Source organism: Sciurus carolinensis, chromosome 2 (genome assembly GCF_902686445.1).
Source record: "Sciurus carolinensis chromosome 2, mSciCar1.2, whole genome shotgun sequence".
NCBI classification, from domain to species: domain Eukaryota; kingdom Metazoa; phylum Chordata; class Mammalia; order Rodentia; family Sciuridae; genus Sciurus; species Sciurus carolinensis.
In genome coordinates this window covers 120589511-120661599 of record NC_062214.1, presented here as the reverse complement: position 1 = coordinate 120661599, position 72089 = coordinate 120589511, and the positions used below count along the sequence as shown (strand labels likewise).

Here is a 72089-nt window from a genome sequence, read left to right as displayed (position 1 = left end):
GGAAAGGGGAGTAACCTGAAGATAAAAAAAAAAAAAAAAAAAAAAAGGGTGTCTGTTTTAAACTTCTGGGCTGCTACACAGAACTAACTCATTTTCCAGGATTCTTGTTTTGTTTTGTTTTTCTTTAATGCTGTATTTTTGAGCTCATAATTTTGATCCTACATACCTAGGTTAATGATTTTTTTTCTTTTTGATCAGTTCTATTTTTTATTTAACTAGAGTTTTTGAACATCTGTTGCATTGCAATGGAGATTCACCTATAAAGTTACAAGGCCTTTGATTTGTGTTATGTGTATGTTGTGCTGTCTAATATCATGTTTTGTCTGTATCAAAACTGAGCGCTCCTAAAATTAAAATTTAAAAATGGATCCAAATAATTTTATTCATGTGATTTAAAAAGGTTCAATTTAAATTGAGTAAACTAATAAAAGTGAAATGTCTTTAAAAATAACGTACAAGTCTCTTGGTGGTCAAATTAATGGAATGTTGATGTTAAACAATGTCTAATATCAATTGTTTCTAGGACTTTTCTTCAACAGGAAAGAGACAGCAAATACTGTTCAGGACACTTGTCTAATATCTTGACTAAAAACAAGGTTACTTAGAGTTATGTCTTAACAAGTACAATTCTATATACAAAGGGTTCTAAAGGTTTCAACTGTGTTTCAGTTAGAGTACTATAAACAACAAAGTATTTTATCTTGTTAAAATGGTGTAATTTATCTAAATTCAGAAATTTCATAAGAGTTGTTTCAGAATGTAAACAAAAGGGGACCTCTACAGAGTATAAATCTTCCTAGTTCTCCAGCTAAAATATTACAATCATATCCCAAAGCTGTTGCTCAAGTAATATTTAAGGGAATAGAATCTTGCATTACTGTCTTTGGAATCCATCCTTCTATCATTATAACCCCTTATTCCATTCAGCAAATTAAATGGCTAAGCAATAATGATGATGATTGGTCAGTATTATATTGTTCCACCTCAGCTCAGTTTGATAACCATTATCTCCAACATCCTTGAATTCAGTTTTGTAAAGTTACTCCCATAATTTTTCCAAAAGTGACTAGTGCCCAACCTATTAAAAATTGTATAACTATATTTACTGATGGATCTAATAATGGAGTAGGCGCTGCACTTGTTCATGATCAACTTCATACTATAATAGTTCAATGCAACTCGGCACAAGTTACTGAGCTCGCAGCTGTGGTGTTGGCTTTTAAAGTAACAGATAATCAGTCGTTTAATCTCCTATCTGATATTTCATATGTTGTTAATGCTTTAAGTGTTCTTGAAACTGTGCCATGTATTTCTTCTTTATCCACCGTGGCTTCCTATTTCACTACACTGCAAAACCTTATTCTGCAGCGTAAACATCCATTCTATATAGGACATATTAGGGCTCATTCTAATTTACCGGGACCTTTGGCTAGAGCAAATGATTTGGTGGATATGGCTACCAAATCCGTTTTTGATTTTTCCATAGAGGAACAAGCAAAACTCTTTCATGAGAAATTCCATGTAAATTCCACTACCTTGAGTAGAAAATTTCCTATCTCTAAATGTGTGGCTCGGCAAATAGTAAAAATTGTCAACACTGTGCTCCTTTGATCCCAGTACGATCTTTTGTAGTCAATCCCAGGGGATTGTTACCTAATCATGTTTGGCAAATGGATGTAACTCATATTCCTGAATTCAGTACTGTAAAGTATGTACATGTGTCAGTAGACACTGCTTCAGGGGTCATCATGGCTTCCGCTCACTCTATAGAAAAGGTAAAAGATGTCATTCAACACTGCCTACAAGCATTTGCTTGCTGGGGCATACCTAAAGTTATAAATACAGATAATGGTCCTGCTTATACCTCCAAAAGCTTCCGGCTATTTCTACAAACATTTAATATTCAATTGATTATTGGTATTCCCTATAATCCACAAGGACAAGGTATAGTTGAGAGGATGCATCTCACCTTAAAAAATTGTCTTAATAAACAAAAAGGGGGAATAGGAGCCTCCTTTAAATCTCCCAAGGACAAAATTAATCTGGTTCTTTTTATTTTAAATTTTTTGACTATAGACAATTATGGACACTCTGCAGCTGATCGCCATAGTGACCCTTCCCCTGTCCCTCAAACATGGGCCAAGTGGAAAGACATATTGACAGGTTGCTGGACCAGATCCAGTATTACGTTGGGTCCGAGGGTCTGTTTGTATTTTTCCACAGGATCAACAAACTCTGATCTGGGTTCCTGAAAGACTGACCTTTGGGCAATAGTTAAAGCTTGGCCATATCCTTTACCGTTAACTAATATTACCCACTACACTTTATGAACCAAAGACTCAACCATATGATTCTTCCGCTATCTCCCTCCCTGGAGCCTTATGCTTTGATATACCTGAGGATAATGCTATTAGTAATAATAACTCTAGCCCTTGTATTGTTCTCCAAAAGCAGGTACAGGGTCTCTTTTATAAGAGTATGGAATCCCCTTATGCTCCGCTCCAGGGTTATGCTACGCTTGGTCTTCAGTATGTCAATAATAATTTAATAACCATATCAAGGACATACTAAAAAGGGGAAGCTACTTTGACCTCACAAATTACCTCTTCCCACTAATGGATTTAAAACTCCCAGAATTTTTCCTCCATGTAATCCAAAATTTTCCACACCTCCCATTTGGACAGGTTGTCAAAATGTCCAAGCGAGCGACCCCGGTTCAACATGGATTTTTCTTCACACCAAATTTTACTTCCCAGTGTACCACTGATAATTTTGCTTATCATGACGCCAACTTGGACATGGAGTGCGTTAATCCTTTTGATAGCTGGTTGCTATTCACCTCGACTTCAGGATATACTAACTTACAACCTTTTTTTGCTCTTAAAGGAGGATCTTTTAGACAATGCGAATGGAACTCGTCAGCGTGGAGCGGAAAAAATGCTGGAGCTGAGACTACTACTAGCTGTACTAGAGACATTACATTCTCATCCACTCCAGCCTGTGTGTTCCCTCCTTTTATGTTTCTACTAACCAATATTTCCAATAACACAACCCTTGATTGCTCTCAATCTAGTTGCTACCTTTCTCAATGTTGGAATGCTACCAATTTCTCCCGCGCGGTCTTAATGCGCATCCCTACCTTCCTACCTATCCCAGTCTCTGTTACAGATGCAGAATTACCAGTGCTCTATCAAGAAATAAAAGACAATTTGGCATCACGGCAGCTGTGGTTACAGCTGTTGTTGCGTCGGCGGCGGCCGCCACAACTGCAGCTGCTGCATTGACAACTACTATACAGACAGCGACTGCAGTCAACCGTTTAGCTAAAAACACAGCTACTGCCTTACAAACTCAAGAGACTTTAAACCAACATTTAAGGGCAGGCTTACTCCTGGTGAATCAAAGAGTGGACCTATTACAAGAACAAGTGGACATATTACAAGAACTTTTGGGACTGGGATGTGTTTACTCTTTAAGAGCTGTTTGTGTTACCCCTATTGTATATGATAATTTCAGCACTGCAGCTGAGTTATCTAGTAATTTGTCACTTTACCTTACTTCTACTTGGTCATCTCAATTTGATAATCTTACCTCACAACTTAGAGCCGAAATTGTCAAAGTTAATTCTACTGGGGTACATATTGCTTCTGTATCTGAGATGGCTGAATGGTTTTCTTCTGCTTTCAATTTTGTAAAACAGTGGGCAGTTCTGGGCACTTTGGGACTGCTTCTCCTCATTGGTATCCTTTTCTTCCCTCGTCTGTTTGTGCGTCTACGAGCCAGCCAACACAGGGATCGGATTATCTTTCATCAGGCCATGACCGCCCTAGAGGCCGGCAGCTCCCCACAAGTGTGGCTCTCGATGCTGGACCGGTAGTCAAAGATGGGTAATGAAGGAGGTGGCTATGTACCAACCTAAGACAGGAGCTGCAGCATGCTCTGCAGACTCTGATGACGGGTAAGGACATATGCTGACCACTCAACCTAAGACAGGCACGGTCCCGAGCTTTAATTTTATAATAAAAAAGGGGGAACTGTCGGGGTACCCGGGACCCCTGGACCTAGGTGTGGCTAAGATGGCGCCTGGCAGTGAGCCAGAGCAGTTAACTTTTGCACAAACATCTGACATCATTTTAAGGAAGTCTTTATGACTGGTTCTCTGGTCTCATGCACAACGCATGATCTCGGTATGCCCTGCTTGGCTCTCTGTATCTGTCCACGCTTTTCCCTCATGTGCTCTCCTTTGATTGGTGGTTTTACCTATATAAGGTCTGTAACTTCTCTGCTGAGAAGGGAAATAGGATAAGAAAAAGAAACAAAATAAGCAGAAGGACAGCGCGCAATAAAGCATTGAAACTTCAACCAGGTGTCGTGTTTCTCTGCAGGCAGGGAACGTGACCGAGGGACTGAAAAACAACAATACAAGTCAGCAAAGGGAGGAACTACACTAAAGGAAAAGACAATCAAAGGAGAAACCAAGTCAAGTTAAAAACCAGAAAAAAGTCAAAATGACCAGGATTACAAATCATATCTCAATAAAAACTCTGAATGTTAATGCCCTAACTCATTAATCAAAAGACAGATTGACAGGTTGAATTAAAAAGAAAGACCCAACAATATGCTGCCTTTCTTCAAGATACTTATCTCACAGAAAAAGGCATTCATACACTAAAGGTGAAAGGATGGGGAAAAACACACCATGCACATGGACTCAGTAAAAAAAGCAAGGGTCTCCATTCTCATATCAGATAAAGTGGACTTCAAACCTAAGTTATGTCGGGGTTTCTGAGACCCCCAGCCTTAGGCATGGTCAAGATGGCGCCTGATGCTGAGCCAAAAGCAGCCAGCTATACAGTAAACAACCAGCGAATTCCAATGATTGGCTAGTTAACGATGTGACTAGAGCATGCCCCCCTTGTGTACCCATCCTAGGCTTGCAGCTGTCCGCGTTTATCTCGTGTACTCTCCCCTGATTGGTTGAAGTGTATATAAGCCTGGTGGGTGGGAGAGTAGAGAGGGAGAAGCTGAGGAAGAGGCAGAAGCGGCGGGCGTGGAGGGAGACAGAAGAAGCGGAAGAAGCGGCGAAGGCGGAGGCGGAGGTTGAAGCCAAGCTGGAAGCAGGGAGTACGCGGGAGCTGGAAGAAACTGGGAGAAGGGAAGCTGGGAGTGCGCAGAAGCTAGGGGTAAGAGAAGCGTAGGAGAGGAACTGTGCACAATAAACTTCCAAAGCTTCAGACATTTGTCGTGTCTCTCTCTGCGGCCAGAGGGGAGGCGATAACTGGTGCCGAAACCTGGGAAGATGAAGGCCTTATAAAAGAAAACAAGGTAAGATATTTGAAAAAATTTTTTTTGTATACAAGTTAAACCGGTTATAAAAAAGTTAAAGGGTGTCAGGATGCGCCATTGGCGGTCCTGGGGACACGCGGAGTGCGGTCCGGTTGAAAGGTATCGGGATCCTGATGCGTAGAACGCGGGTATCGGGACGCGCCATCAGCGGTCCTGACGCGTAGAACGCGGGTTGAAGGGTATCGGGATCCTGACGCGTTGAACGCGGGTCGGGGGGTATCAGGACACGCCATCAGCGGTCCTGACGCGTGGAACGCGGTCTAATTAAAGTGAAAGTAGAAACACGTTTGAAGCGGTCCAATTAGGTAGTACGTGAAAAACCGCTATAAAAATTCTAATGTGCACTTGATAGTTTTCCTTTCAGTAATCTCGTTGCTCCTGGCAGCTAGGGCACTGTTATTGTAATTGCCATAACTAAAGCTATTCAAATTAGTAACAATGAGGTCTGAATGCAGCAACCCCTCAGGGAACTATTAAAAAACAATGGGATGCCATTAAAGGGAAAAAAACAGCTAAGTAAGAAAAGCTGCTCAGTGTGCCACAAGGGGGATCTCCATGAACAGGATCTAATAGTAACAGAAAAGAACGCTTAAAGAGAATAAAGTGAGAAAAAATTGAGTGGTGGTGACCTAGAAAATAATTGCTCAAAAAATCTAAGAACAAGGGAAAAAAGGGAACTAAGTCTTACACAAAGAACCCCCAAAAGGAATAACCAAGGGGTAGTGAAAACTTAAGAACAAGGGGAAAAGGTAGGAGAAACCTAAGCCTAATAAAAAGAGCTTCAAAATCTGTAGAACCTGCCCATATTTGAGGAGTAAATGGAGATACCATCAACCATTAGAAAAACTTTAAAGAGGCAGTTAAGACTATTTGGAAACAGGTATGCAGAGCAGTGTTATCTGGAGGACAATGTCTAATTGGAGAAGCTCAGTGGCAAGAAATAGCTGTTGAAACTGCTTGCAGAAACATAGTGGCAAGGTTTCCTGATAGAAATGTTAGTAGGAGAAGGTCAATACATTTCAATAGATGCACAAAATCAGCAGCAAAGAGATAATGCCCTAACAAAAGATAAGAGATAACTATAGTAAAATCTGTCACACCTTATGCCCCAGGGCTATGTCCAAGATGCAGAAGAGGAAGTCATTGGAATAGTGCCTGTCAGCCTATTAGAGATAGGGAGGATAATTTCCTAGGGTTGAATCCTGAACCTCAAAAAAACGGGAGACAGGGCCCTCCCCGGGGCCCGCAACAAATATACGGGGTAATTCAACAAGTTCCCCGACGGTGGTATCCTCCCACAGAGAAGGGGAGCGCAGAGCCACCTCAGGAAGTGCCGGATTGGACATCTGTGCCACCTCCAGACTCATACTAACCCCAGATATGGGGGTGCAGATGATTGATACTGATTGGCATGAAAAAATCCCACAGAACAGTGTAGGACTATTACTAGGTAGAGGTTCCTCAACACTAAAAGGACTTATAGTACACACAGGGGTTATTGATCCTGATTTCACTGGACAAATAAAAGCCTTGGTCTCTTCACCAAAAGGAATTACGGTCATCTCTCCAGGGGATCGCATTGCACAAATGCTTATATTGCCCAGTCGACATTCTTTGTGGCCCAGTGAAAATACAAATAAAAGACAAGGAGGTTTTGGATCAACAGGAACCACTTTAATAAACCTTACTATGGATATGGGACAGAGGCCCCTCCTAAAATTAAAAGTGGGAAATATGGAATTTACAGGTTTATTAGATACGGGAGCAGACAAAAGTATTATTAGCGCAATGGTCTGGCCAAAGCACTGGCCATTGATCACAGCAGCTCAGAGCTTGAGAGGCTTAGGAGTAGCAGAGAGCCCCAATCAAAGTGCTTCCTCATTATCGTGGAAAGATACAGAGGGACACACAGGAATATTTCAGCCATATGTCTGTAATGTTCCTATTAGCCTATGGGGACGAGACATCCTGCAGCAAATGGATATGAAACTCACCACTGATCAGATTTACCAAGGGACTCCTGTAAGAAATATGTTACAAAATATGAACTACGATGATAAAAAAGGATTAGGAAGACATAGTCAAGGATCTACCCAACCACTGCCTTTACTTCCACCAAAAAATGATTCTCATGGATTGGGTTTTTCCTAGGGGCCACTGATAAACCATCAATCCCTATAATATGGAAAGATGATAAGCCTCGCTGGAGAAGCTAGAGGCAGCTCATAAGTTAGTACAAGAGCAGGTACAAGCAGGTCATTTACAACATTCTACCTCTCCTTGGAATACTCCAATATTCTTAACAAAGAAAAAATCAGGAAAATGGAGGTTATTACATGATTTAAGAGCCATAAACGAACAAATGTACCCCATGGGACCCATCCAATGTGGACTCCCTCTTGTTACTGCACTACCAAAAAATTGGCCTACTATTATTCTGGATTTAAAAGATTGCCTTTTCTCTATACCCTTACACAAAAATGATTGTTGGAGATTTGCTTTTACTTTGCCCTCTCTTAATCACACTCAGCCTGACCAGAGATTCGAATGGACCGTGTTGCCTCAAGGTATGGCTAACAGTCCTACTATATGTCAAATATACGTAGATAAAGCGTTAACAACTACTAGACAAAAGTTTAAGAGATTGTTGATTTATCACTATATGGATGACATACTTATTTGCCATCCAGAAAAAGAAGTTTTGTTAGAAGCATTACAATTTATAACTCAAGCATTAGAAAAGAGAGGACTAACGATAGCCCCTGAAAAATTACAATTAGAGGAGATCCAAGAATATCTGGGTACAAGGCTCACTGCTACTACAGTCAGACCAACAAAGTTGACCATCAGGACAGATCAATTGAATACCTTGAACGATTTTCAGAAACTCTTAGGTGACATTAACTGGATCAGATCCTAGTTAAAATTATCCACAGGGGAATTAAAACCTTTATTCAATATATTAAAAGGTAATCCTGACTTGAATTCCCCTAGGAAACTTACTCCCGAAGCACGGATATCCTTACAGCTAGTAGAGAATAGACTTCAGCAGTGTTACATTGATCATTGTGATCCTACTCAACCATTAAGTTTAATCATAATCTCAGAAAAGCATACCCCTTTTGGCATAGTTTGGCAAGGAGGACCTTTGCAAAGTATAAATCTCCCTAGCTCTCCGGCTAAAACATTGCAATCATATCCCCAAGCTATTGCTCAGGTAATATTCAAGGGAATAGAATCTTGCATTACTGTTTTTGGAATCCATCTGTCTATTATTATAACTCCTTATTCCACTCAGCAAATTAAATGGCTAATTAATAATGATGATGATTGGTCAGTATTATATTGTTCCACTTCAGCTCAGTTCGATAACCATTATCCCCAACATCCCTGGATTCAATTCTGTAAAAATACTCCCATAGTTTTTCCAAAAGTGACTAGTGTCCAGCCTCTTAAAGACTGTGTAACCATTTTTACTGATGGCTCCAAAAATGGAGTAGGTGCAGTACTTATTGGTAAACAACTTCACACCATAATAGTTCCACCCAGCTCCGCACAGATTACTGAACTTGCAGCTGTAATATTAGCCTTTAAATTAGCAGATAATCAGCCATTCAATCTTCTATCTGATAGCTTATATATCGTTAACGCTTTACAGGTTCTTGAAATGGTACCCCATATTTCTTCCATGTCCACGGTAGCTTCTTACTTTACTACGCTACAAAACCTTATCCTACAGCGTAAACATCTATTCTATGTAGGACATATTAGAGCTCATTCTAATTTACCAGGACCTTTGGCCAATGCTAATGACTTGGTAGATATGGCCACCAAATCAATTTTTGTTTTTTCCATGGAGGAACAGGCAAAACTCTTTCATGAAAAATTTCATGTAAATTCCACTACTTTGAGCAGAAAATTTCCTGTATCTAAATGTATGGCTCGACAAATAGTAAAAAATTGTCAACATTGTGCTCCTTTAATCCCAGTACAGTCCTTTGGAGTTAACCCCAGGGGACTGCTGCCTGGTCATATTTGGCAGATGGATGTAACCCATATTTCTGAATTTGGTACTGTTAAGTATGTACATGTGTCAGTAGACACTGCTTCAGGGGTCATTATGGCTTCCACTCATTCTGGAGAAAAGGTAAAAGATGTCATTCAACACTGCCTACAAGCATTTGCTTGCTGGGGCATACCTAAAGTTATTAAAACAGATAATGGTCCTGCTTATACTTCCAAAAGCTTCCGGTTGTTTTTACAAACATTTAACATCCAATCAGTCACTGGCATCCCCTATAATCCTCAGGGACAGGGCATTGTGGAAAGAGCACATCTTACTTTAAAAAATTGTCTAAATAAACAAAAAGGGGGAATAGGAGCCTCCTACAAGTCTCCTAAAGATAAACTTAATTTAGTTCTTTTCATTCTAAATTTCTTAACTCTGGATAGGGACGGCCATTCTGCAGCTGATCGACATTATAATCCCCATAATACTCCTCAAGTATGGGCAAAATGGAAAGATATCCTGACAGGTTGTTGGAAAGGACCGGATCCAGTCCTTCGTTGGGTCCGAGGGTCTGTTTGTATTTTCCCACAGGATCAACAGACTCCAGTCTGGATTCCAGAAAGGCTAATCAGAGTTTTACAGCATGCAAGTGATGCTGCTCCTCCTCACAATGGCGAGTCTGAGCCTTCCTCCAATAACAAAAACTCAGACGGAAAGGCAAACCCGGAACCTATGGGCCATTGTTAGCCTGGCCATATTTTTCATTTCTGACTAACATATTTCTTATCCTTCCTTTTCTTGCTTTTCACCAATTCCTCTACAAGCCTGTCAATTCTACTGATGATTTTTCAGGTCGTGCTGCTTTTTGGAGACAAGGATATTTCTAGCCTTTCTTTGCTTTAACAGGAGGAATTTCTGCACTTTACCGTTGGAATCATACTACAAATCAGACCCAGAGTAGAGCAACTCGTTCTGCTGACCCTAGCTGTGATATTGCTTTTCCTCCCACGTCAGCTTGTGTATTTCCTCCCTTTTATGTTTCTACCAACTAACATTTCTAATGACACCTCTTGGCTGTTCACTAACCGTGTGCTATCTCTCACAATACTGGAATGGTTCTTTTGCCACCCGTGCAATTTGCACATTTCTATCTTCCTACCAGTCCTAGTTTCTGTTGCAGATATAGAATTGCCAGTGCTATTATCAAGAAACAGAAGAGGCTTTGACATTGCAACAGCCGTGATCACTGCCACCACAGTCCTTGCAGTAGCAGCATTGACACAACCATAACAACGATCACTTGGTCGAAGATACAGCTGCAGCCTTACAGACCATAGAGACTCTATCAGAGAATGGACGCATTATAAGAACAAGTGGATACCTTGCAAGAACTTTTGGGACTGGGATGCGTTTATTCCCTGAGAGCTGTTTTGTGTTGCCCATATTGTAACTCCATTGGGATGTATATTGTTTCTGTATTTAATATGGCTATATGGTTTTTCTTCTGTCTATAGATTTGTCAAACAGCGGGCTAGCTTAGGAGCTATGGTGGTATTCCTCTGCCTTGGCCTCCTTCTCTTCATTCATTTTGGCATGCATCTACGAGCTAGCCAATAGAGAGATCAAATTATCTTTCATCAGGCCATGACCGCCCTAAAGGCCGACAGCCCCCCATTAGTATGGCTCTTGATGCTGGACCGGTAGTCAAAGACAGGTAATGAAGGAGGTGGCTGTGTACCAACCTAAGACAGGAGCTGCAGCATGCTCTGCAGGCTCTGATGACGGGTAAGGACATATGCTGACCACTCAGCCTAAGAGAGACACGGTCCCGAGCCTTAGTTTAATAGTAAAGAAGGGGGATATGTCAGGGTTTCTGAGACCCCCAGCCTTAGGCATGGTCAAGATGGCGCCTGACACTGAGCCAAAAGCGGCCAGCTATACAGTAAACAACCAGCGAATTCCAATGATTGGCTAGTTAACGATGTGACTAGAGCATGCCCCCCTCGTGTACCCATCCTAGGCTTGCAGCTGTCCGCGTTTATCTCGTGTACTCTCCCCTGATTGGTTGAAGTGTATATAAGCCTGGTGGGTGGGAGAGTAGAGAGGGAGAAGCTGAGGAAGAGGCAGAAGTGGCGGGCGCGGAGGGAGACGGAAGAAGCGGAAGAAGCAGCGAAGGCGGAGGCGGAGGTTGAAGCCAAGCTGGAAGCAGGGAGTACGCGGGAGCTGGAAGAAGCTGGGAGAAGGGAAGCTGGGAGTGCGCAGAAGCTAGGGGTAAGAGAAGCGTAGGAGAGGAACTGTGCACAATAAACTTCCAAAGCTTCAGACATTTGTCGTGTCTCTCTCTGCGGCCAGAGGGGACGCGATAAAGTTAGTCAAAAGGAATAAAGAAGGACATTTCATACTGCTTCAGGGAACCATAAACCAGTAAGACATAATGAATGTAAATATGTATGCCCCAAACAATGGAACATCTATGTACATCAAATAAACCCTTCTCAAATTCAAGAATCAAATAAACCGCAACATAATAATATTGAGTGACTTTAACAATGCTCTCATCACTGGATAGATCTTCCAAACAAAAACTGAACAAAGAAATTATAGAATTAAATAATACAATCAATGATATAGACTTAACAGACATATAGAGTATTTCACCCATCATCAAGCAAATAATTTTTTTCAACAGCTCATGAATCCTTCTCCAAAATGGACCATATGTTATGCCACAAAGTAGCCATTAGTAAATACAAAAAATTGAGATACTACCTTGTATTCTATCAGATCATAATGGAATGCATTTAGAAATTAATGATAAAATGAAGAATAAAAATGACTTTAACACCTGAAGATTAAATAATATGCTATTGAATAATGCAATGATAGCAGAAGACATCAGGGAAGAAATAAAAAAAAATTCTTAGAGGTAAATGAGAACAACAATACAACATATCTAAATCTCTGGGACACTCAGAAAGCAGTAATAAGAGGACAGTTCATTGCATTGAGCTCATACACTAAGAGAATAAAAAGTCAACAACTAAATGACCTAAAACTACATCTCAACATCCTAGAAAAAGAACAGATCAACAACAGAAGGAGTAAAGACAGGAAATAATTAAAATCAGAGCTTAAATAAAAGAAATTGAAAACAGAGAAACAACTCAGAAAATTGACAACACAAAAAGTTAGTTCTTTGAAAAAGTGAACAAAATTGATAAACCCTTAGCCACACAAAGGAAGGGAAGGAGAGAGAAAACTCAAATGAGTAGAATTCATGATGAAAAAGGAAAGATCATGACAAACACCATTGAAATACGTAACATAATTAGAAACTATTTTGAAAATCGATACTTCAACAAAATAGAAGATATCAAACACATTGACAAATTTTTAGAGACATATGATCCTCCCAACTGAATCAGGAAGACATACATAATTTAAACAGATCAGTTTCAAGCACCAAAATGGAAGAAGACATCAAAAACCTACCAACCAAGAAAAGCCCAGGACCAGATGAATTCTCGACCAAATTCTACAGGATCTTTAAAGAAGAACTAATATCAATAACACTCAAAGTATTCCATAAAATAGAAAAGGAGGGAACCCATACAAACTCATTCTATGAAGCTAGTATCACTCTGATACCAAAACCAGACAAAGTTGCATCAAGTAAAGAAAACTTTAGACCAATGTCCCTAATGAACATAGGTGCAAAAAATCCTTAACAAAATTCTGGGAAATTGACTGCAAAAACATATTTAAAAGATAGTGCACCATGATCAAATGGGATTTGTCCCATGGGTACAAGATTGGTTCAACATCCAAAAATCAATAAATGTAATTCATCACATCACATTAAAGTTAAGAATCATATGATTATTTCAATAGATACAGAGAAAGCATTTGATAAAATACAGCAATGCTTCATGCTCAAAACCCTAGAAAAAAGAGGGATAGTAGGAGCATACCTCAACATTGTAAAGGGTCTCTATGCTAAGCCCACAGTCAATATCATTCTAAATGAAGAAAAATTAAAAGCATCCCCTTTAAAAACTGGAACAAGGCAGGGATGCCCTCTTTTACCACTTCTATTCAACATCATACTTGAAACACCATCCAGAGAAATTAGACAGATGAAAGAAATTAAACAGATATGAATAGGAAAAGAAGAACTCAAGCTATCACTATTAGCTGATGACGTGATTCTATATTTAAAGGAGCAAAAAAATACCACCAGAAAACTTCTAGAACAAATACATGAATTCAGCAAAGTAGCAGGATATAAAATCAATATGCATTAATCTAATGCACTTCTATTCATGAGTGATGAGTCCTCTGAAAGAGAAATTAGGAAAACCACTCCATTCACAATAGCCTCAAAAAAATAAAATAAAATACTTGGGAATTAATATAACAAAAGAGGTGACAGACCTCTACAGTGAAAACTACAGAACACTACAGAAAGAAATTAAAGAAAACCTTAGAAGATGGAGGTATCTCGCATGTTCTTGGATAGGCAGAATTAATATTGTCAAAGTGGCAATTCTACCAAAGGTCCTATACAGATTCAATGCAATTCCAGTTAACACCCCAATGATGTTCCTCACAGAAACAGAGAAAGCAATCATGAAATTCATCTAGAATAATAAGAGACCTGGAATAGCCAAAGCAATTCAAGCAGAAAGAGTGAAGCAGGAGATATCACAATACCAGACCTTAAACTATGCTACAGAGCAATAGTAACAAAAACAGCATGGTATTGGTACCAAATTAGACAGGCAGACCAATGGTACAAAATAGAAGACACAGAGACAAACCCACATAAATACAGTTACCTCATACTAGACAAAAAAGCCAAAAACATACAATGGAAAAAAGATAACCTCTTCAACAAATGGTGCTGGGAAAACTGGAAATCCATATGTAGTAAAATAAAATTAAGCCTCTGTCTCTCATCCTGCTGCAAAACTCAACTTAAAATGGATCAATGATTTAGGAATTAGACCAGAGACCCCACACCAAACTGAAGAAAAAATAGGCCCAAATCTTCATCATGTTGGTTTAGGACCAGAATTCCTTAACAAGACTCCCAAAGAACAAGAAATCACAGCAAGAATCAATAAATGGGATGGATTCAAAATAAAAACCTTTTTCTCAGCAAAGGATACAATCAATAATGTGAAAAGAGATCCTACAGAGTGGGAGAAAAATCTTTTTCACACGAGCTTCAGATAGAGCACTAATCTCCAAAATTTATAAAGAAATAACAAAATTTTACACCAGAAATACAAAGAACCCAATCAATAAATGGGCCAAGTAATAGGACAGACACTTTACAGAAGAAGATGTATAGGCAATTAACAGATATATACAAAAGTGTTCAACATCTCTAGTAATTAGAGAAATGCAAATTAAAGAAACTCCAAGATTTCATCTTACTCCAACTAATATGACTATTATCTATTAATGAGAACACAAGCAATAATAGGTGTTGGTGTAGATGTGGGGAAAAGGCACACTCGTACATTGCTGATGGAGTTGCAAATTGTTGCAGTCACTCTGGAAAACAGAATGGATAATCCTGAGGAAACTTGAAATGGACCCATATTTTGACCCAGTTATTCCACTCCTCTCTTATTACCCAAAGGACTTAAAATTAGCATAGGGCAGTAACGCAGCCACATCAATGTTTATAGCAACTCAATTCATAATAGCTAAAGTATGGAACCAACCTAGATGTCCTTCAAGAGATGAATGGATAAAGAAACCGTGGTATACATACACAATGGAATATTATTCAGCCACAAAGAAGTATAAAATTATGACATTTGCAGAAAAATGGATGGAATTGGAGAGCAACATGCTAAGTGAAATAAACCAATTCCAAAAAAATAAAGGTTGAATGTTTTTCCTGATACATGAATGATGATACATAGTAGAGGTAGGTGGTGGGGGGTAAGAGAAGAATGTAGGTACTTTAGATTACATAGAGTGAAATGAGATGGAGGAAGGGGCACTGGTATGAAAGATGGTGGAATGAGACAGACATCATAACCCTATGTACATATAGGATTATATGGATGGTATAAATCTACATCAAGTACAACCACAGAAACAAAAAAGTTTTATTCCATTTGTGTTCAAGTGAATCAAAATGCAGTTTAAAAATTTTTTTTTTTACACATTGAAATTGATTAGAGCAAGTTGTAAATATGAAGAATAGGACACTGAAAGTAACACAATGTTAGAAAAAGATAATAGCAATAAATATTACATTACCCACATTAAGGGTATTCTTTATATGTTTTTTGTGTGTTTAATTTTTTTAAATTGATTTTTATTGTAAACAAATGGGATGCATGTTGTTTTTGTTTGTACATGGAGTAACAGAATACCATTTGTGTAATCATACATTTACATATGGTAATGATGTTTGATTCATTCTGTTATTTTTTCATTCCCCCCACCCCTCCCACACCTCCCACGCCTCCTTTCCCTCTATACAGTCCCTCCTTCCTCCATTCTTGCCCCCTTCCAACCCCCATTATGTGTCATCATCTGCTTATCAGTGAGATCATCATCCTTTGGTTTTTTGAGATTGGCTTATATCCCTTAGCATGATATTCTCCAATTTCATCCATTTGCCTACAAATGCCATAATTTTATTTTTCTTTATACATGAGTAATATTCCATTGTATATGTATGCCACAGTTTCTTTATCCACTCATCAATTGAAGGGCATCTAGGTTCATTCCACAGTCTGGCTATTGTGAATTGAGCAGCTATGAACATTGATGTGGCTTTATCTCTGTATTATGATGATTTTAAGTCCTTTGGGTATAGGTCAAGGAGTGGGAGAGCTGGGTCAAATGGTGGTTCCATTCCAAGTTTTCTAAGGAATCTCCACACTGCTTTCCAGAGTGGTTGCACTAATTTGCAGTCCCACCAGCAATGTATGAGTGTACCTTTTTCCACACATCCTCTCCAACACCTGTTGTTGCTTGTATTCTTGATAATTGCCATTATAATTGGAGTGAGATGGAATCTTAGTGTAGTTTTGATTTGCATTTCTCTTATTACTAAGATGGTCAACATTTTTTCATATGTTTGTTGATTGCTTGTAGATATTCTTCTGTGAAGTGTCTGTTCATTTCCTTAGCCCATTTGTTGATTGGATTATTTGTATTCCAGTGGTAGAGTTTTTTGAGTACTCTATATATTCTGGAAATAGTGCTCTATCTGAAGTATGAGTGGCAAAAATATTCTCCCACTCTGTAGGCTCTCTCTTCCCATTGCTGATAATTTCCTTCGCTGAGAGAAAGCTATTTAGTTTGAATCTGTCCCAGTTGTTGATTCTTGCTTTTATTTCTTGTGCTATGGGTGTCCTGTTAAGGAAGTCTGATCCTAAACCAACAAGTTGAAGATTTGGAAGGACTTTTTCTTCTATAAGATGCAGGGTCTCTTGTCTGATTTCAAGGTCCTTGATCTATTGTGAGTTGATTTTTGTGCAGGGTGAGAGATAGGGGTTTAGTTTCATTCTGTTTCATAGGGATTTCCAGTTTTCCCAGCACCATTTGTTGAAGAGGCTATCTTTTCTCCGTTGCATATTTTTGGCACTTTTGTCTAGTATGAGAAAATTGTATTTATTTGGGTTTGTGTTCATGTCCTCTATTATGTACCATTGATCTACCTGTCTATTTTGGTACCAATTCCATGCTGTTTTTGTTACTATTGCTTTGTAGTACAGTTGAAGTTCTGATAGTGCGATACCCCCTGTTTCACTCTTCATGCTAAGTAAGGATTGCTTTAGCTATTCTGGGTTTCTTATTCTTCCACATGAATTTCATGATTGCTTGCTCTAATTCTGTAAGGTACATCATTGGGATTTTAAGTGGAATTGCATTGAATCTGTATAGCACTTTTGGTAGTATGGCCATTTTGACAATATTAATTCTGCCTGTCCAAGAACTTGGGAGATCTTTCCATCTTCTAATGTCTTCCTCAATTTCTTTCTTCAATGTTTTGTAGTTTTCATTGTAGACATCTTTTACCTCTTTGGTTAGATTGATTCCCAAGTATTTTTTTTTTTTTTGAGGCTATTGCAAATGGAGTTGTTTTCCTCATTTCCATTTCAGATGTTTCAACACACGTGTATAAAAATGCTTTAGATTTATGCATGTTGATTTTATAGCCTGCTATTTTGCTGAATTCATTGATGAGGTCTAGAAGTTTTCTAGAAGAGTTTTTGGATGTTCTAAATATAGAATCATGTCATCAGCAAATAGTGACAATTTAAGTTCCTCTTTTCCTTTGCATATCCCTTTAATTTCTTTGGTCTGCCTAATTGCTCTGGCTAGAGATTCTAGAACAATGTTGAATAGAAGTGGTGAAAGAGGACATCCCTGTCTTGTTCCCATTTTTAAAGGGAATGCTTTCAGTTTTTCCTCCATTAAGAATGATGTTGACCATGGGCTTAGCATAAATAGCCTTTACAATGTTCAGGTATGTTCCTACTATCCCTATTTTTTCTAGAGTTTTGAGCAGGAAGGGGTGTTGTATTTTGTCAAACGCTTTTTCTGCATCAATTAAAATAACCATATGATTCTTATCCTTAAGTCTACTGACATGATGGATTACATTTATTGATTTACGGATGTTAAACCATCCTTGCATTCCAGGGATGAACCCCACTTGATCGTGGTGCACAATTTTCTTAATATATTTTTGGATATGGTTTGCCAATATTTTATTAAGGATCTTTGCATCTATATTCATCAAGGATATTGGTCTAAAATTTTATTTCCTTGGTGTGTCTTTTCCTGGTTTGGGTATGAGTGTGATATTAGCTTCATAGAATGAGTTTGGTAGGGTACCCTCCTTTTCTATTTCTTGTAATACTTTGAGAAGTATTGGAATGAGTTCTTCTTTGAAGGTCTTGTAGAACTCGGCTGACAATCCATCTGGTCCTGGACTTTTCTTGGATGGTAGATTTTTAATGGCTTCTTCTATTTCATTGCTTGATATTGATCTGTTTAAATTGTGCATATCCTCCTGGTTCAGTTTGGGAGGAGCATATGTCTCTAGAAATTTGTCAATGTCTTCAGTAGTTTCTATTTTGTTGGAATACAGATTTTCAAAGTAGCTTCTCATTATATCTTTATCAGTGTCTGTCGTGTTACTTCCTTTTTCATCACGAATTTTAGTAATTTGAGTTTTCTCTCTTCTCGTTGTTAGTGTGGCTAACGGTTTCTCTATTTTGTTTACTTTCTCTAAGAACCAGCTTTTTATTTGGTCAATTTTTTGAATTGTTTCTTTTGTTTCATTTTCATTGATTTCAGCTCTCATTTTAATTATTTCCTGTCTTCTACTACTTTTGCTGTTATTCTGTTCTTCTTTTTCTAGGGCTTTGAGCTGTAATATTGGGTCATTTAGTTGTTGACTTTTCATTCTTTTCTGGAATGCGCTCCATCTAATGAATTTTCCGCTTAGTACCACTTTCATAGTGTCCCAGAGATTTTGACATGTTGTATCATCATTCTCATTGACCACTAAGAATTTTTTTATCTCCTCCCTGATGTTTTTTGTTATGATGTTTCATTCAATAGCATTTTATTTAGTCTCTGGGTGTTGGAGTAGTTTCCATTTTTTATTTTGTCATTGATTTCTATTCTCAGTCCATTATGATCTGATAGAACACAAGGCAGTATCTCTATGTTTTTTGCATTTCCTAAGGGCTGCTTTGTGGCATAACATATGGTCTATTTTGAGAAGGTTCCATGTGCTGCTGAGAAGAAAGTGAATCCTCTCATTGATGGATGGAATATTCTATATATGTCTATTAAGTCTATGTTATTGATTGTGTTATTGAGTTCTATTCTTTCTTTGGTTGGTTTTTGTTTGGAAGAATTATCAAGTGGTGACAGTGGTGCATTAAAGTCACACAGAATTATTGTGTTGTGGTCTATGTGATTCCTGAAATTGAAAAGAATTTGATGTACAGGGATGCACCATTGTTTGGGGCATAAATATTTACTATTGTTATGTCTTCCTGATTTATGGTTCCCATAAGCAGTATGAAATGTCCTTCTTTATCCCTTCTGACTAACTTTGGCTTGAAGTCCACTTTATCTGATGTAAGGATGGAACCTCGGCTTTTTTGCTGAGTCCATGTGCATGGTCGGTTTTTTTCCCATCCTTTCACCTTCAGTCTGTGGATATCTTTTTTCTATGCGATGAGTCTCTTGCAGGCAGCATATTGTTGGGTCTTTCTTTTCAATCCATTCTGCCAGTCTATGTCTTTTGATTGATGAGTTTAGGTCATTAACGTTCCGGGTTATTTTTGAGATATGATTTGTATTCCCAGTCATTTGGGCTTATTTTTGGTTTTTAACTTGGCTTGGCTTCTCCTTTGAGTGGTTTTTCTCTATTGTAGTTCCTCCCTTTGCTTACCTACATTGTTGTTTTTCATTTCCTCCTCATGGAATATTTTGTTGAGAACATTCTGTAGCGTAGGCTTTCTATTTGTAAGTTTTTTTAACTTTTGTTTAACATGGAAGGATTTTATTTCATCTTCAAATCTGAAGGTTAGTTTTGCTGGGTATAGGATTCTTGGTTGGCAACCATGTTCTTTCAGAGCTTGAAATACGTTGTTCCATGCCCTTCTTACTTTTAGAATCTAGTTTGAGAAGTCTGCTGCTATCTGTATTGTTTTCCCCCATATGTAATCTGATGCTTTTCTCCTTGGCCTTCAAAATCCTATCTTTATTTTGAATGTTAGGCATTTTCAGTATAATGTGCCTTGGTGTGGATCTGTTGTGATTTTGTGCATTTGGTGTTCTGTAAGCCTCCTGTATTGGATTTTCAATTTCATTCTTCAGGTTTGAAGATGAAGGTTTTAAATTTTCTGATATTATTTCATTGAATAGGTCGTTCATTCCTTTGGTTTATATCTCTGTGCCTTTCTCAATCCCAACAATTCTTAAATTTGGTGTTTTCATGATGTCTCATAGTTCTTGGAGATTCTGTTCATGATTTCTTACCATCTTCTCTGTTTGGGCAACTTTATTTTCATGATTAAATATTTTGTCTTATTGTCTGAGGTTCTGTCTTCCAAGTGGTCTGATCTTTTGGTGATGATTTCCATTGAGTTTTTTATTTGGTTTATTGTTTCCTTCATTTCAAGGATTTCTGTTTTTTTTTTTGAGAATCTCTACCTCTTTGTTGAAATGATCTTTTGCTTCCTGCTGTTGCTCTTTCAACTTATTGGTATTATCATTCATTGCCTGCATTTGCTCTCTTATCTCATCCTTTGCTTCTCAAATCATCTTAATAATGTATAATCTGAAGTCCTTTTCTGACATTTCTTCTAACATAATGTATCGCGTCCCCTGCCCGCAGAGAAACACGAAACCGGATCAGGGCAAGTTCTTTATTTTCTGCAGTCTGCTTCTTCTGGCTGGCCAGCAGCGGCGGGCCGCTCCTGCAAGCACCTTACATTACATACAACAACCAATCAGCTTATAGATCACGAGGGGAAAGCATGGACAGTAATGCAGCACAATAGTGTGGATATAGCAATCATGCAGTGTCCACGAGGACCCATGACCAATCACATTAACTTCCTCAAAATACGCCACTTGTTGGCAGAGAGTATTAGTCTGCTGGAGGTAACTGGTTTTGTTCTCAGCACTTCCTTGGCACCTTGCCAGGCGCCATCTTGGCCACGCCGAAGGGCTGGGGGTCTGCAGTACCCCGACAGCTCCCCCTTTTTTATTTATTAAAAGAATGCTGGCTTGGGATCGTGCCTGTCTTAGGCGGAGTGGTCAACCATCGTCCTTACCCGTCATCGGATAACTGCAGAGCATGCTACAGCTCCTGTCTTAGGTCGGTACGCGGTTACCTCCTTCCTTACCCGTCATTGACTACAACAAATTAGAACAAATAAAAAAATAAAAACAATTAAAAATAAAAAATTAAAAAAAGAAATATTGAAAGGAATTTTTCACCAATACATTAACAGCTTAGATGGGATTAACAAATTTTTCAGAAAGCATGTTTTCCTCTTCAGATTTGGAACAAGGCTAAATATCTTCTCTCCAGAATTCTATTCTTCATTGTACTAGAGATCCTAGGTATTGTAATGAGAGAAGTAAAGTGGTGGAAAAGATAAAAAAATGTAGAATTGTTTTCATTTATAGATGACATCATTGATTATCTCAAAAATAATAAAAAAATTCTACAAAGTAACCACCAGATCAAATGTATGAATTTAGTAAACTTATTAGAACATTATACTAATAAAAAATATCATATATCTGCAGGACTATCTTTTAGGAAATTATTTAATGAAAATTACATAACACTGCTGAAAGAAATTAAGAAAGCACTAAGAAAACAGAGAGACACATATTAGAATACTCAGTGGATCATTATGAGTTTCAATTAGAAAACTGTTTTTCTCTGGTACTAAAGAAAAAAAAAAACTGTTTCTGATTTCCTTGCTGCCTCAGTAGTACTAAGCTCTGACTTTTTGCTCTGTTAGCTCAATGAGGTTGTCAGAAGCTTTGTTGTGTTCTCTTTTAGCAGCTTCCCTCTGCCTGCCTTCTCAGCCTTTTGACTACACCAAGAACTGATAAATACTCCATGGGAGAAAGTGGTATGCAAAACATGTGGCTTATCTCAATGAGCTTTTCTTTTCCTAGTTCCTCAATTCCTAGCTGATTCTGCTATTTTCAAATTTTCTCCCTTATCTTTGAGAATCATATATTTAGATCTTACTCAATTTTTCCTGATTCTGTCAAAAACATTTGTTAAAGTGTGTTTAGGCAGTGTTCCACACTGCTTTGGTTGTTATGTCTTTTCAGTCTGTTGACCTATCTCATTTCCTCACTTCTGCATTTTCACTCCATGAATTTATTTGCCGAATGATCCAGAGTATTTTCCTGTTAAATATTCCATGCTTTGCATTTATTTATTATTTTCCTACATTTTCATTGGTGGGCCTAATGATGGGATTTATTGTTACATATTTGTACATGCACACAATATAACAATATAATTTGGCAAAATCATGCCCCAGAACTTTCCATTGCTTCCCTGCCTGCCAACCCTTGGTTGCTTTTCTCTACTGATCTCTCAAAGATCATTTCTTACAGCAGTTCAGTCTCTCAGTGCTGATGGAGTGTGATGTGATTCCACTATATTTTATTCAGTCATGATCTGGGGAAAGTCACTGTATCCATTTGTAGGAGCTGTCATACCACAGGTCCCCAGAGGTGGCTTTAACAACAGACATTTATTTTATCAGTTATGGAAGCTAGATATGAAGATGTTAACTGGAAGGGTTTCTTCTGAGTATTTTCATCTTGGTTTATAGATTGCTGAGGGTGACTTTGAACTTGTGAACCTCTGACTTGCTGGGATTATAGGTGTGCACCACCATGGCTTGCTGATCCCTGTCAGGGACATGACATAACTGTAGGTGTGGTTTTTACTGGTGCTGAAATCTGGGTTTCCTCTGCGGGGCTGAAGCACATGTCCTTTTTGTCAGGTCGACTTAAGTCATTGCTCTTTAGGTCCACAGGGATCTTGTTCAATCATGGATAATACCTTAGTGGCCTCCAAGATGATTATCTTCATTTCTTAGGACTGATCTCCAGATTTGAAGAAAATGAGTCCATGGTAGGAAATCTTCAAAGGTCAAAGAGCAGAATGAGCAGGTTTTGACAATATCCAAACTTTGTGCCAACGAAATGAATGAAGCTCAGCTTTTGGAATAAACCTTTTGTTCCCTCCTATGGTGAAAATTCTTGGGTTTGATGAGAAGACATATCATTTCCTGGCTTTCAGGGTGTCCAGCATTCTCCCTATGGTTCTTTCAGTTCCTGTACAGCACAGAAACCCTGAGCTCCAGAGCATAGGAGAGGTTGTCCAAAAACAGATCTGAAGAATCCATGCTTTCTATTGATGTCATTGAATCCATGCAATGTTCTCATATATTTCTCTCTGCTATCTGTAGACTGTCATTAGAGAGGTTTTATTAATCAGGTTCATTTATACTTCATGTTACTTATTTTTTTTTTTTTTTTGGTGGGTGCTGGGGATCGAACCCAGAGCCTTGTGCTTACAAGGCAAGCACTCTACCATCTGAGCTATCTCCCCAGCCCCCTTCATGTTACATTTTTTACATATTTCCTCCATGTGATATGAATATTGACCAATGGTTAGTTATTGTCAGCCTGTTTCTTATAAGTTTTTTTCTGACACTGTTAATCATCTTTGTGTCCATTGATTGTTGCCTTAGAACCACTAATTCATTATGAGTTGCAAAATACTGATTTTCTAATTCTATATTTCCCATTGCAATTATTATCTTGAATTTCCTTACAAATATTTTTCTTCATCAACAATGTGGTTATCTCCTCTCAAAATTATCATATAGGAAGGACAGAATATATTACTTGGTTCTTTCTTTTTAGTCATCAAGTTTCAGAATATTTAGTAGACATAGTAATTACCTCCGAAGGATGAAAATATACTATTTTTTATTTTGAGAATTATTGTGATTTTTATGGATACTTTTATGTACTGGTACTTCACTCTGTTGAACTCATCATTATCACTTATGCTCATATGGTTTCATTTCTGGTTAACTATTGACTGTTCCAGTTGGTTCCTGTTTTTTTTTTTTTTTCTTTTGACATTATCCTAATTGTTTTATATAACTTCTTTTAATTGTGACCTGAAAAAAATGTTCCAGAACAATCTTTGTGTTTCTGCTTCAGATCAAGAATGAACTATTTGTCAAAGAATCCCTGTTTCTTTTTAGTGGGAAATAGTATTTGAAGGTTGTACAAGAGCATTAGAGGAATTCATTGCTACTGGGCTGTCATTGCTTCAAGGTCTTTTCAGTGGATACAATTAATACTTAAATTATTAGTACAAGAAAATTAAGTTAATGCTTCATATTCTAAATTCCAATTAAGAAAAACAGATTATTTGACTGCTTTAATTTTTATCTTCTTTAATGCTGAAAATTTTGACTCCTATTGATGTTTACACAATTATTTATTTACTTATCTCAATAATTTTTAGGGGGGTTACCAGGAATTGAATTCAGGTACACTTGATCACTGAACCACATCTCCAGCCCTATTTTGTATTTTATTTAGGAAGAGGGTCTCACTGAATTGCTTACAGCCTCACTTTTGCTGAGTCTGGCTTTGAACTTATGATCCTTCTGCCTCAAGTCTTCCGAGCTACTTGGATTACAGGTGTGCGCTACTGTGCCTAGCTATCTCAATTCATTTCTAAAAGAGTAAAACTAATATTTTTACTAGCAGTAAGTAAGAAGTTTTGGTTCTTCTTAAGTTTTCCATTCTCAGGAAATGTTCCACAGCATTTTGAGTATGTGTTAGTGTCTAATGAAATGATTATTTTCTCTGATGTTATACTGATTAAAATACTACTAAATCACTTGTTTTGGTTTAAATGTGATTTTTTTTGAGATTGAAGTTTCTTTTTTCTCTTGATTTAATTTAACTTAAATTATGTAAAATATATATGATTCCAAAGTCAAAACCATAAGATATATTCAGAAAAGCCTGGATTTTATCCCTGTGCTTCCCTGTTTCTTCATTCTGCCAGAAGAAAACTTTATTCTTTTTCATTTTCTATTTAAAATGCTTACTTAAATATTTATACATCTATATATACATGTAAATCTAATATATGTGTATCTCTGTTTTAACATAAAATCAGAATCATAGAGACACTCTTTAGCACTTTATTATTTTCATTTAAGAATTGTCTTGTGTATTATTCCAGAGAAGGATTTGGAGATATTAGTTGCTTAAAACTGCATTATTTATAATTTATGCAAGGAGTTATTTTTCTTATTGATCTTATTTTAGTTATTTTAGGTATTTTCCATTTCTTGCTATTAAAAAGAATATCTCACAATAGGTGTTGTTGGCAAGGATGTGGGGAAAAAGGCACACTCATACATTGCTGGTGGGGTTGCAAACGAGTGCTGCCACTCTGGAAAGCAGTGTGGAGATTCCTTAGAAACCTTGGAATGGATCCACCATTTGACCCAGCTATCCCACTCCTTGGCTTATACCCAAAGGACTTAAAATCAGCACACTACAGAGATGCAGTCACATCAAAGTTCATAGCTGCTCAATTCACAATACCATATTGTGGAACCAACCTAGATGCCCTTCAATTGATGAATGGATAAAGAAACTGTGGTATATATATACACAATGGAATATTACTCAACCATAAAGAATGATAAAATTATGGCATTTGCAGGCAAAGGATGAAATTGGAGAGTATCAGGCTAAGTGAGATAAGCCGATCTCAAAAATCCAAAGGATGAATGATCTCGCTGATAAGCAGATGATGACACATAATGGGGGGTGGGAGGGAGGAAAGAATGGAGGAAGGAGGGACTCTATAGAGGGAAAAGAGGGGTGGGAGGGGTGGAGGGAAGGAAAAAAATAACAGAACAAATCAAAAACTATTACCCTATGTAAATGTATGATTACACAAATGGTATGCCTCTACTTCATGTACAGAGAAATAAGATGTATCCCATTTGTTTACAATGAAAATAAATTAAAAAAAAAACAATGTCTCAAAGCCTTAAGCCTTATGGTTGGTTGCTTTGTGTTTTTGCTAATATGTTCTTAGAAGTAATATTTCTAGATTAAAAAATAAGTGGAATGCTAATTTCTCTACCTACCACTAGGAGGTTGTACCATTTTTCATTCTCACCAACAAGGCATGAGTGCTTCTTTATAGTTTCATCAACAGGTTGTGCTATCACATACTGAGGTCAGATGGATATTTGATACCTTATAGTCCAGAAGCAGCATTTAAGTATCATTTTACTTTGCATATACCTTAACATAAAGGAGCTTGAACATTTTTTCATGTATTTAAAGATGGTGTTCATCTTCTTATGTATGAACTATAAGTTTATATCATTGTCCATTTTTCTATTATTTTGTTAGTTTTTGGAAATTCTTTACATATTAGAACTGTTGTTATTCCTTGTGATGTGAATTGCAAATACTTTCTCATTATCTTCTTACTTTTTTCAGATGTTCTTATTAAGCATTAAAAATTAATTCTGCATAGCCAATATTATCAGTCTTTACCACATTTATAGATTATAAAGAAACGAACTCATGTTTCCTTTTCATATTTTAACAGTTTTTAAAAAAGATTTCTGTCTTGAATCATTTGGAAATTGTCCTGGTACGTGATGTGATGAATGGATACAATGTATCTTTCCTCATATTGCTCTACATTTTTTTTCACTGTCTCTTTAATAGGTCCTTCCTTCTCTCACTGATTTAAAATGTTGTCATCATATCCTGATTTTGTTAGGTGTTTTAAAAATACTTATAAATCTGTTCTATTGCTTTCCTGGAATAGAAATAATCTTAACTCTTTTATCATCCGACTTTCCTTATCTCCTAATTCAAGTCAAACTTTGACAATACATTCCCTTTTCCTTAGGATTCTCAATGGGAAGAGGAGAGAGTTTTCTGGATCACTTGTTAAGTGGTTTTTCTCATCTGATATACATTTATTATTTCATTATCTCTTATAATAGCTATGTGCAACAAGTATTATTATCTCTTTTGTTAGAATGTGGAAACTAAAGCTATCATAGCTAAATAATGTACCTAAAGACATAGTTATTAAGAAGGACGTAGAGTTGAACCTCTGTTCAATTCAAAATTACTCATGAAGGCTCACAGATACTAACATATTTAAGCCTTCACTGTTGTCAAAATTTGTAATATCTTTTGAATGCATGATATTAATTTTGCATTTACATCCAAAACACAAAGATGTTGAAAGCTAAATTGATGCAGCATATGTGTTTAACAATTATTAAATGATGTGGGAATGGAAGTTACAATTTTCATGAGCTTTACTAAATAACTTACCAAATGTGCTATATATTATAGCATTATATCAAATTGATGTGACAGTTACAGAAGACCTAAGATTTTATCCCTGAATTCACAATCCATTTTCCCAACCGTCTCATTGCCCTCTTCATGTCTTTGTTCCTCAGCGTGTATATAATTGGGTTCAAGAGAGGAGTGACCACAGAATAAAACACAGCAAGGAATTTATCTAATGACTTGACGGGGAATGGCCAGGCATAAATAAAGATGCATGGTCCAAAAAACAAAAGAACTACTGTGATGTGAGCAGTCAAAGTGGACAGAGCTTTGGATGACCTATCCGAAGGGCGACGCTGGATGGTCATTAGGATGATGGTGTAGGAGGTGATCAGGAGAACAAAAGAACACACAGTGAGCACTCCACTGTTAGCAATGACCATGACATCCAACCTGTAGGTGTCCGTACAGGCAAGTTTGATTACCCGAGGGAGGTCACAGTAAAAGCTATCCACCTCGTTGGGACCACAGAAGGGTAAGTTGACTGCGAAGGCCAACTGGCTCACCGAGTGGAGGAAACCAATCCCCCACGCAGCAGCCACAATGCCAGCACACATGTGGCGGCACATAATTGTAGTGTAGCGGAGGGGTTTACAGATTGCTGTATATATGTCAAAGGCCATGGCCATGAGGATCACCAACTCACTTCCACCGAAGAAGTGAACGAGAAATATCTGAGCCAGACAGCCCTTGAAAGAGATGACTTTGCGCGTACTGAAAAAGTCAGCAATCATCTTGGGGGCTGTGGCTGAAGACAGAGACAGGTCGATGAGTGAGAGGTTGGCCAGCAAGAAGTACATGGGGGAGTGAAGGCGTGAGTAGGAAGCCACGGTTACGACAATAAGAAGGTTTCCAAACACAATTGCTATGTAGAAAACAAAAAAGAACAGAAAGAGGAAAATCTGGAGTTCCTGAGAATTGGAGAGTCCGAGGAAAGCGAACTCAGTCACCACAGAGTGATTTGCTTCACTTACTGATTCATTCCAGGAGACAGTCCCTGCAGTTCCCTTGGAGAAGAGAATGAAGAGGAAGTCAGAATTGTTATATTCAGTCCAAAGCCTGTGTCATTCTCCTTTCTCATAGAATGAGTGGTTCATTATGTAAAGGTTTTATAATGTAAACACTAAAGTTATAATTTTATCTCACACTACTTCCCCGGTTATACCTCGTAGTTAAATTACCCAAGTCTTCACAGTAGCTCCAACTCATACTGCTTATTTCTAATAAAATACTAGTGACTATGTCACCCTCTCTGCCAGGTTGTCTGTTCTGTTACTTACATTCATCTCCTTTTCCTTTCAACTTCAAAACAGCTCAAATTCTCTAGCACACATTTTATATCACTTGATATTAAAGTACTTGGAAGAAAAAGACATATACCAAAATGAAACAAATGATGAAAAATAGAACAAAAAAAAGTAATAATATAATTTTAAAAGTGAGAGAGGATTATCGCGTCCCCTGCCCGCAGAGAAACACGAAACCGGATCAGGGCAAGTTCTTTATTTTCCGCAGTCTGCTTCTTCTGGCTGGCCAGCAGCGGCGGGCCGCTCTTGCAAGCGCCTTACATTACATACAACAACCAATCAGCTTATAGATCACGAGGGGAAAGCATGGACAGTAATGGAGCACAATAGTGTGGATATAGCAATCATGCAGTGTCCACGAGGACCCATGGCCAATCACATTAACTTCCTCAAAATATGCCACTTGTTGGCAGAGAGTATTAGTCTGCTGGAGGTACCTGGTTTTGTTCTCAGCACTTCCTTGGCACCTTGCCAGGCGCCATCTTGGCCACGCCGAAGGGCTGGGGGTCTGCAGTACCCCGACAGCTCCCCCTTTTTTATTTATTAAAAGAATGCTGGCTTGGGATCGTGCCTGTCTTAGGCGGAGTGGTCAACCATCGTCCTTACCCGTCATCGGATAACTGCAGAGCATGCTACAGCTCCTGTCTTAGGTCGGTACGCGGTTACCTCCTTCCTTACCCGTCGTTGACTACCGATCCAGCATGCTCAGCCAGACTTGAGGAGAGCTGCCAGCCTCTAAGGCCATCATGGCTTGATGGAAAATGATGCGATCTCTGGCATGAACTTGGCGTATACGCATGATAAAGCGTGTGAGGAAGATAATTGTAATAATCATTAACACACACAATGCTCCCATTCCTGCCCATTGCTTTACAAAACTGAAGGAAGAAGATAACCAATTTTGCATTTCAGATATAGGGGCTACATTAACTCTAGTAGAATTAAGGCTAACAATTTGTGATCTAAGAATGGCAGTAAGATTATCAAATTTATAGGACCAATTGGCACGTAGCTGAGTAGATATGATTTTAGACAAATTTGCTGCATAACTAAGATTATGATAAGCTACAGGTGTAATGCACAGTCCCGGCAGATGATAAATACACCCCACGCTTAACAGTTCTTGTAAAAGGTCCATTTGTTCTTGAAGTAAGTCCACACGCTGGTTCACCAAAAGTAGTCCTGCTTTTAGGTGTTGATGCACTGTTTGTTGAGTAGACAGAGCAGTAGCTGTCTGCTGGACCACTTCATTAAGCTTAGTTGCTGACTGTACTGATGTCGTCAAGGCTACAGCTGCTGCGGCGACTGCTGCTGCTGATGCAACTATGGTGGTAATGACTGCTACGGTGATTCCAAAGTCCCTCTTATATCTGGAAAGCAATACTGGCAATTCATCATCTGTAACAGAGACTGGGACTGGTAGGAAGGTAGGAACACACATTAAGTCTGCCAGCAGGAACCTAGAAGCATTTTAACATTGAGAGATAGCACAAATCTGAAGTACAATTGAGAGAAGCAGTTGTTTTGTTACATAGTTGAACTGTTCCTCCTCAGAGACTAAAAAGAGGTTGTAAGTTAGTTTATTCCGTGGAAACACACAAACTGAGCCGCAGCTCCAGTAAAGCACCGGGTTACCCTTATTACCCAGAGTTAAAAAAAAAACCCAAACAAAGAGACAAAGAGAAAGTTTATCTTTAGGGGACCTGAAGGTCTCCTCTATTCCCCCTTTTTGTTTATCATGGATAGAATCTTATATCCATTTGTCCATCCTGCCTCGGTTATTAGTTTGCTTAATCATTTGGTACTGTTGAGTAAGAACCATAGTTTGGATTGTTTAAAGGGAATAATACAGACTTCTCCCGGCAGGGAGAAAGCTGATATTTTGAAAGTCCCGAGAAGTGAGCGCACCCTACATCCCCTATAGGCAGGTAAATTTGGTAATCAATGGGCTCCAGAGATCCTTGACATTTGTAAAGGCAGATGGCTTCATGGCTTCATTTCCTCGAATTGACCCAATTCCCTATTTCTACACTAACTACCTGTCCTTAATTCTGGCTTCATTCTCCGCTTTAGCTATAGGAACTCCCAACTGCTTTAAGGAAAAGGGGGCGTCGGTCGTTCTGGCTGCTTCGAAGCTGAAAGGGGGCAGTGAGGGGCAAGCAGTTTGGAGTTCCTTTTTTAAAAATCGGGTCAATCGAGGGGTCCAAGGTAGAAGTCTGGTTGGGGAGGAGCAGGTTGTAAAGTCATCTGGGGGTGGGTACTTCTATGATAGAAGAACAAAAAGACATGAGTACTGAAATGAAATTAGTACAAAGTAAATGTTGCAGCATCTGGAACATGCCACTGAGTATCATGAAAATGACAGAAGTCAATCTTTCACCAGGAGGTGGAAGAACTGAGAAATTTTTCCCATAACTAGACCTAGCAAAGGCTGGAAAGGACAAGGCCTTTATTTGGGAACTTTAACATAGTCCAGGTTATCAGGAATGTAAACACAACATTTAACTCTTAATGTCATAGATATCCCAAAAATTATAGTTAAGCTACTTAAGTCATCTGATTGTGTAAAATATCCCTTTAATGGTATAACCTGTGTTTAGTAGAGAGCTCTATATTTCTGTTACTTAGGGCTAGGTAATCATACGAGCAAACATAGATTAAGTCTACCTGTGTAGCTTAGGAAGATCTGCAGACCTTAAACTGACTAAAAACTTCTGACTCTGGCAGTTTCTCTTGATTGTTATCAGGCACATTTGCTGAAGAATCTTTCTTTCATTTGTAGCTTCCAGTCTTTATTCTAGTGGACTAACATAAGTGTACATCTTAAGTTATATTTAATTATTATTTCTTTTAAATGCCCAAGAATGGCTATATTTTGGTTTTTACTGTTTTGCTGGGTGTCCAGGATCCTCTAGTCTCAACAATCTCCTTGATCAGGAGGTTGTGTGACCCAGAGTTGCAGCACTCCTTAGAGAAGTCCTCTTATTCCCTGGGTTCAGGCGGACCGAGGGCAAAAGATCCAAATACTGGCCTATCTTGCCTTCTGTATTTAATTCCAATCTCTAAGTTTGATCTTAATCATCCAGCAAGCCAGTTTTACCAGTCATAGAGTGAGAGTACTGGGATTTAACTTTAATGTTCATAACTTTACAGTTATTTACCCTTTTATCTAACTGGAGTCTGTATTAGTTCTGGAAGTTACTACTATCTGTTCTATAGGTGATGGCTTATTATCATAAGTTACCTAGGTTGCGTGTTCTTGAAGCAGCTACTTCTGTAAAACATTAACAGGTAACAGTTTTACAAAATGAAATTAGCAAGAGTAAAAATATATTCTGCTTGTATAAGAGCTATCTTGAATTTTGTCTGAGAACCATATTATATTTCCTATTTGAGATCATAGTAATTTTACAACAAAAACCAATCTTTTGATTATAACTTTAAATAAGCTGAAGTCTGACTTATTTTGGAGTCACTCTAACATGTAGTAAGGTGAGAGGGAGAGCCTTATCTCAGGTAAGGCGTGACTCTTTATAGATCTTAAGTGTTCTAATTCTGATGTTGATCTTTGCTTCTTCCTTAAATATCATTAAGTAGTTTACATATACTGTTTCCTGAGTCTATACAAACTTTATAATTAACACAATTTAACATTGTATCTAAAACATGAATCAAAGAAAGGCTGAGAGAGCTTTTAACTTTCCTTTTGTGTGTCAAAGTGGCTAAATATTTTCATGTTTCACAAAATTAACCTTTAAACAAGTCAGGCTCTAATGTTTAGAAATACATTTACATTTGAAATTTTTTATCTCAATGTAAAGTATAACCAATTTTACATATATCCTATTGATAACAGGTCCTCTAATAGAACACTAAATGATAGAAATTAATCCCCAATGAAATTTTCTCTTTATAAGCTTAAAATTACCATTACAGACAAGTTTATCTGGAGAATAGCAGCTTGATAAATTTCCTGCTTTAAAACTTGTATACCTGAAAAATATGAACACATTTAATATACAACTAGAAACCATTTCACAATTACCTTGACACCTTTTTTTCTTACCAAATTTAGTTTTTAAAGAAAAATTTAGACTCTGTAACACAGTACAATACTTTAACAGTTGTTTAACCATAATTGTATACACCCCAATTTTTAAGACTAATTGTTCTAAAGAATAAACTTAAGAGACACAAAGTTAAGAGTAAATTAGTGTTTCTAAGAAATCCTTGCCATGTTACCATGTCATTTTACCATATAGATTAAACTTTGGCTTATATTAGAACATTAGTATTTTGCCTTAGGAAAAACCTTAAATAGCTTTAGCTGTTTTACATACATACAACCAACTTAGTTATACACAGACTTGTTGAAACTTGCCCTTTACTTACACACAGACTTTCTTACCCAGAAACATTTTCTTTTTTTTTTTTATTTATTAAATATATTTTCAAACCCGGAACCTTTTATTTTTTCTTTCCTATCTGTTGACCCCTTTTTGTTCACATTCTGATACAACTCTTATGAAATTTTTGAATTTAGATAAATCACTCTATTTTAATAAGATTAAATATTTGTTGTTTATAGTACTCTTAATTGAAACACAGGTGAAACTTTGGGGACCCGACACAAAGCAAGTTTAAACCCTTTTTATTACCAACCTATGAAAACACCAATAATGTTTAAGTATGATACCCCATGTAATTTAAGAAGTTAAAAGTACTTGATGTTATTTAACAATTAGCATTTTAACTTTGTAAATTAACCAGACGTCTCTACAAACACATTTGAGTAATCCCATACATGTTAACTCCAATTTATTTATTTTATAAAAACCAAGATATCAGACAAGTGTCCTGAACAGGATCCGTTGCCTCTTTCCTGCTGAAGAAAAGTCCTAGAAGCAATTGATATTAGACATTGTTTAACATTAACATTTCATTAGTTTGACCACCTGGAGACTTGCAAGTTATTTTCAAAGATATTTTACTTTTGTTAGTTTATCCAATTTAAATTGAACCTTTTTAAATCACGTGAATAAAAGTATTTGGATCCATTTTTAAATTTTAATTTTAAGAGCGCTCAGTTTTGACAAAATATGACATTAGACAACACGACATACAGATAACATAAAATCAAAGGCCTTGTAACTTTATAGGTAAATGTTCATTGCAATGAAACAGATGTTCAAAAACTTCAGTTGAATAAAAAATAGAACTGATCAAAAAGAAAAAAATCATTAACCTAGGTATGTAGGATCAAAATTATGAGCTCAAAAATACAGCATTAAAGAAAAACAAAACAAACAAAGAATCCTAGAAAATAAGTTAGTTAAGTTTAAAACGGACACCCCTGTTTTTTTTTTTTTTCTTTAGGTTACCCCTCCTCCTTCCCGCTGAGACTGCTGTAATTTATAATCCATTGTAGGCTTTGACAAGGCCAGGCAGGGGGGAGGGAGGATCACCCAGGACTTTTTAACCCTTTTTTTACCTGGTTGAGAAATCAGATTAGGTTTGAATGCAGAAAATCATGAAACAATTATCTCCCAATACTTGTGGGGACTATGGCTACTATATTATGTTCCCACTCTTTCTGAAGTCTGAGAACATGATCGTTCCTCTTTAATTTCTTCTAAGATCTGACTTCCTTCTTCTAAAGGCCCCTTTAAGTCCCTAAAAGGGTTTTTTGATTTACCTTGCTGCATCAAACAAGATTTAACAAGTGACCATATTGGCAGAGTTCCCATTGGCAAAGGCTCGTGTCTCTCCGCGTCACGCAAATCCTCTCCTAGCTGTTCCCACTGAGGAAGATTTAATAATCTCTCGTCTAAAAACCACGGAGAGACTTTCTCTACAGTATCTAGGAACTTGAAGGCCGTGTTTGCCTTCAATGGTGTTCCGTGATTTTTTTTTTTTTTTTTTTAAAGTTCTCTAAGAGGCCGCTGCATTCTAATCTTAGACAGATCCGTTCCCATGACTACGAGGTAGTTTACTAGCTTAAACACACAAACAAAAGACAGGCGCGCGCACGCACACACGCTCACTCACACACGCACACAGTTTGGTACCACTTGAATCGTCCCTCCCACGGGGAACCTTTTATGATGAATCGTCCCTCCTCTGGGGAACCTCTTATGATGAATTGTCCCTCCGCTGGGGAACCTCCTGTGATGAATTGTCCCTCTGCTGGGGAACCTCCTGTAATGAATTGTCCCTCTGCTGGGGAACCTCCTGTAATGAATTGTCCCTCTGCTGGGGAACCTCCTGTAATGAATTGTCCCTCTGCTGGGGAACCTCCTGTAATGAATTGTCCCTCTGCTGGGGAACCTCCTGTAATGAATTGTCCCTCTGCTGGGGAACCTCCTGTAATGAATTGTCCCTCTGCTGGGGAACCTCCTGTAATGAATTGTCGCTGCTCCGCGAACCTCGAGACGTCTCACCTTTTGAACTCTCAAACTAATTTTTCTTGATTTGAAAACTTATGTGAACTTACCCTTATATTTTTTCTCGTTCCCGGGTGTTTCGGCACCATCTATCGCGTCCCCTGCCCGCAGAGAAACACGAAACCGGATCAGGGCAAGTTCTTTATTTTCTGCAGTCTGCTTCTTCTGGCTGGCCAGCAGCGGCGGGCCGCTCCTGCAAGCGCCTTACATTACATACAACAACCAATCAGCTTATAGATCACGAGGGGAAAGCATGGACAGTAATGGAGCACAATAGTGTGGATATAGCAATCATGCAGTGTCCACGAGGACCCATGACCAATCACATTAACTTCCTCAAAATACGCCACTTGTTGGCAGAGAGTATTAGTCTGCTGGAGGTACCTGGTTTTGTTCTCAGCACTTCCTTGGCACCTTGCCAGGCGCCATCTTGGCCACGCCGAAGGGCTGGGGGTCTGCAGTACCCCGACAATAATGTCATTGGTTCTATTAATATAGAATCTAGATTTGTTTGTATCATTTTCTTCCCTTGTGTTTTTCATGTTGTTCATGTATCTTCCCCTCTAGCAGTGCAGATCTGTGGTATTGCAGATTTTCCCCTATAGGCTTATAGTGGCCCTATAGGTTTCCAAAACCCTTTCTTTAAGGGGAGAGCAATATTAGCAGTGCCCAATTGAGACACTATGCAATCCTAGACCAAATAGTCCCTATGAGGACAATAACAAAATTGTCATAATAAACAGAATTAATTCAAATATTATCTTCTGTAAAACAACAGATTTACAATAAGGTCTGCAGTTTCAAATGGAGGACAAAGAGGATGCAGAGGGATGTAGGATATGACTGTTAGTGGGATAAGAAAAGAATATACAGAAGTTCTAGATAACAGAAAGTGTGAGAGTGTAATCAAAAGAAATAGGATGTTAGCATGCAAAAAGGGGAGAAAGAGTTTCTGAGGGAACAGATAAGCAAAAGGAAAAGAGAGCAAGAAAATTAAAGAAATAAAAATTTTTTTCAATAAGGAGAAGAAAGAAAATCTTTACTATAACTGTCATATATTAATGAAACCTCCCAGAGTTAAGAAGCCTGATGCATGAGAGGTACCTGACAATGAGCTTGAAGCCTCCAGAAGGCGTCTCAGGATGGGTTTTTGCCCCACCTAAAGATCAGAGCTATGACTTCCAGGATTATCCAAGATGACCACTCTGCCTTCAAAATGTGTTGGCAAATGGGCAACTGCAGCTCCAGGTATGGCCGTGGTCAGCTGGAGGTCATGGAGGCGGGATGCAGTTGGTCAGGCAGGGGTCCTGGAGGTCGGGTGTGTTTGGTGTGGTTGTGATATCCTGGAGGCCGGGTGCAATCATTTGGTCTGGGGTCCAGGTGATAGGGCGCAGTCAGTTGGTCTGGGCCAGAAGCAGTCAGTTGATGTGAGGGCCCCAGAGGCAGGGAGTGATCAGTAGGTCTGAGGGCTCCTGGAGACGGGGCTCAGTCAGTCCGGCCAGGGGTCCTACAGGGCCTGGCTGTTGTCTCAAAATGGTGGCAGCCATGTGTAATCAAACCTGCAGGTACTGTAACAGTGAACTTCCAGGCAACAGCAGACAGCTGGTGCTCCACTGGCAGTCAGCGATCAGCTTGCTGACTGTTGTCAGACGATTGGGAGGTAAACCTCATGCGTTGGGTGATGGATAGGTGTAAGGCAGGTGATGGACAGGCGAGAGGCAGGCAAATGGCGAATGATAGATGCCTGACAGTGAGCAATCTGCACTCAAAAAAGGTGTCGATATGCTGGCAGACTGCAGGTGATCACAGCAGACAAATGGGGTAAACACCAGGGGATCGATAAGCAGCAAAAATTGCCTTACCAAGAAACAGATATCCTCTGCTTGAAACCAGAGTTATAGAGCGACAAGGAACGCAGCCTCCCTCTAGTTCACCATCCTGGATCTCCCCTAAAAATATATATTTTTTTAAGAAAAAGGTTTTGAAAGCAGTGTTTAGAAATTGCTTCTGGGAAGATTTGGTGGCCTTCTCTAAGTGTCTGAGCTTCTTGTAACTGTCAGGTGCAGACACCTCTCCCCCAATAAAGTTAAAATGTAAAAAGAGACTGTAAAAAGAGATAGATATTGACATCCAAATTTGTATATTTGATGCCTGTCAAAACAACCATAGAAAAGAAATGATGTACCCCATTTGTGTACAATGAATCAAAATGCAGTCTGTAAAAAATTTTTAAAAAATTAAAATTTTTTTTAAATAGGGCAAGATTTCATCAGGTTCCTCAGTTATTTCCTTCATCTATTCTCAGTTTACTTGGGTGTGAGAATTTTTTGACATTCCCTTAAGGAGACAAGCAACCATATTCTGTAACCTGATAACCTCCGGGTCTTGAGGTTGATATGTCCGATCATGCTCAACTGAGGGGACAGTAGCATCTGCTGCCAGGTAGATTTCAGGATTTGGGCCTTGTAAGAGCTCTGCATTGTGTCCAGCAGCATTCCAGATCAGCATGTCCATCACTGGTCAGGGTAGAAGTTTACATATAATATATATCTGCCCAAGTGAGATCATATGCCTGAGTCAGACAGAAGAATTCCTTCCTATTTTGGCATGGTTTTCAGAAAATGAAACCGTAATTTGTCTTCTATTTGAGACATACCTGTCATGGAGAAGGAGATATAAACTCGGACAATCCCTTCAGCCCCTACTACTTCCCAGAGGAGAGGGAATATCTGTCTTGCTGGAAGTGTTTTTAACCATGTCTGGGGAGGATGGCAAAGGGAAGAGAGAGTGTGGAGTTTGTGAAGGGGAATCTGATGGGGGAACTGTAGGACTCTGGGGGGAAGGATCTGATCAGAAAGCAATGGGGCTTTGAGGAGGGGAACTCCAAGGGGAGATAGAGGCCTCAGGGGAGTCTATGGGGTCCTGGGATCTGTAGGGAGGAGGTTCATCAGATATATCCAGGGCTGTGAATGAAGAAGGGGATTGTAAACTTATAGCTAGTAACTGCAAAGTAATACCAGGTAGATATAGGAAAGGGTTTGAGTGGAGGAGGAAGAAGGTTTGGAGGTACGGGAGTTCCAAGTACTTGCCATTTGGGGTTAAGTATTTTCGCAGAGCTTGTAGAATCTCTTTATAGAGAGTTCCATATTTGGACCATGTGTGCTGGCCAAATTTATACTGTGGCCAGATGAGGCATTTAATTTTGAGAGCAATATGGGAATAGAGGGTTTTAAAATTGGTGGAGAGACAGCCCAAGGAGATGTTTCTGGGAATTGATTGGGTAGTTCCCATTTTGGAGAGGTTCAACAGAGAAGGTGACAATGGAGAGCAAAGTGTCCCCTGCACTATTCATGACACCAATGTGACAGTCTGGGACTGGACTTCTCCACAAGGGACTGGGGAAATGTCTTTCCCCCAATCCCAGTGGTAAGGAACAGGGTTCCAGTTAGTCTAAGGGTGGAGTCTCTGTCCAGCAGAGATGAAACAAATGAGGGACAGGGTCTGGTTAATAAGTGGGGTCTTATCTCTCCAATGAGATGAGAAGGCTGGTGGTGGATGTAGAAGCAAAATGGCAAGTAGGTCTCTGATTAGTGAGGTTTGCTGGGTGTGCAAGGGAAGGGAAGATTGGGGAGGGAGCAGAAGTAGGCTAAAGAGGGTTTGATATAAATCCCTTTACTGTTCACGTGGCATAAAGCCACAAAAGTTTAGTAAGTGGTTGATATTGGGTACCCCTTTGGGCTTTCAGAGTCAGGTTTCTAACTCAAAGTCTTCATGCAACGCTAGGGAGTTGCCCCAGTCAGATGCCTTCGGTTGCATTTGAGCCTTGCTCCTATGTCACACACCAAAATTTCTCCCATACAGTGGTTGATATCTGGTACTCCTAAGGGCTGTTGGAGTTAGATTTCAGACCCAAGACCTTCATACAGCACCAGAGAGTTGTCCTGTTCAGCTGGATTCAGTTGTCCTGGGCACTCTGTGTATCTCTCGTACCAAATGTCTCCCACATAAAGTGGACAGCAAAGGGCATAAGAGGCCTATGTTCAATAGGGTGGGGAAACACAGTCAGTTTGGAGATTCAGCCAAAGCTTGTGTGAGTGGTGGCTGGGTGTCCTCTCAGCTTTCAGAGGACCTCAGAGGTCCTCACAGATCATGGTCGGTGTCCAGGCCTCCTCAGCTGTTTAACTGTGTGGGAAGGGAACAGGTAGAAGGGAAGTAGGAAATATTACCTTGCTCTCAATTTCCAGTCAGGGAACTAACTGTTAGCACAAAAAGACCAGGATGGATGAGAACCTCATGAATATTCTTAGCTGTTTATTCAGGAACATAGTTTCACACCAGAACAAGGATGCAGGGATGAAATTTTCACACCGGAACAAGGGATGCAGGGATGAAATGGTGCTTGTAGATCCACTTTCCTGGTGGAAGATGAGTCACTGAACAAAGAAAGGAACCGAGTTTATATAGGTTATTTTGAGGGGTGGTCTAGTGAGCATATCAGTTTTCTTGAGCACTCAGGAATTTGGGGTCAATAAATGTGTCAATTTGAGGGCTTAGGATTTTGGCCTTCTGAGTCAAGGGTCTACAGATCTATCTTTGAAGGTGAATAATGTCCTCTAGGGACTGTCACTTTAGGGGTGATAAAACACTTCTTCCTTGTGTGCAGTTGGCATCTGGAAAACCTTTGTCTGGGGAGACGAAGGCTGTTAGTGTACGCTTTCTCTTCCACTTACTTTTCCTAGGCCACATTATGTTGGGGATTTTTCATTTTCCATATCTAATAGTAAAAGTGATATGCATTGAGTAGAAACCATGCTTCAGGTTTTTAATTTTCATCTTTCCTGGGCTAGCAATATGTAGTCTGATACTTTCTTAAGACACTGGGCAGCAGCAGGGAGCCACATTTCCCAGCTGGCCACATAATCACAATGGAAAACTACTGATACTGTACAGCATACTGTGTTTCTAAGCCATACCGTGTTTGGCAGGTTCTGCATATTAGATGGATTTTCAACATGATATTTTCAACTTCAAATGGGTTATGTGGAGATAACCCCATCCTCAGTCAGAGGGCATCTGTAACATGAAGTTATAACAGATAGTATTTGTTTTGGTGGGAGAACACCAAGGGAAGTAGTGATAAGGAAAATTTTTCAGTCATCTTTTAGAGAAAGAAAAATTAATTCTGAAATGAAAACAAAAGTACCCCCTGTAAGCTTATGGCCCACAAATGCCAGGGGCAGGAGACGGGAAGCAAACCTCACATCAACAAGTTTTCATTTATTCTGCAGCAAAGTCCATTGATCAGGCACAGGAAGGCCCATTTTCTGGGTATGGAGCTGGCCCCCCAGGTTACAGAAGGAGTCTGGGTTTTCATAGCTTTATTGGAGACTGTGGATGTGCAGTTTTGACTGTGAGGTGCTAGTTTTACAGGCTAGAACCTCAACTTAGGAAGGTAGTTGTAAAAAGGTTGAAACTCATTATTATCTGGGAAGATAGGAGTTCAGATCCTAAGGGATGAATACACAAATCTTACCCATTGCTTTTCTTTCTCTGAGATCATTGTTTCCCAGAGTTTCAATATTTGCTGCTCCTCCATTTAGGGCTAATTCGCAAAGGTGGAAGTTCAGGGACCAGCATTTCAGTATTCGCCTCCTTCCTTCATGACGCACTGGGGTTGAAAAGGGGTAAATGTTTGCTTTTGGTGGAAATACTGGGGATGAACCTGGGAAGGGATAAAAGTTTGCTTTTTCCCCCAGGGCCCATTGTTATTGGGAAAGGGTGCACTGGAAGAGGTTTAATATTTGGCCAATTTCCCCTCCCTCCTATCAGACCACACTGTCTCTCCAATTTTCTTAGGGAGCTGTCTTGTAAGAATGTTATTTTCCATAATCCTTCATCCCCTTTGACTCTCTCTGCAAAATTTAGTCACATTTACCCCCTGCCTACTCCTTTACATAATACATTTATTACTGATCTTGTTTCTTCCACATTCTTCATTTTTCTATTCCCAAATATATCTAACTTAATTACCAGGGTAAATAGGTAATCTGTGTTTGTTCCAATGATGTTAATGTTTTTAAATTTTCCTCCTCAGGTCACTTGAAAATCTACCCTTCTGTTCCAATCCCTGGGTTGACCAGATGATTCTATGGTCTCTATTGTGGTTTAGATATGATGTCCCCCAAAAGCTCACAGTAAGAGAATGCAAGAAGGTTCAGAAGAGAAATGATTGGGTTGTGAGAGTCTTAACCCAATCAGTGATTTAATACCCTTAGGAATTAACTGAGTGGTAATTGAAGTTTTAGTGTGACTGGCAGAGGTGGAAATTGGTGCCTTGCTTGGGGGTATATATTTATATCTGGCAAGTGGAGATCTTGCTCTCCCTGCTTCCTGATTATCATGTGAGCTGTTTCCCTCTGCCACACTCATCTGCCATGATGTCCTGCCTCACCTCAAGCCCAGAGGAATGGTGCCTGATGTCTACAGTTTGAAGTCTCTGAAACTATGAGCCTCCAAATAGACTTTTATTCCCTTAAAATTGTTATGGTCAGGTTTTTTAACCACAGCAGTGAAAAAACTAACTCAAACAGTCACTGAACTTAATTGTTCCAGAGAAACAAAGTTTTTTTTCTCATTTTTCTTTGTTCTTTGCTCTACTTTTGGGTCATCCTAGGACACTTTCTCATTTGCTTCTGGTAGTTTTTGACTCTCATTTAGAGTCCCCAATGTGCTTCCTGCTGACCAACCTGTCCCTCACTAATGGGTGCCTCTCCTCTACTACATACCCCATGTAATCACAGCCTTTCAAATGAATACAAAGTAATTTCTTTCCAACATTGTATAACACCGACATGCATCATCCATGTCATGGAAGATGTGACGATGATGTAACTCATAGTCATGGCATTAGATAGGTATGCACCAATCTGTAAGCCTCTTCATTGAAAATTGTGAATCCTAAAATATGTGTTTCATTTGTAATCACTGGCTGGGTAAGTGGAGTGATCCAGTGTTTGCTTCAATTTGGTTTTGTTGTAAGAGTGCTTTTCTGTGTGCCTAATAGAACACTTCTATTGTGATTCTCTGAAGACCATATAACTTCCATGCATAGATGGAGTCAAGTATGAGTTCATTGTTGCTGCCAACAGTGGCTCCATGAGCTGAGCACCTTCATTCTGCTTCCACTTTCCAATGTCTTTAGTTTGCTGACTGTCTGGGAATGTTCTTCAGGGAACTTATCCAAAGTTTTTGTCACTTTATCAGCTCACATCACAGTAGATTTTTTGTTTTTCACTCCACACATAATTTCTACTTCTGGTCTTACCCCACTACAATCACTTGACCCAGATTTCACCTCCTAAAAAAGAAATTATTTCAAGTTTTGATGACCATGTCTCTTTCAACAGTGGCTATAGCTAGACTCTCTTAATGAGAAGAGACCATGACCAAGACTTATGAAAAGATCTCATCTCTGCCACTCACATCTACTGCATTCATGAGTCCATCATGCAACCACTGAAGTAGATGAGTCAGCTTATCAACTGTGCTGTTCAGCACTCCCCTTGGAATAAAACAAGGTGAGAAAACATTAGTAAGTACATATCGTTCATCCTGCTTTTCTCCAGCTAATGTACCAATTATGTCACCTCTCAAACTAGAATTATCAGAATTTATTTCAAATGAAAATCTACTGTTGTCAAAAATTATAAAACTGACCTACACAGAAAATCTAATTATAAGAACAAATTTCATGAACAAAAATCATTCTATAACTCCTAGCAAAGTTCTAGGTTGCTTGCTATTTTGCCTTTCTTAAACACATAAAAGAGAAAAGTTAACCCATATGCTATGGAATAGAGAAAATAAATATCAGATACAAAAATGAATCTACCAATTAGAAAGGAAATTCCATGCTATTGAATGTATGCTCATCAGTGGCCCCTTAAATCATACTCAATAAGGAAACAATGATTAGAATAATAATGAACCCAAAAAGAGATATAAATTTTCTCTCCTAAGTGAGGTGTATTTTTAAAATAAGAGAATAAATTCATATTCTGTATAAGATAATTACCTTTTTTATTAAATATAATATTTATTTTCCATACAGAAAAATGCTAACAAATAACATCTTGATCTGGTTGGAAATAAAACTAGAACATAAATGGAAAACTGGAGGGGGTTGATTCTGAGGTTAAATACAGAAAATTAAATTTGGCCTTTGTAATAAATCAAGGACAAATTATTCTGAAATGATAATGAATTATATTCTGGGTAGAAATTAAATCAATGATCTGATGCAATTTTCACATAAATTTTTTTAAATTATTTATTTTTTTATTTTTTGTAGACTGCATTTTGATTCATTGTACACAAATGGGGTACATCATTTTGTTTCTATGATTGTACATGATGTAGATTCATACCATTCGTGTAATCATACAAGTACATAGAGTAATGATGTCTGTCTCGTGCCACCATTTTTCATACTCCCCTACCTCTCATTTCCTTCTACAAAATCTAAAGTTCCTCCATTCTTCTCTCACTCCCCACTCCCCCACCCCCATTATATATCATTCTCCACTTATCAGGGAAAATATTCAGCCTTCGATTTTTTGGGATTGACTTATTTCACTTAGCATGATATTCTCCAGTTCCATCCATTTACTGGTAATGCCATTGCATTCTTCTTTAAGGCTGAATAATATTCCATTGTGTTTATATATACACCACATTTTTCTTATTACCCATTCATCTACTGAAGGACACCTAGGTTGGTTCCATAGTTTAGCTATTGTGAATTGAGCTGCTATAAACATTGATGTGACTACATTACTGTAGAATGCTAATTTTAAGTCCTTTGGGTATTAACTGAGGAGTGGGATAACTGGGTCCAAAGGTGGGTCCATTTCAAGTTTTCTGAGGATTCTCCACACTGCTTTCCAGAGTGACTGCACTAATTTGCAACTCCACCAGCAATGTATGAGTGTGACTTTTTTTTCCACATCCATGCCATTCTTAATTCAATTTTTTCTGACCACAAAGCAATAAAACTGGAGATCAATAATAAGAAAAACATTGAAAAATATAAATTCATGAAAATTAAACAATTTGCCTCCAAAAAACCAAAAGAACAACAAATAAATGAAGAAGGAAATTTAAAAACTCCTAAAACAAATGAAAATGGAGACATAACATAGTAAAAACTATAGGACACAGCAAAAGCAGTGCTTTTTTAAAGTAATCATTGCTCATATCAAAAACAAGTATAAAATTTTCAAATAAAGAACATATCACTGCATCTCAAAGAACTAGAAATACAAGAATGAACTAAACCCAAAATTAGTACAAGGAAAGAAGTAATAAAGATCCAAGCAGAAATAAAGATTTAAAAAAATAAAAAGAAACAAAAAACAAAGAATTGATAACTGTATGGCAAAACCATACAGCTATTACTGCAGAAATGGCATTCAATAAAATCTAACATCCCTTCATGATGAAAAGCACTGAACAAATTAGGTATACAAGGAATGTACCTCAACATAATAAAAGCCATTTATAGTAAGATGACACCTAACATTATACTGAATGGGGAAAAATTGAAAGCATTTGCTCTAAGATCTAGAAAAAGATAACCCTTTCATTCAACATAGCCCTAGCCAGAGAAGTTAGACAAGAGAAAGAAAAAAAGGACATCCAAAATGAAAAAGAAGTCAAGTCACCACTATTTGTAGATGACATGATCTTAAATATAAAAACCTGAAAAACTTCACCAAAAGACTAAGGAAACTAATAAATGAATTTAGCAAAGAATACAAAATCAACATGCAAAAATCAATGGTGTTGCCAATAGCAAATTACTTGATGTAGAAATCAAGAGATCAATACCATTCAATCAAATAATTAAAAGATCTCTACAATGAAAATTAGCAAATACTGATAAAAGGAATTGAAGAGAAGACAAAACTTTGCAAGATATCCTGTGTTCCAAGATTGAAAGAATCAACATTGTTCAAGTGTATCTATTACCAAAGTGATTTAAAAATTCAATGCAATTCCTATCAAAATATCAATGACATTCTTCAAAAGGATCTCCGATCTTTTCATTGATTATAATATCATTTCTTTTCCCAAATTCATGATACAGATATTTTTACCCGATATCACGGTTGGCATTGACATGGTGTTGCTCTTTGCCATGGCCTATGACAGGGACACTACAAGCTGTAATCCCCTTCATCATAGGCCCCAAAATGTGTGCATCTTTTGTAGTAGGAACATGGACATTGGTGATAATCCATGCTGTATATCTGTTTGTTTTTGCCATAAACTTTCCCTTTTGAAAATCTAAAAGAAAAATGATATTTTGCTGTGATTTTTCTTGGGCCATAAAACTTTCTTGTGTAGACATTTACAGACTAGTGTTTGTAACTTCTTCTAACAACAGGCTTATATCCATGGCTACCTACTTATTTTTAATCACATTCTACGTCTTCACTTTGATAACCATCTGGACACATTCTTCAGGAGACTTCACCAGAGCATCTATCACTTTGTTAGTTCACATCACGTTAGTGGTCTGGTTTTTATGCCATGGATAGTTCTCTATGTGGAGACTTTCCTTACACCTCTGGAAACATATTCATTTTTTACTTTGCTATTACTTCTCTTAAATCCTGTCATCTACACATTAAGAAAAAAAGACATAAAATTAGAAAACGGGGCAAATAGATTGCAGATTCCAGTAGAAACTCATAATAATAACCACTAGTGCAAGTCTAGAGTACAAGGTTATTTGGTTTCACCAAGAACAGTGAGAGTCATGTGACAGTCATAATTACTATGATAAGAACCACCATATGGGGAGATAGGTCAACAAAAGTCCACTCGTAGAAATTGATTTTCAAGTCAAAGGTAACTTCAATTTACCAATCACAGAGAATAATTTCATATACTTCCATTGAGAAAAGTGATAGGAATAGAAAACAGCTGATTTGTTAGATTAAAGGATATTTACACATCATTTTCTGGATAACATTTTCTGGGACATACTAATTGTAATTATTTTCAGTTGGTAATAAATACCTGAAACTAATATATCTCATAATTAACTTATGAACCAAATATATCACATGTGAGTTTAAAAGAATCTCAAACCAGCAAAGCATTTTCAAATTTCTATTTTAACTTCAATTTAAATTAAGAAAAGAAGAAAATCAACTATATATAACCTACATAACATCTTAAATTCAGATTTACTTCATCTTGAACTCTGTTGGTTGGGATACTATTCCCGCTTTGTGTTCATATTTGTGTGATTACAGGGGAAGAATGAATTTTTTTAACATTATCAATGCTTTAGATAGAGAAAGAGCTTTTGCACATTTTTCTCCCTCTCTGTTATTCTAAAAATTAGAACCTTCCAATATTCAATCCTTCCAGTTTATTCTAAAAATATTCACAGGCAGATAATCACCCAAGTATGTGTGTTTGGAGGTCCTGATTTCCTTTTATATGGTTTCCTGGTCAGACAAAGATTCCTCACAGTTTCTATATCTGTGGTTGACATTTTGGATCCAAATGAAACCAAAAATTGTGAGACATATTCAATTTAATTGAGAATTTCTACATTTGGTACAAGAGATTGAACTCAGGGGCACTCAACCACTGAGCCACATCCCCAGCCCTTTTCTGTATTTTATTTAGAGACAGGGTTTCACTGAGTTGCTTAGGGCCTTCTGCTATATTGCTGAGGCTGGCTTTGAACTCTTGATCCTTCTGCTAGGATTATAGGACTGCACCATCATGCCCAGGTAGAATAAAAACTTTTTTGAAGTTTAGATACTTTTCCATATATTGTTTCTACTCCTCTGTCAATTAAAATAGCTTAACTGAAAAAACTGAATTCCTATGTTATCTTGTCCTGATTTTCTAGGAAACATCCAATAATACCTCTGACTTTTTCTGTGCAAATAAATCAATTACAACTCTTTCTATTTTTTTCTTATTTATATGTATGGTGCTTTCATCTCTTAATTATCTCTACATTGTCCTCCATCAAGGACTCTACCAGTCTTCCGGAACAAGAGTCTCCTGGTTTTTCCTATCTCTTGGGCAATTCCTTCCCAGGCTCCAGAACAGGTTACTATTTCTTGGGTTCTTAATCCACAAATCTAAATACCTACTTAGCTGGATGTCTCATAGACATCTCCCACTCAACAGGTATAACACTAAACTAACCATCTCCTTCTCAATCCTACTTTTCTTTCAGTGTCTCCCATCATAATGAATGGCACCAAATTTTACCTAGTTGCAAAGACCAAAGTCTGGAAATAATGGTGGATCTCCCTGAATGCTAATTAATCAATAAATCATCAAGTCCTATTAAATTCACTTTCTAAACATCTCTTAAATAGGTCCCCTTGTATTCATCTGCAATACTGCCATTTTGTCTAAAGTTTCACATGTCATTTTTGGAAAAGAATATGATAATCTATAAGATCTTCCTACTTTCAATCTTGTTTTCCTAAACTTCCATTATGAACACTTACATAATAGACACTTTTTAAACCTAAGCATGGTTCCTTTGCTTAAGACCCTTAACATGCTTGTGTTGTCCTCAAATCCAAATACAAACTCCTTTTCAGGACCCAGCTTTCATCCCCGTTTCCCAGCTTCAGAGAACAATATACAGTCTCCCTGTAATTCCAGAGCTACTTAGGTTTTCCTTTACTTGCTCAGAAACTTCAAACTTTCTCCTCCGAGGCTTGCACTGGCTAATCATTCTCTAGGAAACATTTGTCCTCCTGATTGACATCTCTTCATTCTTCAGATCATCAGTTTCATTATTTAACCAGGGAAGGCTTCCCTAAACCTGGGTTCAGGAGAGCTCTTCTCATTGTGTTGTACTCTAGGACACACTATAATCACTTTTGTAACATTAATCTTAATTTGTTACTTAAAATATGTCTTCCTCATTACATTTTAAGTTCCATGTGAGCAAGAGTTGTGTCTGTTACAGTTATAAAATCATAAACTTGACAAAGAGTAAAAAATTTGCAACATGAATAATTTAGTAAATGGGGCTTAGACTTTCCTCTTACATTCAATCAATGGCCATATGTTAAAGAACTTCCCTTTTCATTTTTCCTTCTCTTCTCAGTTAATTTTCTCTACCTTTATCTTTTCAAGTTTGGGGGCAAAATACTGAAGAACTCCTTTTGAAGGATTAGTCAAACTCAAAAATTAAACCAATCTCGGCTGAAATAGTCTTCAATTATTGGTCTATATTTCTCTGCTGCTTCTTGGTTTCATGAACTCAACATTGGCAGTTTCTGCTCCACTGTTGATACAGAAACCTTTTGTTTCCAAGCAAATTCATGATCCATGTCCTAGGTGATAGCCCTCACATCACAGTATGCTCTGTACCTGTCTGGCAACTCTCTAGGACTTTACTTTTGCCTAAATTCTCCCTCATTCATTCTAATATGCTGTTCTTCCAGGTATCCCAATCTCCCACTTGAAACAAAGATGCATGAGAATACAAGCATATTTATATGGTAGAACTGTTATAGGGGTTCTATACTGCTCAATGATTTAAGGGGCTCTGTACTCTGTGTTGCAGAAGAGACTTCTATAGGTCAACAGGAGAAACTTCCCTTTCCTCTAAGAGTAGCTGTTCTTCCCTTGAGCAATGAAATTGTGTTACTTCATCTTACATATACAAAAATATGTGTAATTCATTAAGCATCCTTATTTTTCTAATACATCAACCTACATTACTCTCCACTTTCTGTCTTGCTTGTAAATTTTAAGAACATCATTGTTTTTCTAAAATTAATTTGCAGTCAATCCATATTCCTAATTTTTCTGCTGATCTAAAGATTTCTTTCTTCTTCATTTCTGAACAAGAGAAAAATTACATGCAACTCTAAAAGAATACAATTCTAAACGAAGAGATCAGTTTTCTATGTATATACATCAATGATAAAGCCTGGCTTCTCTAGAGAGATCCACTAGACTTGTGAGTAGCTTGACACAGGTCCTTGTGAATGATTATCTTCCTCTCAGGTAACCATACTTCTGTTACAGGCAACTGCAAACAATTCTCTACATATTCTTCTTTTACACTTGTGTCTCTTTTCCCAAAATCACTAAAAATAATTGATCACATATAAGTATATGTTATATACATGTATTGAAATGTTAAACTGTACCTTATAAATATGGACTAGTATGTGCTAATGAAAAAGAGAAAATAAAGTTTAAAATATTGTCCACCAGCACTGCCCGTACTAGCTTTGATGAGAAGACTGAAATGCAAGTCCTCATTTGAAAGAAGATATTTGGTACAACTGGAAAATTACTCAAGTAAATGCCTTGTTAAATTTTCATTTGTAAATAAAAATTTGTATGCAAAAATAATGATCAACACACCTACAAGCTTTACTTGTGATCAGTCAACTCAAAAAGGATAAAGGTCAAGCAAGAGGTTTCAAACAGACCTTCATCCCCAACACCCTGAAGTTTGGGAACACAGGTAGGCATCCAGAGGCAACATTTGCTATCATTGAAAACAAGATAAAGATCTGTTTATTCCCCTGTTATCAATTATAAGCACTGTGTTTACAGATCAGGAGTTTTAGGCTTATTTCTTCAAACTTCATTTATGGTATCATGGGTGAGGTTATGTCTGTCCATCCTGGATATATTCTCTATCCCTCATCTCAGTCATTCTAAGTAATTCATAACTCCAAGAATACCCACCCTCGATGGGGATTATTTTATATTAGCCAACATATTACCTTAAAATCTTCCCACATCCCCATTGTTCCATAACCAGGTAATTCTTTTGAGGCTTTTCTCTTGGGGAAACCTGTGTGACTCAAAGATCTAGTTCCCAGGAGACACTAATAATGAGATGTGTGTTGGCCATCTCAGTGCCATCAGTGGGTCACTCTCGTGTGCAGCTAATTAGTTTCTTTCCCACTATAAAAAACTTACATATAGCTTTGTCTTTATGGGATATTGTTTTCAGAAAGGTAAGCTATCTGAATTTTTCCTTCTCCTAAAAATGCACCTCCTGTGATTTGACTGGTAAGAAAGAAGCTTTTAAATTACAAAATTGCCCTTACCATAGTTGCTTCCTCTTTCTATCCCTTTCAACATTCTTTCAATTTTTGTTTTTCTGTAAAATATTAGTGTCAATAATTTCTCCTTTCTGAACTAATTTTGTTCTTTTATTCCATACTCTCTCTCTCTCCTATTTTGAAATTTCATTTAGCTGCATTGTCTTATTGAATTCATTCCATACATACATCCTTTTGATATTTTTATTTGCATCCTTGGTGTGAAGATTTTTCCAGATTCATGTGCTTCTGTCTTTTGTACTCTTCAACTCATTGTAAAATGATTTTCAACCTGCAAAGAAAACATCCAGTCTTAGATGTTCCCTCCCTATTTGAAGGCCAGATTATTTTTTAAATCAGAGGAAAATAATCTCAAGACTTGACCTCTGATATTTTGGTTCTCTCTGCCTGGGTATCACTTTCCCTATGTTCGAAGGATCCAGACAACAGCTAAGCTGAAGGGCTATGCTCAGATTCAGGAATATCATGGCCCATGCCCAGGGATGGTAAAGAGATGCTGGTGGCTCTGGATTCTAAAATGGAATCTTTCCAGAATATGCCAGATTGTTGAAATAAAGGAAATTAGGAAGAACAATGTACAATGGGGGAAAAAAACAGAAATAGTCATTAGGAATGGAATCTAATTTTATGTTAAACAAAATAAGAATTCAAGGAATGGGGTCTTTTCGATAAGTTATAGTGATCTATCAAATATAAATGATTCTAGCTTTTTTATTTTTCATGACTGTTTCTATTGAGCAGATGAGAGCATTATTGAAGACCAACAGACTACAGTCTAGAACATCTGACATCTGGCTAGTCATTGAATCACACTGGGTTATTTCTCTATCTTTAGAATGAAATGATTGGATGAGTTCATCTCAAAGGTCTTTCCCACTTCTATACAATTTTGATGATGCTTTTTCTTTAATATGTGTCCACATTTCCTGTTTGAAGATATGTCTACCCAAACCCTGAATGACTGACAGATTTAAAATCTTCAATAGGAAAGATGACAAACTCCATGGGTACTTGGCTTCTGAAGAACTGCTAGGAGCTTCACAAAACCACCAGTGTTTCCTGAGAAGGCAGAGAAGCAAAATACTGGTATTTTCCTCCAAACGAGCTCTCCGAGGCCATCAGATTCCTTCACCGATAATATATAATATGCCAAATGTTTACAAAAGAAAGAGTGAGACTTTCTTGACTTACTTAAATATTCACTATTTTATAACTAGATTGTCATCAAGATGTACAAGCTGGCAAAGAAGGATTACTAAATGCAATTTCCCAGACTGGAGATGTAACTCAGTGGTAGAGTGTTGGCTAGTATGCATGAGACCCTGGGTTCAATCCCCAGCACTGGAAAGAAAAAAAGGTAATTTCCCTCTATATATTTGTAGGAGCTACAATTCCGTTTGTATAAAAACAATTTTGTTGCTATTTGTAGTAGCACATTCATCAACGTGTTTCGTGAGCTTTGTCTATGTGCTTCGAACTGTTTTAGCCAGGTAATATATTTTTGAACGAAGCAGAGAAATTCCCTGCACTTATGAACTTTAATTTTACATTTATGAACAGCTACAAATATTAGAGCAAAATGCTACCTGGAGGACAAAGGCATTATTTGTTCAATTGCTTCCTGATGGTTTTTTAGGAGATGATTCACTGGTCAGTTAGCGGAACCACCACCAGCATTGTCCAGTTATCCACTCCTTCCCACCATACCTCACGGTCACATCCATTCACTCAAATGCTTAAGCTTTTAACTTTTCTTCACATCAGCAATTATTCTCCCTACAGCTATTCTATTATTTTTCAACCTTCCAGTGAAAAGATACATAAATGGTGTATGAAAATCCAAGCAAATTCCACTCTCTCAGGTATTCACATCCATCAACATGTTTTAGTTTAAACCATGCCAGGCAACTAAGCAAAGATGTACAATATTCCATCAGTGCTGCCTTTGATCACCATTTTATCCTCCTTGCTTCTCCTTTGGAGATCTTTCTTATTCCTCCCCCTGCCATTCCTTTTATTCTCTTATTCCCCTTTAAATTCATCTTTACTCTTTCTTTCTTGTGATCCTCTTCTACCTATTCTTAAAACATGCTATTGATTCTGACACCACTGCATCTATCACACTCATAGTCCCAAATTTTGACTTTCAATTATCCCATTTTAGAATGATTCAAGACCATTAATACATAAAATTACATATAATAAATGGAATCTCTGAGTCTTTAGACGTCAAAGTTCATAGAGTTTGGAATTTTCCTCTTTAAAAAAAAAAAAACTTAATTATCATTTATTCTCCAAAACAAATACCTCTTCAGCAGTATTAACCTAACAGTAATAGGAATTTCTAAATCTGACAAAATAATTCAAACACTTCGATTATTTTTATTTGCTTTATAATTGCTTTTATAAGCTGAAAGGCCACTTTCATGATGGGATTCCTAGAGTATTTGGTTTGTATGTTGTATCTGACTTTAATAGAATAAAACATTTGGTTTTAAGTGGTCAATGTAATTCTTCAACTTCATTTCTCGAACAATACAGAATTGATCTTAGTAAGTCACCAAACACATTCTGCCCAGCAGAGTAGGGGTAATCTGCATGAATGCTTCCAGAAATGGTCTTCTTACTCTATAATGCTTCCCAGGTTTAATCCCCCACTCCAAATCCTTTGTCATCATGCCCCAGTGACCCAAATGATTGAAATATGGGTGGGAACTCCAGGAAAAGTAGTGCGAATGAACTGAAGGTGGCAAACATAGCTTTAAAATGTATATAACACATGTATATAACATCCCCCATGCAACATCACTAACTGCCCTCACTCAACTTGATGAGAGTACTGGAACATCCATTTTCCTTACATTTATTTCATTATTACCAGAATTCATTCAGAAAGCAGAGATGTTTTGGAAACTCCAAGAAGGTTTAAGAAGTTTAAACAAAACCCTTAACTTATTTAACTATATCTACCCACTAGATAATCTTGACTGAAAAAATTTCTAGCACTCATGAAAATGGGTTTTACATAAGGAAAGAATTAGAATCCTTTATTCTTCAATCAGTTTGTCTTCTTCTGAGTCAATTCTGTTTTTCAAGCATTTTTGATAAACCATTCATTCCTTCATCTTCCCTTGCCATTGGGTGTGTTTGTAAAAAAACATCAAACACGAATATAAGCACTGGAAAACATTTTAAAATCTAAAAGATTTTAAAGTTCTTAAACAACCAAAACCAATTACCATTATTTGAAAAGTTGGACTATGCAGTTTATCTTTATTGTGCTTATTGTTAAAGCAGTCTTCCTAATGCTATTATAAATTCTGTCAATATTTAGTTTTATAGCTGTATTACAGTTCATCATGTGAATATATTATAACATTCTTAAACCTAGTGTTTGGTATTGATTCAAACTTTTACCACTGTCAATAAAGTACAATGAACATTTTTGTCTTGAAGACATCTTCTGTACAAATAAAATTCCAGAAGAAATATTATTGCACTAAAAAAATATGGATCAACATTCTTGATAAATGATTTCAAAATTTTCTTCAAGGTTTGAGATATGTCTCCATCCCCTCCTACAATGTATGAAAGTGCCTATTTCAGTAAGCCTTTGACAGTTTTTATATTAATAATTGTAAAACTTTTTTCTAATTTAATAAGAAAATAATAGTATATTTTATCATATTTCTTTTCTAAGACACACATATACACATATATGTAGATATATACTATATATGTGTATATTTATAGCTTACATTTCTTAATTATGTTTTTGCATCATTTGCTCATTCATCTATTAGGTTTTTGATGTTTTCCTGAATGGTTTGAGGTCAATTCTTTCAGGTATTGGCAGGAAACAGTTTTCAGAAATGTGTTAGCTATTATTAAGCAATTATGTTCTAATGTGCAACTTTTATTTAAATTTATTATTGTTGTATTTTTAAAATTTGTTTATTTTTTCAATTTTTGAAAACCATTTTTATGTGTTCATACACAATTTTCCAATTCTTTGGGAGTCTATATTCATTTATAATTTTTTTAGACTTTATTCTTTTCTTCCCCCAGAATTCCTTGAGTTTGTTTTATGCATTTTTCCAACCTCTTTGTTTTACTCCTCTTTCAGTACTGAAAATTAAACTCAGAGGCACTCTCCTTCTGAGCTACATACACAGTCATTTTTATTTTTTATTTTGGGACAGGGTCTTGCTAAATTTCCCAGGTTAGCCTCAAACTTGTAATCCTTCAGCTTCAAACTCCAGAGTTGCTAGGATTACAGGTCAAACAAGCACACCTGACTTCTTTCCAGTTTCTTAAATTAACTGATAAGTTTGAATTTGAGCAAATGAGAGCACTTACAACAATAAATTTGCTCTAAGTCAGCTTTGTCCATGCTACATAAATCTTTTATGCCCTGGGTTCCCATTATTTTGTAAATAGTCTACTATCTACTAAATGAAAAATTTTGTTAGTACTGAAATTAAAATTATCAACTTTTAACACATTATTTTCAGCCCCTCTAAGTTGATTCCTTCTTTTCTTTCAGGTCATTTCACTGTCTTCCCTTCTTTCTGATTCGATGGACCAAGTAAATGCCTCTGTGATAACTGAATTTGTGTTACTGGGACTTGCACAATCCTTGGAAATGCAGTTTTTCCTTCTTCTCGTCTTCTCTTTATTTTACATGGGAATTATTCTGGGAAACCTCTTCATTGTGTTCACAGTGATTTTCGATGCTCACTTACACTCCCCAATGTATATTCTTCTGGCCAACCTATCACTCGTTGACTTAGGTCTTTCATCTACCACAGTTCCTAGGATCATCTCTGATCTTTTCACTGATTATAGAGTCATTTCTTTCCACAATTGCATGATACAAATATTCTTTATCCACGTTATGGGTGGAGTGGAGATGGTGCTGCTCATAGTCATGGCATATGACAGGTACACAGCCATCTGCAGGCCTCTCCACTACCTCACCATTATGAACTCCAAAACATGCACACTTTTGGTAATAGCTGCTTGGGTCATCGGAGTGATTCACGCTGTGTCTCAATTTGTTTTTGTCATAAATTTACCCTTCTGTGGTCCCAATGATGTGGGGAGCTTTTATTGTGATTTTCCCAGGGTTATTAAACTTGCATGCATGGACACTTATAGACTGGAATTTGTAGTCACTGCCAACAGTGGCTTCATATCTATGGGTACCTTCTTTTTCTTGATCATTTCCTACATCTTTATTCTGGTCACTGTCCGACAACATTCTTCAAGTGATTTATCCAAAGCCTCCTTCACCTTGTCAGCTCACATCACAGTAGTGGTGATGTTTTTTGCTCCATGCATGTTTCTCTACGTGTGGCCTTTCCCCACTAGGTCATTGGATAAATTTTTTGCTATTGTGGACTTCGTTGTCACCCCTGTCTTAAATCCTGTCATCTACACTTTAAGAAATAAAGATATGAAGTTGGCAATGAGAAGGCTGAGTGGACAGGTTGCAAGTTCTAGGGTGATGACATAGTACATTTCCTTGACAAGAGCACAAGATGGATGTCACAGACCATGAAGATCCCCCATTGTAACTACTAACACTATAGAATGTGTACTTTTTTATTTCTTTTAGAACAGAAGTTATTAAATCAAATAATTTCATTTCAGGTGGAGTTATAACAACTTTTCTTAATTATTTTAAAAAACTAAGTGTTATATATTTTCATCTAACCTGTATACCTAAATTGTAGTTACCAGCAATAACTATATTTAATTTTCATATGGTTATTTTATCTTTGTATAAATACATATACATACATATGATTAACTTTATCAGTATTTTTATACTAATAATAGGCATCACTGGCCATTGATATATATTTCTCATGGAAATTATGTGGATCCAATGGATAATACCTGGGTTTATATAAACTAACAGATTTAAATTGAGGGATAAATGATTTTTAAGTTTGATAAGTAGGAAGATAAGCACTGTTACAACTCTTAATTATTCTTTGCAAAATGATTTTCAATGTGTTTTCTACAATGTCATTTTAGAATAGACTAGAATCATGCATGATGCAAAATTGGTGTATGTTCCACTTTTTTAACAGCATAATTCTATTATTCTATTGCCTTCAAAGTCTTCCTCAAAGAATTATTTGATTTGCAAACAAAAACAAAAACAAAACAACAACAACAACAAATTCTTCAATTCTAAGAGTCTTCATCGGGACTTATTTTCTAGAGAAAAATACCCCATTGAGATCGCAAAAGCTTACTAAATGTGCCTGCTCTTAAGCTAGGTTGTTTATGACAAAGAATGTAATCGACATCTTTAGGATTAAACCTGGGAAACCTGGTAGTCAAGAAACACAACTGAGACATCACTTAAACCATGCATTCCTAAGACAGATTTAATAAACATTAATTGTTGTGTCTCCACTCATTTTAATCTACAACATAATAATTAAAGTTACAAAATAAGTGATAAGAAGTGAGGCTGTCTATTTTTGGTCAAGTTGTTTTTCCTATATATTCTCCACAACTTGGTCATCAATGTTCCAAGCTATTCTCTTTTAAAGAATCCAAGTGTTATTATTGACTACCTTATTAACCTATTTATGTTTTAATTGCATAACTTTATCTCATTTGCTTTACTCTAATTCTTTAAAAATCACCTTTAGACTCAGTGAGATAGTAAAAATATCCATACAGACAAAGAAATTATCAATATCCTTTAATCAAGAAGATTCTGTTTCCTCTAATGGCCAAGGGAAAACCTGTGAGACATATATATAAGAGTCAGCCTCAGTACTCAAAGCTCAGCCTATTTCCAGATCCCTTTGGCTGATTCTGGTCACTTTTGGAAAGGGATCATAATTAACCAAACAGTTTATTAAGGAAAATAATTCATATAAATGTTATCCTCATAAATTTTAATGCTTCGAGAGAGTGCAAATAAAATGAAACCTGTACTCCTTTTTTTCTGAAAATTGCTGTACTCTCTTCCAGTTATGAAAGAGGTAGGTGGATTGAGGAAACTGAAATGTATTAGTAGAACTACTCAAATTGCAATAATTTATTGACAATGATAGACTTCTATTAGAGAAATTCATTCTACAGAATTTAATCAGGTCTTTATTTTCATGAAAATGGAAAGATTGTCTAGGGTTGGCTTAAACACTTCGAAGAATTAATAAGAAAAATGTTGCGGAAGATAACTCTTGTCATATTGGTGTTCTACTGGCAGCAATTGCTGAGTCCTTCTCCTAACTTTTCTGGATTAATCTGTTCTATCCTCCTTACTTGGTGTTCCTATCCTCATTTTCCACACATATGGTGTTTTGTTTTGTTTTGTTGTTTTGTTTTGTTGTTTTGTTTTTGTTTTTTTGGTTTTTGTTTTTGTTTTTGTTTTTGTTTTTTGCCTACCTCCTTATAATCCCAATGAAAGTTGGTTTGGGACATTTCTTTCAAATAAAGATGCAAATCATACTATTAAAGCTGGTAAGATTTTGACAGCTTTGATTGACTGAATTCATTTTAAAAACAGAAAAACTAAGGATCAAAGATTTTGAATATCATGTCCAAGATCATGCAGTGAGTTTGTATTAGAAACCCAGTTCCTGACTTTCATCTCAATGACACCTTTTAAAGACATATGGTTTTTATCAGTAAAGAGGGCTAAAAGACATTTTAGAAAAATGAAATTCTAATAGGGGGAAGGAAGGATTTTCTTTCAAATGTGGCTATCTCTTAGTGATCAACACAACCAGTGTTATCTTAAAAATTAAGATTCCGAAAACTCCTTCAATTGACTTACTGTTACAATCAGTTCACTGCTTCTAAAACTTTATGAATTGCTTCTGAAGAGTCATAAATCAGCTTTGAAAGGATTATGGTGAAGCGTCTCCTACAACTGAGGATCCCCTGTTATTGCTCTACTCTGAGCTGCATAAGTTTAGGGGAAGTGATGTTTTAAATAAATGAGTAAGAAATTCCTTTTGTGTAGAATAGTATTCCTGAATTCTTACTTGCTACTATGTTATAAAATATTTTTGCCACAGAGAAGAACCCTTAGGCCAACCATCCTTAGCATATCTCCTGTGGAGATATAATTTCAGGTATTCACTTCTTTATCTGACAATTGAGTTTCACATCAGTAAATACTAAAGTCAATTCTAAATTGCTTATTTTGATCCTAAAGAAACATCCTAACCAGTCACATCAGAAATGACCTCATAATCAGAATTTTACCATTTGTATTATCAATAATTAGTACAATTTTAATTATTGTTGTGTTAGCAGAAAGGAACTAAAATGAATATTCATGACTTATTTCATCATTAGATATTCTATGCATGGGGAAAATTAGAATTATTAAATCTTTATTGGACTTTATAAACAGTTATGTGGTGCTTGAGCGAGTAGGATTAAGGAATGGAATTCAGGATAATGAAAAGTATCCTCTCCAAGGGCAATGGAAAACTATGATTAAATAAAGATCCAAAATGAATAATAGTATTCCTTTGGCAAGTGTAACTCTGTTTATCTTCATGTCTCCCATAGAGTATTGTCCATCCATTTCTCTCTTTTACATTTTTTAAAAATTATATATATATATATATTTTAAATATTGATAGACCTTTATGTTTATTCGCTTGTTTGTATGTGGTGCTGAGAATCAAACCCAGTACCTCCCACATGCTAGGCAAGTGCTCTACCACTGAGCCACAACTACTTCCACCTAATTGACAGGTATTCTCATGGCTATTTTTCACATCCCAGGATACATTACACTTGCTACTTCACTTCACTGAAATACTTCTTGAAACAGTATTCATTTTCTCTCCTAGATACACAATTGAAATGACTTTCTCAACTCATGTCCAAGAGTTACTGTTTGGCCTCTCACCTAGCAGAGAGCAGCTTGCGAAGATGCCCCAACAGCTTCTCTACATGTATAAACAACTGTCATTATCCTTTACCTCATTTACCAAATTTATTTCTACTCCTAAATACGATCCTTATGTTAAATGTTGCTACATTAGAGTTATCAGAGTTAAACCCATCACAATGTTCCCAGTTACTCAAAATAAAAATATCTGAATAATATTTTATCATCTCCTGCATATTGTTGACAAATTTTCTATTATTTTCCTTTGACAATGACTTCTATATATTGACCAGTTACTATGTGCTAGAAAATTTATATTCACGGCCTCATCTAATCCTCTTAGCACACCTATGAAGTCATGCTAGTAGCACTCATCTTGTCCAGATGACTCTTGTCTAGCATCTAGGTGACTTGTTCAAGGTCATCCAGAGACTTGGTAGATGCAGTCTGGACTTGATGCAAGGCCTCCTAGCACCCAAACTCACATCTTATCCACCCTAAGGTGTTGCTTGGTGGGTCCTCACAAATCTTCCCTCACCCTTTTTCTGTCCACACAACCACAACCTGCACTTATTACCTATTGTTGGGCTTCAAACACCAGCTTTACTTCCAGTCTCCTCCTCTTCCAGTTCATGTTGAGAAGTGTTAATTTACTAAATAATTATTCATTATTCTTCAATAGCCCTTCAGTGTTTTCCAGAATCCCTTTCAAATTTTATCTGTGAATTTTAAACTTCACACTTTCTCTCATGTAAACTTTATCACATTTTCTTCTTTCATGCTCCACCTTTGGATTCCCCATTCTTTTATCCTCTGTCGGGGTACTGCAGACCCCCAGCCCTTCGGCGTGGCCAAGATGGCGCCTGGCAAGGTGCCAAGGAAGTGCTGAGAACAAAACCAGGTACCTCCAGCAGACTAATACTCTCTGCCAACAAGTGGCGTATTTTGAGGAAGTTAATGTGATTGGCCATGGGTCCTCGTGGACACTGCATGATTGCTATATCCACACTATTGTGCTCCATTACTGTCCATGCTTTCCCCTCGTGATCTATAAGCTGATTGGTTGTTGTATGTAATGTAAGGCGCTTGCAAGAGCGGCCCGCCGCTGCTGGCCAGCCAGAAGAAGCAGACTGCGGAAAATAAAGAACTTGCCCTGATCCGGTTTCGTGTTTCTCTGCGGGCAGGGGACGCGATAGATGGTGCCGAAACACCCGGAACGAGAAAAAATATAAGGGTAAGTTCACATAAGTTTTCAAATCAAGAAAAATTAGTTTGAGAGTTCAAAAGGTGAGACGTCTCGAGGTTCGCGGAGCAGCGACAATTCATTACAGGAGGTTCCCCAGCAGAGGGACAATTCATTACAGGAGGTTCCCCAGCAGAGGGACAATTCATTACAGGAGGTTCCCCAGCAGAGGGACAATTCATTACAGGAGGTTCCCCAGCAGAGGGACAATTCATTACAGGAGGTTCCCCAGCAGAGGGACAATTCATTACAGGAGGTTCCCCAGCAGAGGGACAATTCATTACAGGAGGTTCCCCAGCAGAGGGACAATTCATTACAGGAGGTTCCCCAGCAGAGGGACAATTCATCACAGGAGGTTCCCCAGCGGAGGGACAATTCATCATAAGAGGTTCCCCAGAGGAGGGACGATTCATCATAAAAGGTTCCCCGTGGGAGGGACGATTCAAGTGGTACCAAACTGTGTGCATGTGTGAGTGAGCGTGTGTGCGTGCGCGCGCCTGTCTTTTGTTTGTGTGTTTAAACTAGTAAACTACCTCGTAGTCATGGGAACGGATCTGTCTAAGATTAGAATGCAGCGGCCTCTTAGAGAACTTTTAAAAAAAAATCACGGAACACCATTGAAGGCAAACACGGCCTTCAAGTTCCTAGATACTGTAGAGAAAGTCTCTCCGTGGTTTTTAGACGAGGGATTATTAAATCTTCCTCAGTGGGAACAGCTAGGAGAGGATTTGCGCGACGCGGAGAGACGCGAGCCTTTGCCAATGGGAACTCTGGCAATATGGTCACTTGTTAAATCTTGTTTGATACAGCAAGGTAAATCAAAAAACCCTTTTAGGGATTTAAAGGGGCCTTTAGAAGAAGGAAGTCAGATCTTAGAAAAAATTAAAGAGGAACGATCATGTTCTCAGACTTCAGAAAGAATGGGAACATAATATAGTAGCCATAGTCCCCACAAGTATTGGGAGATAATTGTTTCATGATTTTCTACATTCAAACCTAATCTGATTTCTCAACCAGGTAAAAAAAGGGTTAAAAAGTCCTGGGTGATCCTCCCTCCCCCCTGCCTGGCCTTGTCAAAGCCTACAATGGATTATAAATTACAGCAGTCTCAGCGGGAAGGAGGAGGGGTAACCTAAAGAAAAGAAAAAAAAAAAAAAAAGGGGTGTCCGTTTTAAACTTAACTAACTTATTTTCTAGGATTCTTTGTTTGTTTTGTTTTTCTTTAATGCTGTATTTTTGAGCTCATAATTTTGATCCTACATACCTAGGTTAATGATTTTTTTCTTTTTGATCAGTACTATTTTTTATTCAACTGAAGTTTTTAAACATCTGTTTCATTGCAATGAACATTTACCTATAAAGTTACAAGGCCTTTAATTTTATGTTATCTGTATGTCGTGCTGTCTAATGTCATGTTTTGTCAAAACTGAGTGCTCTTAAAATTAAAATTTAAAAATGGATCCAAATACTTTTATTCACGTGATTTAAAAAGGTTCAATTTATATTGGGTAAACTAATAAAAGTAAAATATCTTTGAAAATTACTTACAAGTCTCCAGGTGGTCAAACTAATGAAATGTTATTGTTAAACAATGTCTAATATCAATTGCTTCTAGGACTTTTCTTCAGCAGGAAAGAGGCAACGGATCCTGTTCAGGACACTTGTCTGATATCTTGGTTTTTATAAAATAAATAAATTGGAGTTAACATGTATGGGATTACTCAAATGTGTTTGTAGAGACGTCTGGTTAATTTACAAAGTTAAAATGCTAATTGTTAAATAACATCAAGTACTTTTAACTTCTTAAATTACATGGGGTATCATACTTAAACATTCTTGGTGTTTTCATAGGTTGGTAAATAAAAAGAAAAAGGAAATGTTTCTGAGTAAGAAAGTCTGTGTGTAAGTAAAGGACAAGTTTCAACAAGTCTCTTAAGTTTTATTCTTTAGAACAATTAGTCTTAAAAATTGGGGTGTATACAATTATGGTTAAACAACTGTTAAAGTATTGTACTGTGTTACAGAGTCTAAATTTTTCTTTAAAAACTAAATTTGGTAAGAAAAAAAGGTGTCAAGGTAATTGTGAAATGGTTTCTAGTTGTATATTAAATGTGTTCATATTTTTCAGGTATACAAGTTTTAAAGCAGGAAATTTATCAAGCTGCTATTCTCCAGATAAACTTGTCTGTAATGGTAATTTTAAGCTTATAAAGAGTAAATTTCATTGGGGATTAATTTCTATCATTTAGTGTTCTACTAGAGGACCTGTTATCAATAGGGTATATGTAAAATTGGTTATATCTTACATTGAGATAAAAAATTTCGAATGTAAATGTATTTCTAAACATTAGAGCCTGACTTGTTTAAAGGTTAATTTTGTGAAACATGAAAATATTTTGCCACTTTGACACACAAAAGGAAAGTTAAAAGCTCTCTCAGCCTTTCTTTGATTCATGTTTTAGATACAATGTTAAATTGTGTTAATTATAAAGTTTGTATAGACTCAGGAAACAGTATATGTAAACTACTTAATGATATTTAAGGAAGAAGCAAAGATCAACATCAGAATTAGAACACTTAAGATCTATAAAGAGTCACGCCTTACCTGAGATAAGGCTCTCCCTCTCACCTTACTACATGTTAGAGTGACTCCAAAATAAGTCAGACTTCAGCCTATTTAAAGTTATAATCAAAAGATTGGTTCTTGTTGTAAAATTACTATGATCTCAAATAGGAAATATAATGTGGTTCTCAGACAAAATTCAAGATAGCTATTATACAAGCAGAATATATTTTTACTCTTGCTAATTTCATTTTGTAAAACTGTTACCTGTTAATGTTTTACAAAAGTAGCTGCTTCAAAAACACGCAACCTAGGTAACTTATGATAATAAGCCATCACCTATAGAACAGATAGTGGTAACTTCCAGAACTAATACAGACTCCAGTTAGATAAAAGGGTAAATAACTGTAAAGTTATGAACATTAAAGTTAAAGCCCAGTACTCTCACTCTATGACTGGTAAAACTGGCTTGCTGGATGATTAAGATCAAACTTAGAGATTGGAATTAAATACAGAAGGCAAGATAGGCCAGTATTTGGATCTTTTGCCCTCAGTCAGCCTGAACCCAGGGAATAAGAGGACTTCTCTAAGGAGTGCTAAAACTCTGGGTCACACAACCTCCTGATCAAGGAGATTGTTGAGACTAGAGGATCCTGGACACCCAGCAAAACAGTAAAAACCAAAATATAGCCATTCTTGGGCATTTAAGAGAAATAATAATTAAATGTAACTTAAGATGTACACTTATGTTAGTCCACTAGAATAAAGACTGGAAGCTACAAATAAAAAAAAAAGATTCTTCAGCAAATGTGCCTGATAACAATCAAGAGAAACTGCCAGAGTCAGAAGTTTTTAGTCAGTTTAAGGCCTGCAGATCTTCCTAAGCTACACAGGTAGACTTAATCTATGTTTGCTCGTATGATTACCTAGCCCTAAGTAACAGAAATATAGAGCTCTCTACTAAACACAGGTTATACCAATAAAAGGATATTTTACACAATCAGATGACTTAAGTAGCTTAACTATATTTTTTGGGATATCTATGACATTAAGAGTTAAATGTTGTGTTTACATTCCTGATAACCTGGACTATGTTAAAGTTCCCAAATAAAGGCCTTGTCCTTTCCAGCCTTTGCTAGGTCTAGTTATGGGAACAATTTCTCAGTTCTTCCACCTCCTGGTGAAAGATTGACTTCTGTCATTTTCATGATACTCAGTGGCATGTTCCAGATGCTGCAACATTTACTTTGTACTAATTTCATTTCAGTACTCATGTCTTTTTGTTCTTCTATCATAGAAGCACCCACCCCCAGATGACTTTACAACCTGCTCCTCCCCAACCAGACTTCTACCTTGGACCCCTCGATTGACCCGATTTTTAAAAAAGGAACTCCAAACTGCTTGCCCCTCACTGCCCCCTTTCAGCTTCGAAGCAGCCAGAACGACCGACGCCCCCTTTTCCTTAAAGCAGTTGGGAGTTCCTATAGCTAAAGCGGAGAATGAAGCCAGAATTAAGGACAGGTAGTTAGTGTAGAAATAGGGAATCGGGTCAATTCGAGGAAATGAAGCCATGAAGCCATCTGCCTTTGCAAATGTCAAGGATCTCCGGAGCCCATTGATTACCAAATTTACCTGCCTATAGGGGATGTAGGGTGCGCTCACTTCTCGGGACTTTCAAAATATCAGCTTTCTCCCTGCCGGGAGAAGTCTGTATTATTCCCTTTAAACAATCCAAACTATGGTCCTTACTCAACAGTACCAAATGATTAAGCAAACTGATAACCGAGACAGGATGGACAAATGGATATAAGATTCTATCCATGATAAACAAAAAGGGGGAATAGAGGAGACCTTCAGGTCCCCTAAAGATAAACTTTCTCTTTGTCTCTTTGTTTGGGTTTTTTTTTTTTTTTTTAACTCTGGGTAATAAGGGTAACCGGTGCTTTACTGGAGCTGCGGCTCAGTTTGTGTGTTTCCACGGAATAAACTAACTTACAACCTCTTTTTAGTCTCTTAGGAGGAACAGTTCAACTATGTAACAAAACAACTGCTTCTCTCAATTGTACTTCAGATTTGTGCTATCTCTCAATGTTAAAATGCTTCTAGGTTCCTGCTGGCAGACTTAATGTGTGTTCCTACCTTCCTACCAGTCCCAGTCTCTGTTACAGATGATGAATTGCCAGTATTGCTTTCCAGATATAAGAGGGACTTTGGAATCACCGTAGCAGTCATTACCACCATAGTTGCATCAGCAGCAGCAGTCGCCGCAGCAGCTGTAGCCTTGACGACATCAGTACAGTCAGCAACTAAGCTTAATGAAGTGGTCCAGCAGACAGCTACTGCTCTGTCTACTCAACAAACAGTGCATCAACACCTAAAAGCAGGACTACTTTTGGTGAACCAGCGTGTGGACTTACTTCAAGAACAAATGGACCTTTTACAAGAACTGTTAAGCGTGGGGTGTATTTATCATCTGCCGGGACTGTGCATTACACCTGTAGCTTATCATAATCTTAGTTATGCAGCAAATTTGTCTAAAATCATATCTACTCAGCTACGTGCCAATTGGTCCTATAAATTTGATAATCTTACTGCCATTCTTAGATCACAAATTGTTAGCCTTAATTCTACTAGAGTTAATGTAGCCCCTATATCTGAAATGCAAAATTGGTTATCTTCTTCCTTCAGTTTTGTAAAGCAATGGGCAGGAATGGGAGCATTGTGTGTGTTAATGATTATTACAATTATCTTCCTCACACGCTTTATCATGCGTATACGCCAAGTTCATGCCAGAGATCGCATCATTTTCCATCAAGCCATGATGGCCTTAGAGGCTGGCAGCTCTCCTCAAGTCTGGCTGAGCATGCTGGATCGGTAGTCAACGACGGGTAAGGAAGGAGGTAACCGCGTACCGACCTAAGACAGGAGCTGTAGCATGCTCTGCAGTTATCCGATGACGGGTAAGGACGATGGTTGACCACTCCGCCTAAGACAGGCACGATCCCAAGCCAGCATTCTTTTAATAAATAAAAAAGGGGGAGCTGTCGGGGTACTGCAGACCCCCAGCCCTTCGGCGTGGCCAAGATGGCGCCTGGCAAGGTGCCAAGGAAGTGCTGAGAACAAAACCAGGTACCTCCAGCAGACTAATACTCTCTGCCAACAAGTGGCATATTTTGAGGAAGTTAATGTGATTGGCCATGGGTCCTCGTGGACACTGCATGATTGCTATATCCACACTATTGTGCTCCATTACTGTCCATGCTTTCCCCTCGTGATCTATAAGCTGATTGGTTGTTGTATGTAATGTAAGGCGCTTGCAAGAGCGGCCCGCCGCTGCTGGCCAGCCAGAAGAAGCAGACTGCGGAAAATAAAGAACTTGCCCTGATCCGGTTTCGTGTTTCTCTGCGGGCAGGGGACGCGATAATCCTCTCTCACTTTTAAAATTATATTATTACTTTTTTTTGTTCTATTTTTCATCATTTGTTTCATTTTGGTATATGTCTTTTTCTTCCAAGTACTTTAATATCAAGTGATATAAAATGTGTGCTAGAGAATTTGAGCTGTTTTGAAGTTGAAAGGAAAAGGAGATGAATGTAAGTAACAGAACAGACAACCTGGCAGAGAGGGTGACATAGTCACTAGTATTTTATTAGAAATAAGCAGTATGAGTTGGAGCTACTGTGAAGACTTGGGTAACTTAACTACGAGGTATAACCGGGGAAGTAGTGTGAGATAAAATTATAACTTTAGTGTTTACATTATAAAACCTTTACATAATGAACCACTCATTCTATGAGAAAGGAGAATGACACAGGCTTTGGACTGAATATAACAATTCTGACTTCCTCTTCATTCTCTTCTCCAAGGGAACTGCAGGGACTGTCTCCTGGAATGAATCAGTAAGTGAAGCAAATCACTCTGTGGTGACTGAGTTCGCTTTCCTCGGACTCTCCAATTCTCAGAAACTCCAGATTTTCCTCTTTCTGTTCTTTTTTGTTTTCTACATAGCAATTGTGTTTGGAAACCTTCTTATTGTCGTAACCGTGGCTTCCTACTCACGCCTTCACTCCCCCATGTACTTCTTGCTGGCCAACCTCTCACTCATCGACCTGTCTCTGTCTTCAGCCACAGCCCCCAAGATGATTGCTGACTTTTTCAGTACGCGCAAAGTCATCTCTTTCAAGGGCTGTCTGGCTCAGATATTTCTCGTTCACTTCTTCGGTGGAAGTGAGTTGGTGATCCTCATGGCCATGGCCTTTGACATATATACAGCAATCTGTAAACCCCTCCGCTACACTACAATTATGTGCCGCCACATGTGTGCTGGCATTGTGGCTGCTGCGTGGGGGATTGGTTTCCTCCACTCGGTGAGCCAGTTGGCCTTCGCAGTCAACTTACCCTTCTGTGGTCCCAACGAGGTGGATAGCTTTTACTGTGACCTCCCTCGGGTAATCAAACTTGCCTGTACGGACACCTACAGGTTGGATGTCATGGTCATTGCTAACAGTGGAGTGCTCACTGTGTGTTCTTTTGTTCTCCTGATCACCTCCTACACCATCATCCTAATGACCATCCAGCGTCGCCCTTCGGATAGGTCATCCAAAGCTCTGTCCACTTTGACTGCTCACATCACAGTAGTTCTTTTGTTTTTTGGACCATGCATCTTTATTTATGCCTGGCCATTCCCCGTCAAGTCATTAGATAAATTCCTTGCTGTGTTTTATTCTGTGGTCACTCCTCTCTTGAACCCAATTATATACACGCTGAGGAACAAAGACATGAAGAGGGCAATGAGACGGTTGGGAAAATGGATTGTGAATTCAGGGATAAAATCTCAGGTCTTCTGTAACTGTCACATCAATTTGATATAATGCTATAATATATAGCACATTTGGTAAGTTATTTAGTAAAGCTCATGAAAATTGTAACTTCCATTCCCACATCATTTAATAATTGTTAAACACATATGCTGCATCAATTTAGCTTTCAACATCTTTGTGTTTTGGATGTAAATGCAAAATTAATATCATGCATTCAAAAGATATTACAAATTTTGACGACAGTGAAGGCTTAAATATGTTAGTATCTGTGAGCCTTCATGAGTAATTTTGAATTGAACAGAGGTTCAACTCTACGTCCTTCTTAATAACTATGTCTTTAGGTACATTATTTAGCTATGATAGCTTTAGTTTCCACATTCTAACAAAAGAGATAATAATACTTGTTGCACATAGCTATTATAAGAGATAATGAAATAATAAATGTATATCAGATGAGAAAAACCACTTAACAAGTGATCCAGAAAACTCTCTCCTCTTCCCATGGAGAATCCTAAGGAAAAGGGAATGTATTGTCAAAGTTTGACTTGAATTAGGAGATAAGGAAAGTCAGATGATAAAAGAGTTAAGATTATTTCTATTCCAGGAAAGCAATAGAACAGATTTATAAGTATTTTTAAAACACCTAACAAAATCAGGATATGATGACAACATTTTAAATCAGTGAGAGAAGGAAGGACCTATTAAAGAGACAGTGAAAAGAAATGTAGAGCAATATGAGGAAAGATACATTGTATCCATTCATCACATCACGTACCAGGACAATTTCCAAATGATTCAAGACAGAAATCTTTTTTAAAAACTGTTAAAATATGAAAAGGAAACATGAGTTCGTTTCTTTATAATCTATAAATGTGGTAAAGACTGATAATATTGGCTATGCAGAATTAATTTTTAATGCTTAATAAGAACATCTGAAAAAAGTAAGAAGATAATGAGAAAGTATTTGCAATTCACATCACAAGGAATAACAACAGTTCTAATATGTAAAGAATTTCCAAAAACTAACAAAATAATAGAAAAATGGACAATGATATAAACTTATAGTTCATACATAAGAAGATGAACACCATCTTTAAATACATGAAAAAATGTTCAAGCTCCTTTATGTTAAGGTATATGCAAAGTAAAATGATACTTAAAAGCTGCTTCTGGACTATAAGGTATCAAATATCCATCTGACCTCAGTATGTGATAGCACAACCTGTTGATGAAACTATAAAGAAGCACTCATGCCTTGTTGGTGAGAATGAAAAATGGTACAACCTCCTAGTGGTAGGTAGAGAAATTAGCATTCCACTTATTTTTTAATCTAGAAATATTACTTCTAAGAACATATTAGCAAAAACACAAAGCAACCAACCATAAGGCTTACGGCTTTGAGACATTGTTTTTTTTTTAATTTATTTTCATTGTAAACAAATGGGATACATCTTATTTCTCTGTACATGAAGTAGAGGCATACCATTTGTGTAATCATACATTTACATAGGGTAATAGTTTTTGATTTGTTCTGTTATTTTTTTCCTTCCCTCCACCCCTCCCACCCCTCTTTTCCCTCTATAGAGTCCCTCCTTCCTCCATTCTTCCCTCCCTCCCACCCCCCATTATGTGTCATCATCTGCTTATCAGCGAGATCATTCATCCTTTGGATTTTTGAGATCGGCTTATCTCACTTAGCCTGATACTCTCCAATTTCATCCTTTGCCTGCAAATGCCATAATTTTATCATTCTTTATGGTTGAGTAATATTCCATTGTGTATATATATACCACAGTTTCTTTATCCATTCATCAATTGAAGGGCATCTAGGTTGGTTCCACAATATGGTATTGTGAATTGAGCAGCTATGAACTTTGATGTGACTGCATCTCTGTAGTGTGCTGATTTTAAGTCCTTTGGGTATAAGCCAAGGAGTGGGATAGCTGGGTCAAATGGTGGATCCATTCCAAGGTTTCTAAGGAATCTCCACACTGCTTTCCAGAGTGGCAGCACTCGTTTGCAACCCCACCAGCAATGTATGAGTGTGCCTTTTTCCCCACATCCTTGCCAACAACACCTATTGTGAGATATTCTTTTTAATAGCAAGAAATGGAAAATACCTAAAATAACTAAAATAAGATCAATAAGAAAAATAACTCCTTGCATAAATTATAAATAATGCAGTTTTAAGCAACTAATATCTCCAAATCCTTCTCTGGAATAATACACAAGACAATTCTTAAATGAAAATAATAAAGTGCTAAAGAGTGTCTCTATGATTCTGATTTTATGTTAAAACAGAGATACATATATATTAGATTTACATGTATATATAGATGTATAAATATTTAAGTAAGCATTTTAAATAGAAAATGAAAAAGAATAAAGTTTTCTTCTGGCAGAATGAAGAAACAGGGAAGCACAGGGATAAAATCCAGGCTTTTCTGAATATATCTTATGGTTTTGACTTTGGAATCATATATATTTTACATAATTTAAGTTAAATTAAATCAAGAGAAAAAAGAAACTTCAATCTCAAAAAAAATCACATTTAAACCAAAACAAGTGATTTAGTAGTATTTTAATCAGTATAACATCAGAGAAAATAATCATTTCATTAGACACTAACACATACTCAAAATGCTGTGGAACATTTCCTGAGAATGGAAAACTTAAGAAGAACCAAAACTTCTTACTTACTGCTAGTAAAAATATTAGTTTTACTCTTTTAGAAATGAATTGAGATAGCTAGGCACAGTGGCGCACACCTGTAATCCAAGTAGCTCGGAAGACTTGAGGCAGAAGGATCATAAGTTCAAAGCCAGACTCAGCAAAAGTGAGGCTGTAAGCAATTCAGTGAGACCCTCTTCCTAAATAAAATACAAAATAGGGCTGGAGATGTGGTTCAGTGATCAAGTGTACCTGAATTCAATTCCTGGTAACCTCCCTAAAAATTATTGAGATAAGTAAATAAATAATTGTGTAAACATCAATAGGAGTCAAAATTTTCAGCATTAAAGAAGATAAAAATTAAAGCAGTCAAATAATCTGTTTTTCTTAATTGGAATTTAGAATATGAAGCATTAACTTAATTTTCTTGTACTAATAATTTAAGTATTAATTGTATCCACTGAAAAGACCTTGAAGCAATGACAGCCCAGTAGCAATGAATTCCTCTAATGCTCTTGTACAACCTTCAAATACTATTTCCCACTAAAAAGAAACAGGGATTCTTTGACAAATAGTTCATTCTTGATCTGAAGCAGAAACACACAAGATTGTTCTGGAACATTTTTTTCAGGTCACAATTAAAAGAAGTTATATAAAACAATTAGGATAATGTCAAAAGAAAAAAAAAAAAAACAGGAACCAACTGGAACAGTCAATAGTTAACCAGAAATGAAACCATATGAGCATAAGTGATAATGATGAGTTCAACAGAGTGAAGTACCAGTACATAAAAGTATCCATAAAAATCACAATAATTCTCAAAATAAAAAATAGTATATTTTCATCCTTCGGAGGTAATTACTATGTCTACTAAATATTCTGAAACTTGATGACTAAAAAGAAAGAACCAAGTAATATATTCTGCCCTTCCTATATGATAATTTTGAGAGGAGATAACCACATTGTTGATGAAGAAAAATATTTGTAAGGAAATTCAAGATAATAATTGCAATGGGAAATATAGAATTAGAAAATCAGTATTTTGCAACTCATAATGAATTAGTGGTTCTAAGGCAACAATCAATGGACACAAAGATGATTAACAGTGTCAGAAAAAAACTTATAAGAAACAGGCTGACAATAACTAACCATTGGTCAATATTCATATCACATGGAGGAAATATGTAAAAAATGTAACATGAAGGGGGCTGGGGAGATAGCTCAGATGGTAGAGTGCTTGCCTTGTAAGCACAAGGCTCTGGGTTCGATCCCCAGCACCCACCAAAAAAAAAAAAAAATAAGTAACATGAAGTATAAATGAACCTGATTAATAAAACCTCTCTAATGACAGTCTACAGATAGCAGAGAGAAATATATGAGAACATTGCATGGATTCAATGACATCAATAGAAAGCATGGATTCTTCAGATCTGTTTTTGGACAACCTCTCCTATGCTCTGGAGCTCAGGGTTTCTGTGCTGTACAGGAACTGAAAGAACCATAGGGAGAATGCTGGACACCCTGAAAGCCAGGAAATGATATGTCTTCTCATCAAACCCAAGAATTTTCACCATAGGAGGGAACAAAAGGTTTATTCCAAAAGCTGAGCTTCATTCATTTCGTTGGCACAAAGTTTGGATATTGTCAAAACCTGCTCATTCTGC

At 37.3% G+C, this 72089-nt stretch overlaps 3 protein-coding genes across 3 annotated transcripts; 2 read left to right on the top strand and 1 right to left on the bottom strand.

The window, feature by feature from the left end:
* Positions 1–27381: 27381 nt before the first annotated feature.
* On the bottom strand, positions 27382–37610 carry LOC124976438 (olfactory receptor 4F4-like). The gene is made up of 2 exons (XM_047539314.1): positions 37407–37610; positions 27382–28353 (listed from the first exon to the last, which is right to left on the bottom strand). The coding sequence occupies exons 1-2, from the start codon at positions 37608–37610 to the stop codon at positions 27382–27384; spliced, it is 1176 nt and encodes a 391-aa protein (XP_047395270.1).
* Positions 37611–54824: 17214 nt separating this feature from the next.
* Positions 54825–55763, top strand: LOC124977993 (olfactory receptor 4F4-like). The gene has a single exon (XM_047541968.1). The coding sequence runs from the start codon at positions 54825–54827 to the stop codon at positions 55761–55763; it is 939 nt and encodes a 312-aa protein (XP_047397924.1).
* Positions 55764–66522: 10759 nt separating this feature from the next.
* LOC124976437 (olfactory receptor 4F17-like) lies at positions 66523–67806 on the top strand. The gene is made up of 2 exons (XM_047539313.1): positions 66523–66528; positions 66802–67806. The coding sequence occupies exons 1-2, from the start codon at positions 66523–66525 to the stop codon at positions 67804–67806; spliced, it is 1011 nt and encodes a 336-aa protein (XP_047395269.1).
* Positions 67807–72089: the final 4283 nt, after the last annotated feature.

What these genes read in the sequence shown, in the direction of transcription:
- LOC124976438 (XM_047539314.1), bottom strand. Translation starts at nt 37,610, where the DNA reads ATGGACATGCTGATCTGGAATGCTGCTGGACACAATGCAGAGCTCTTA. An exon ending in CAAAAAATTCTCACACCCAA is followed by an intron (nt 28,354 to 37,406) that starts GTAAACTGAGAA and finishes CTCTTCTCCAAG; the next exon opens with GGAACTGCAGGGACTGTCTC.
- LOC124977993 (XM_047541968.1), top strand. Translation starts at nt 54,825, where the DNA reads ATGGACCAAGTAAATGCCTCTGTGATAACTGAATTTGTGTTACTGGGA.